The sequence below is a fragment of the Canis lupus genome, chromosome 4 (genome assembly GCF_048164855.1).
Source record: "Canis lupus baileyi chromosome 4, mCanLup2.hap1, whole genome shotgun sequence".
In the NCBI taxonomy this organism is placed as follows: Eukaryota; Metazoa; Chordata; class Mammalia; order Carnivora; family Canidae; genus Canis; species Canis lupus.
The window spans coordinates 2,232,067-2,296,460 of record NC_132841.1 but is presented as its reverse complement, the minus strand read 5'-3'; the positions used below and the strand labels follow the sequence as shown (position 1 = coordinate 2,296,460).

Sequence of the window (64,394 nt, the reverse complement as noted above, 5' to 3'; positions counted from 1 at the left end):
CCAGTTACTGTCTTTGTTAATTCCTGGGAATCTGTATAATATTGATCTTATGTGTGAGTGCACAAACATTAACATATTTTCTACAGCTTTCTGCTGCCTGCTCTCAGCTAATCCTGCCACTTATCTACCTCTTGAATTGGACATGGAGAAGAGAAGAGGGGAAAAAAAAGAAAAACCCAAAGCCTCTCAACTATATTTTCACAAAACAAGTGTCAAAGGAAGGCAAAGCACATTTTGTTCGGTCTCTGCCTGCTGGGAAGCATGGCCCTTCTTCACACATCATTATGAAAGGCCATCAGGCTGGGATTAACATCTGAGTGACCCAGGAAGGCCAGGGAAGCATGACTCAGAAGGTTTTTCAAGGAAGTTAAGTTATCCTTAAGTAGCTCTATTAACAGGGGAAAGTCAACTGCTCTTTTCTTATTCCTAAAATACCCTTGCTTTTATCTTAAAATGCATAGAAACATTTTCACGCTGTAAGTATGGAAGCACCTGCATAATATACCTTTGTGCATTTGGCTAGATATCCTTATTTTATTATTTGGTTTCCCCAAGAGCATCTGATTTCTTGGTTTCTTTTCTTATCTTATGTATATCCTTAAAAGCATACTTTCCTTACACTATATTTTATGCAATACCCCATGGATGTGTTTTGGAAAAAAATATGATGCACCGCAGTATCTATTAAGTAGTTTAAAGCATGATTGGTTTGGAGAATTAAGACCAAGAGAGAAACTCTGAACCAAACCTCAGCCAGAGCTTTATGCAGAATAATTGCTTTACAAATGTTAACTCAGTTTGCAATGAGAATTTAACCAAAATGATGACACTGCACACACAACACTAATACCTTTCTTCAGATTATCCATGTTGCACTTTCTATAGAATTCACAACTATTTGGAAGCCAAAGTTTTCATGCATGTTAAATAAACTGAATGACTGGTTATCGATTTATTTTTATTTAATTTTAATGATTTTATTTTCTTAATTTCTACACCCAACATGGGGCTTGAACTCACAAGCTCGAGATCAAGAATCAAACACTCTATGACTAAGCCAGCCAGAGGCTTCTGATTATGAGCAAATTAAAATTTTGGAAGTACTTCTACACTATGACAAATCTAATTTTGTACTTAAAAGTGATGATAAAAACAAGATCCACAATGAATTTTATACCAGTAAGAACTTAAGGAAATAATATTTTTTATAATAAATTTATTTTTTATTGGTATTCAATTTACTAACATACAGAATAACACCCAGTGCTCACCCCGTCAAGTGCCCCCCTCAGTGCCCGTCGCCCAGTCACACCCACCCCCCGCCCACCTCCCCTTCCACCACCCTTTGTTCGTTTCCCAGAGTTAGGAGTCTCTCATATTCTGTCTCCCTCCCTGATATTTCCCACTCATTTTTTCTCCTTTCCCCTTTATTCCCTTTCACTATTTTTTATATTCCCCAAATGAATGAGAACATATAATGTTTGTCCTTCTCCGACTGACTTACTTCACTCAGCATAATACCCTCCAGTTCCATCCACGTTGAAGCAAATGGTGGGTATTTGTCGTTTCTAAAGGCTGAGGAATATTCCATTGTATACATAAACCACATCTTCTTTATCCATTCATCTTTCGATGGACACCGAGGCTCCTTCCACAGTTTGGCTATTGTGGACATTGCTGCTATAAACATTGGGGTGCAGGTGTCCGGCGTTTCACTGCATCTGTATCTTTGGGGTAAATCCCCAGTAGTGCAGTTGCTGGGTCGTAGGGCAGGTCTATTTTTAACTCTTTGAGGAACCTCCACACAGTTTTCCAGAGTGGCTGCACCAGTTCACATTCCCACCAACAGTGCAAGAGGGTTCCCTTTTCTCCACATCCTCTCCAACATTTGTGGTTTCCTGCCTTGTTAATTTTCCCCATTCTCACTGGTGTGAGGTGGGATCTCATTGTGGTTTGGATTTGTATTTCCCTGATGGCCAGTGATGCGGAGCATTTTCTCATGTGCATGTTGGCCATGTCTATGTCTTCCTCTGTGAGATTTCTCTTCATGTCTTTTGCCCATTTCATGATTGGATTGTTTGCTTCTTTGGTGTTGAGTTTAATAAGTAATAATATTTTTTAAATTCCAGTTTCTCCATTTAAATTTCATTATTTACTCAAAGCAGTATTAGATTGTAGTTTGGAATTTACCATGTTCTTTCTTTTTTTTAAATTGTTATTATTTATTTATTCATGAGAGACACAGAGAGAGAGAAAGAGAGAGAGGCAGAGACACAGGCAGAGGAAGAAGCAGGCTCCATGCAGGGAGCCTGACGTGGGACTTGATGCCGGGTCTCCAGGATCAGGCCTTAGGCTGAAGGCAGCACTAAACCGCTGAGCCACCCAGGCTGCCCTACCAAGTTCTTTAAATACAGATTTAAGTTAATCTCTTTATTTATTTGAAACAGTTTTAATGAAATATGATTGATATATAACATTATATTAGTTTCAGGTGTATACTGTAACAATTCAGTATATGTATATGTTGTGAATAATCACCATGGTAACATCCATTCCCACAAAGAGTTGCAAATTTCTTTTTCTTGTGATAAGAACTTTTAAAATCTACTCTCTTAGCAACTGTCAAATATAGAGTTATAATATATAATACAGTTAATTTATATTAACTATATAGTCATGATGCTACACATTACATCCCCATGACTTATTTACTTTATCATTGGAAGTTTGTACCTTTGATGTTTTTCTTACTACTAATTATTAATTATGGTCAATTTTAACATGTATTTTGTTGTCATAAAGAGCTTTCACATTTTCTTTTATTTGCATTTTAGGAAGTCTCTTTAAGGATAGTATCATTATTTTAATAATCCATTTTTATATAGTTTAGTAATTAAGAAACTTGTCCAAGAATCTGGCTAGTAAATATCAAAATCTTCATGCTCTAAAGTCCTTCTGATTGACATTATAGCATGCCTAACACCAGCCTACATAGACACATCTTCACAAGCACCAAAATTGTAATTTCCAAAGAATCTAAATATCATTTCCATATTCAAAAGAAACATATTATCACTGCTATACTTGATTCCCCTTCCTTTAACCCTAAAGCTGTACACAACAAGAAGTTAAGAGCCAAATTATTCAAACTTTGTGAGAGATTTAACCAATCTGACTTGCTAAAGAAAGATCTGTTCAAGGTTATTTAAGCAGGTAAAAAAAAAAAAATGATATTCTGTCTGGTGCCCTAAAATATGTTCTTAGAATATTGTAAAGACACAAATGCTTAGCTATCTTCTGGTGTCAAAATAAATTTGTTCTTGATTTCTAGTGGAAACTTGGAGGGGAAATACAGAATTTTAGAAGACAAGGCCTTGAATCAGTATGTATTCAGATCCATAGTGCACCAGGGAGGGTCTGTCCAGTCACAGACATAGGGCAATGGAAGGTGGAGAATGTTAATAGGACCACGATTTAACAACATGCCATCTATTGAGTTCTTCTTTCTCACCAGGTGAAGTAAAATTTCAATCCAACTTTACACAGGAATGATGCTGTTTAACTACCACCCATATTCCTTTAGAACAGTAAATTCTTATAGAATAAACTGCAGCATGTTAAAAAAGAACTTGTTCCGTTATTTCATTCTAAAAGTTTTCCAAAATAAAATCTTCTTTGTCAAAAACAATAAATATTTTTTAAAAAATTGTTAGCTTTAAAAGCTCTGCCTGCCACCTCTCCACACCTGAAATCGCTGGAACGAGGAATACATGCTTTCCCTCTTCAGAGACCATTCTTAAATCCATGGCCGGAAAATCATTAATTGAACCCAAAACATTAGTTCTTATTTATCAATCTTTACAAAACTATGCACTACCCCTAAGAGGAAAAGGGTGTTTTCATTAAAAGAACTTTGCTTCTATGGTAGGCACTAATGCTAACAATTTTAAAGGTTTCCATGCAAAATCAGAACTGTCAATGAATCACAATTATCATGATATACCTGTGTAAAGTAAAGAACGTTTTGAGCATAACTTTTGAGATTTTTATTGAATTACTCATTATATTTAAAGTTAGATGAAGCACAACATTGCCATGTTGGGTTATAATACAATCGCTTATAGCAAAGCCATGTTCCACCAGAAATAATCAGAAGAGTTGGATAAAATGCATCATTTGCTTGAATACATTGCAGAATTGCTAAAGAAACTAGCATTTGAGAGGCCAAGATCTTGGAGAAAAGGGAACCCGAGAAATGTGAGCTTTTCTGCTCAGGATATTTGCTAATGTGTAGCATAGAGCCAGAAGCTGATAAACCACTCATAGAAATAAAGCAAAGATGCAGCAGAGCAAGGCAAGATTTGACAATCTCCTGGGGGAAGGGAGGCAAAAGTTGGAGTTTGCTGCTGGCCAATCATTCATAAGTCAATGAGCCAAAATCTTGAGAAGGAAGGTGTAAGGAAGTTATGCCAAATGCAGTGCTCTCCCTCCCTGTCCCAATGCATTTTTAGCCAGGAAAGAGCAAGATGCTAAAAAGTAAACATAAAGTCACCAAAAAAGGCAGAGCTGAGTTATCTGTAATCTCAAGCTGATTGAGAGTTGAAAATGAAGTCATACTAAATAGCAAGGTCCTACAAAACAGTCAGTATCCCTAGAAATCTACACCCTACAATATGGGCCAAAGCAGAGGTAGAAAAAGCCATGCTGAAATTGCACTCCAATTTCAAGTTAAATACTTGATTGGATTAAGGGGATCCCAGTGACTTCTACTGTTTTTCCCTATTCAATACTTTTTATATTTTCTCTATTTTTATGTTTCCTATATTCAAAATTTCCTTCTCAACTGGTTCCTTCTCCATCAGCATTTCAACATGCTCAACTATTACCCATCGTGGATGGGCCACACGGAGGTGGGGGTAAGGGGCCTTTTTTTATCTTCCCACTCCTGTCTCCCACTAGAGCATTATCTTCACCCCCTCTCCCATCCTCACATTCCATTTACTCCTGCACCCAAGATAGCCATCCTTCCATGCCTGCCATACCACTAGAATTGCTCTTATCAGACTCCAATAACTTTGTGACATTCCATGTTCCTCTAAAGGAACATTTTCCATCTTTGTCTCAGTAGCTTTCCATATCATTACAATTAAAAGATTTACTATCCCTTTTGTTCTCTTCTTTTTTTTTTTTTTTTTTTTTTTACCTTTTTTGCCTCTTCTTTCTAATCTCCTTTAGGCATTTTTAGGCATTCTTCTTTCTGTTTCTCAAACTACTATTATAATTTTCTTTCCAGTTTCTACATGTTTTTAGCTAACTCTTACAAACTTTCAGATGTCACTTATATATGATGTTGATTCCTAAATGTAAACCTCTAGCCCAAGATATATTCAACATTTCCAATTATACACATCCAATTAGTGTTTTGAATCTCCATGGACAATTTAAAAGCCCTTCCAACTCAATATAATACAAATACCCCCCTGAAGTAAACTGGTAGACCTTCAAATTTTACTATCTCACCCCAGTGCCTGATATGTTGTCCCCAAAATATCTTATAAAACTTATCTGTTTCACCACATCTAGACTGACCTCCTATCATTTTTTCCTTGTTTATGATAGTTCCCTGCTAATAGTCATGCACATCTACTCTTGGGTTGCTCTAGTCCATCTTCCACCCTGAAATCCCAGGGGCATTGCAGATCTAACCATCCTGCTGTGCCTTCATTTAATACTTTAATAAATAACTTCCCTTAGCATTAAGGACCAAATCTGGTCACTGTCAAGCCCTATAGCATCATAGTGTGCAAGTCTTCTTCTCTTCATCCCATTAAATTGTCCAAATTTCAGTTCCTTAAAGGAACCATGCTCCCTTCTTCCCCAGAATTTTTGAAATGCCATTCTTTCCTCCCTGAATGCCTTTGTCTGTAGAGCTGATTAACTTCTACTCATCTTTCCAGTCTTCTTTCAAATGTCATTGCCTTAGGAAAGCTTTTCTAGACATCCTCTGGCTATCTTATGCTTGTCACATACTTTCTGTATGTTTTCCTGAAGGAGAATATATTTTGGTATTTGATTATTTCCTACTGATCACACATCCAGCACCCCAATCCCAATCAGATTGTAATTCCATGAAGAATAGAACCATGTCTGTTTTATTCCCAGTGTACTCCTAGTATCATATTAGCTCCTGGTAAGTTGTAGATACTCAATAAATACGTGTAAAATAAATGAACACAAATGAGTGAATGAATAAATGAATAAGAAGATGCAATATATAAGTTCTTTGAGTATCCCCAGTTAGCTAGCATATCAAGGTATAGTTGTTTGTATTAGGCTTACTTGGATAGGCAACTTTCCTCCTCAAACATTAATTCTTTTCCTTATACCTAGACCTGCCTCACCATGATGGGACAATGGAAATAGATTAAAGCTCAGTTACCATAACTTTATGGATTTAATTAGTAAGTCAGATTTCTCTCTCCCCTTCATATTTCCAATGCACATGCATGTATGCACACACACACACACACACACAGAGTCAACTTCTAGGAAAAATAAAATTTCATTATTGTACTTAGGGTGTAATTTTCCCAGAATGCTGCTCTTTCAAATTAATATAGAACCAACAAATAAGTTAAAATATAGACTATTATTAGAAACTTACATTGATTCATTGAACTCTTAGGTTCTGAAAAGAATGTATCCAAATTATTGTGGGGTTCTTTTTCTTTCACAATTCTTCCTGTTTCTCCTCTCAAAACTAAAATAAGTTTAAAATTAAAATAAAATGTTAGAAAATAATAGGTTTGAAATATAGCACTCTTAAAATTCCCAATTTCTAAGTAGTTCAGTTTCCTGAAGGTTTCCTACGAAAATGCCTGACCGTCACTCAATCTTTAAGTGACATTAAGATTTGAGAGCAACTGGGCAGCCCTGGGGGCACAGCGGTTTAGTGCCGCCTGCAGCCCGGGGTGTGATCCTGGAGACCTGGGATTGAGTCCCACATCGGGTTCCCTGCATGGGGCCTGCTTCTCTCTCTGCCTCTCTCTCTATGTCTCTATGAATAAATAAATAAAATCTTAAAAAAAAAAAGATTCCAGAGCAACTTATTTAATATGCTTATTTTCATATGGAGAAAAATGGATAAGGGAGCAGAGAAAAAAACAGAGAAAGTCATTTTAATATTTTACATTGTACCAAGTACATTTATTACTATCCTAAAATTATTTGGTGCATGTTTATAGCAGCAATGTCCACAATAGCCAAACTGTGGAAGGAGCCTCGGTGTCCATCGAAAGATGAATGGATAAAGAAGATGTGGTCTATGTATACAATGGATTATTCCTCAACCATTAGAAACGACAAATACCCACCATTTGCTTCAACGTGGATGGAACTGGAGGGTATTATGCTGAGTGAAGTAAGTCAATCGGAGAAGGACAAACATTATATGGTCTCATTCATTTGGGGAATATAAAAATTAGTGAAAGGGAATAAAGGGAAAGGAGAGAAAATGAGTGAAAATATCAGTGAGGGTGACAAAACATGAGAGATGCCTAACTCTGGGAAATGAACAAGGGATAGTGGAAGGGGAAGTGGGCAGGGGATTGGGGTGACTGGGTGAGGCACTGAGGGAGGCACTTGGTGGGATGAGCACTGGGTGTTATGCTATATGTTGGCAAATTGAACTCCAATAAAAAAAATTTTTTAATAAAATAAAATTATTTGGTGCAAAATGTTGAATGTGTAAATACTCTTCAAACTTGGCCTGATAAAATCAATATTTCTTTACAAATAATTGGCAACTGATGAGCTTCTTAAAATAATTCATCAAAATATGTTATTGAAAAAGGATATTCAGAAAATATATTAATAAAACTACCAATATCTGTAAGGACACCTATATTTTTATATCATAATTGCTACAAATAGAATATAATTCTGTCTCAGAAAGAAAATCTGAATGCATCATCATTTAAGAGTAAAATATGTTTGCAGAGAAAAATAACTATTTCATTGAAATATTTGCTTAGGGATCCCTGGGTGGCGCAGCGGTTTGGCGCCTGCCTTTGGCCCAGGGCGCGATCCTGGAGACCCGGGATCGAATCCCACGTCGGGCTCCCGGTGCATGGAGCCTGCTTCTCCCTCGGCCTATGTCTCTGCCTCTCTCTCTCTCTCTATGACTATCATAAATAAATAAAAATTGAAAAAAAAATTAAAAAAAAAAGAAATATTTGCTTAGAAAAGGGAAAGGTTTTGATGATGGTGAAAGCTTTTTGGATGCTTTATTCACATATACAGACAATCCTTTGGAGGCAATCTTTAGAAGATTCAGAAAACATGCATATTTGCTTCTTTTGGAGTTAGTTGGCTTTTGTACTCTCTGATATCTTAACAACAGAAGGGTGTTATTCAAATGTATCAGTGGCAGAAGGAGCAGAAGGAGCAGTTATCAGGCTTTTTCTAAAACTCTTCTCTTATTTCCCATAAAAATTAATTTATCCTTTTGTTTTTAAGACCATAAAGCCAATACAGAGTCTTTTTACCCAGAGTAGTTATAGAATTGATGTTATTTGAATGCATATTGAATTCCCTCCAAATCAGTTTATTTTCTCATTATCCACACAATTTTCTTGTGATCATTGCTCACTTGCCTTACAAATAAATTCCAACACTCCTAGTAATATTAGTGCCTTTTTGTATTTGGTTTCTTCTGGTTATTTCATTTACAGTATAATTTTAGGGCTGCTTAATGTATGTGAAGTACATTAAGAATGGCATTTATGTAAATATTTATTAGTATTTCCAAGTGGGTCACCTAACTTAAGAGCTCAGAGTTTAAATAATTGTTCACCAATATAAAAGCTGTTTTCACATCTTTACCTGTGTGATTGCTTACCCAAAGACTATCCCAAGGTAAATGCAAAATCAGAGATATGATATGGTAAATGCAAAATCAGAGATATGTTTCCAGCGCCCCCAGCAACTCCCCTCTTTCTAGGATCCCAGAGTCTGTTATATATTCCAAAATACAATCTTCAAACTCTACTAAAATTTTTATTTATCCTACCAGGTAATTGACTCATAGCTTAAACTGTTTCACTTCTTAGGTCTAATTATGTTTTATTAGTATTAGCAATAATAGCAACTGATTTTTATTCATTGCTTCCTGTATGCTAGGCAATCTAACTACTTTCCAAGTAATAATAGAAATGTGAGGACCTTCCATATTTCCTTTCTTTATTTCCCCAGTATAAGCTTCATGGACTGCAAAACAAGTAAAATATTTTCAGCAATTTAAAGATACACATTATACCACTTCTGAACCCCGGGATTATAGAGCTGGTCAAAAGTATGTTATATTCTCTATGAGACTATGGCTATATAGTTGATGCATAGTTTTAGAAAGCTCCATTTCTATACCAAAGACATAGATTTTATTTTTTCCTAATAAAAAATGCTGAAGAGAACAAAAATGGTTTTATGTTGATACACATAAAAAGAGAAAGAGACAAGAAAACAAAGCAAGAGTGAAGCAAATAAAGAATAAGAAATAGACTAACAAGAAGCCAAATTTATCTTGGAAAATTAACTTGGATGTACCCCCACTCCACCTACTCTCTTGTCAAACCTTACAAAAATATCAGCAGTAATAAGAAAAAAATATCAAAGATATGACATAATCCTAGAGCTAAAATTGTGCTTCAGATATAACCTTATCCAGCCTAAATCACATCCCAAAGCCCACAGAGGATAAATGGCTACAGTCACAGGCTAATTGGCAGAGGAACAGAGAGAAAGCACAGGTATTCTGATGCCAGGCCTGGTTACTTTTTGACACTGTCTTCTTTTTTATTTTTAATCTTTTTTTAAGATTGTATTTATTTATTCATGAGAGACACAGGCAGAGACACAGGCAGAGGGAGAAGCAGACTCCATGCAGGGAACCCAATGTGGGACTTGATCCCAAGACCCTGGGATCATGCCCTGAGCCAAAGGCAGATGCTCAACCACTGAGCCACCCAGGCGTCCCATGGCACTGTCTTCTTTTTAACACTGAGTTCCTTGTAGGCATTTTATAATAGACTAATTATGATTTAGAGTATAATAACGACTTCTGATGGTATTCCACACTAACTATATGACCAAGATAATGGCATTTAAGTTGGGAACCATAAATCTGTTTCTCTATAAACTGTTGTTAAAGATACTAGCTTTAGAAGATTGTCTGTTGATTAAATAAGTCTGCAAGTGACTTTTGTGAAGCTTTGCCACAAAAATAACAGCTGATATTTATTGAGGACTTACTATGTGTTATCCTAGCATCCTAGCATCCATTTGAAGCATATACCTCACACAACTAAGAGGTACTATAGTGCAAATTGATGATGCCAGGTGGTCTGTCCCAAGTCTATGTATACTAACACAATATGCGCTGAAAGTATGGTATATAACAACAGTGTTATAAGGAAGAGTAACCATGTATTCACCTCTGAGCTTAATACAAAGCATATTACCAATAACATTAAAGCCTCCATTGTGCCTTCCCTCATGGTGGACTCCTTCCTTATGTCCAGAGCTGATCACTAACCTGAATTTAGGGTAATCATTCCTTTGCTTTAACTCATGGTTTTCCACAGCTGTGAGAAAAGGAGAACTGAGGGCACATACATTGTCTTTGTTTGTAATTTATCTTTTTCCTTTTTTTTTTAAAGATGATCTTTGATTTTAAAAATCAGAGGGAGAGGGAGAAGCAGACTCCCCGCTGACAAGGGAACCTGACTCAGAGCTTGATCCTAGGACCCAAGGATCATGACCTGAGCTGAAGGCAGACACTTCACCGATGGAGCCACCCAGGTGCCCTGATTTTTAAAATTTTTAATTTTAAGATAAACACATTAACCAAATATTTCCATTATGGTCAATGCCATTTTGGCAACCTATAAATATAAACAAATCTCTCATAGTAACATCATGGCACACTCTTATTATTGGTCTATTCATAACCACTTTAGTTTCTTATCTAATTTTTGAATTTATAATGTATTCTATTAATCGTTAGCTGTGAAGTCATAACCCATAACCAAAACTAGGTCTGGAACCATAGCTTATATCTACTCACCTTGCTCTTATTATATCATCAACTTTAAATTTGATTACATTAAAATAGCAATAATACACATTCTTGTCCACATGTGGACAATCCTCATTATTAAACTGCAAAGTTCCAAAGACTGTATTAAATCAATAATAGCTTTTTCTAATTCTTAGCCTCTGAGTGACAGTTTAACAAGGAGTACTTTAGCGATTCAGTAAGTCAGAACTAAATTCCATTTTAAGTAAACTCCATCCTAACACTTAGAGCGTTCTAGAAAATTTTTCAGAAAACTTCTTGCTTAAATGATTCTATGAGTCCCTACTTATGTAAACACACACACACACATGCTTTACAACTCTCTGCTCTTGGTGTTAAAATATGACACTTTCAGAAACAAGTTTCTTTTCATTTTATTTTTGAGAATGATGCTGCTGTGAAAAAGATGACATTTGAAGAATTTCTGGAAAAGAATGATGCACTTAACCATAAAATTTAAGTCAAGAATTTAAATGACTCTGACATCTCCATTACCTGTGCAGAATATTCCCACTGTACAAGATCCAATGTGCTTTGTTTGCTATGTTCCTTCTAACTGTTTCTTCCCTATTTTTCCAAGTCTTGACAATAGAGCTTTTCAGTCCTTATTACCTGGCTTATAATTTCTGGGACAAAAACTTGGAAAGCAGTAGGAACCCTACTAAATCACTCAATAATTCTCCAATCAGAAGTACTAAAACATAAGGTTATTGGAATCATTTTTAGCTTTTTATTTTGTCTTTTAGAGTGAATACTTAATACATTTCTGTAAGTCAATTCCATGTTTCAGAGGTCTTTGGCTTAAGTGTAAATCATTTTGTTTTGAAAGTGGTATTACCTTAGATAAGAGTAGGAAAACAGATTGAAAACTTTCCAGTGTTTCAGTGAAAAAACAGAAGCCCATGACTCAAGTGTGACTATACATTCTATGTGGCATTCAGTCATCAGTTGTCATGGGAAATACTATACCTTACAAGTGGAATTAATTCATTTAACAGTGGACCTACTCTATTCAGGAAAATGTGTTAGGCACTAAAGTCTGAACTTAATTACTTAGAATAATCTTAAATTCTAAGAATGAAGACTATCTAGAGAGCTCTTTGATATCTACTAAAAGTATTTAGAAACATAAGTTGAGGGCAGCCCCGGTGGCTCAGCAGTTTAGCGCTGCCTTCAGCCCAGGGTGAAGAGATCGAGTCCCATGTCAGGCTCCCTGTGTGGAGCCTGCTTCTCCCTCTGCCTGTGTCTCTGTCTCTGTCTCTCTCTCTATGTCTCTCATGAATCAATAAAATCTTTAAAAAAAAATAAGTTGATCAATATAACATTGTATTGAAATAGAGAAGAGCAACTTGTGATGTCCTGAGACTGCCTGGCATGCAAAGGGAGGCCATGGCATCTATTTTTGAATGTGAACACTCACATGGAACACAACATCAGACAAGGCCACTCTGTGACCATGATGAATTGAGACAAAAAGGATAACCACTCTGTAATTATGAACACTGTCCAAGCTAAGTAATGACTAAATATGCCTCTACTTGGATAATATGAGTGACTACTGCCCCTTTACCAACTACAAGTTAGCCTTGATCTATCCCTCCCATCTTCCGGATGAGATTTATTAAGATACCCAGTCATAAAATTACCCACACTTTCTGACAACATCCAACCCATTGCAAATATCCATGTCTATAGACCCTCCCCCATATGTTAATAAAAACCCAAATCCTAGAAGTCATTTTCAACACTATGTTAGCTCTGCATGCCTTCCCAATTCCTGAAATGTGTAATAAAAGCAATTTATTCAACTACAGGTTTGTTTTTGGTGCCAATTCTCTATTTCTTTGAATATAAGACACTATAAGCTGCAAAAAATATTCTGGTTTTATGGGTATTCGAGTATAAAAATTGTGCATCTTAGAATTGATGGAAAAAATGCATTTGTACTACATTTACTTTTTAGAGGTAAGTATACATTTACCATATACTTTAAACCTAAAGCCTGAGGAAAATCTTTCATTTTTAAGGTAAGGCACTCCCTCACAGAGGTTCCTGATCTATTCTCTAAGGAAAATGAATCTATGCATCAAAGGAGGTAGAAGCTCTGTATTTTTTTTTCAATTTAAGAATACATGAATACATAATGGATTTTTTAAAATATTCTGGATCAGAAATTCATAAATTTTGACCCATTGCCAAATCTGGCCCCCTTTTTATTTTATAAATAAAGTTTTATTGAAATATAGTCAGATCTATTCACTTACATATTTTCATTTTAGCTGTAACAGATCTGGTGGCCAGTTAAGCTTGAAATGTATACCATCTGAATCTTTAGAGAAAAAGTCTGCTGAGCAGCCATCTTCTAGAGTGAAATTTAAGCAATTGCCTAAAATTAGAATTGACTATATTCCAGCTTCATAACACTTATAAAATATGTTACCACTTGCATATAAACCACACTGATAATATAATAAAATACTGTGATCCAATCTCCTCACCTATAAAATCAGTATTATAATCATAGTACCTAATTTACATAGTTATTGTGAGGATTATGTGTGTTTAGAATAGCATATAAGAACTGCCAACATAAGTGTTTTCTATTTTTGTAGTTGCTTACAACCACTAACAAAACCAATAGCAGCCCTTACCTCTAAACATTAAAGTTCATTTCTGGAAAATAAAAAAAAAAAACAAAAAACAATAAAAAACACATTTATGAGCACAAAAATAGCCAAATGAAAGCAAGTTGATCTGTATACTATCGCTGGCCAAAAATCATTGAAAAATGGGGGGAAAAGGAGAGAGAAAGGGAGAAAGAGAAAGAGAGGGAAAAGCATTGCATGAAAAATAATGCAATTATTTTATTGAAAACTAGGAAACAATAAAACTGATTAGAAGCAACAACATATATGATGTCTTTTTCTGGAGTGTTCCACCATTGGATCATAAACATATGTGAAATAATAGAGTTTTGAAACTCCCACATGCTAATTAAATAGGAGAAACCTAAATATCCAGCCACACACCCGTTTCCTGCAGAAATATCAGTGTGGTAATGAGTCTGTCTTCAAACTGGGAGTCAGTTTCCATGTCTTCCATTCTTATTTCACAGTGTTAGTTGGAGGAGAAAACCCACAAGTTGAGGCAAATCAGTTGAGCAAATTAAGGAAAATGCAGGGTAACTTCCTGTGAAATTTTACTATATCTATATAATATATATATATATATATATATATATATATATATATATACACAGACAGATTTTCTTGAAAATTCATGGGACTAAAGAGTCCCACTACAACCAATGAAAATTTGTTTTTAAAGATGACATTTTTATACATTAAAGATTAACTTCAATATTTCTGTTTTCTACTATTGAAGGGTGATTATTGGAAGGTGATATGTGATATTGGGAAGTTAGTAGAATTTAGTAGATTTCCTGTTTCTAATGTCAAATCTAATTTTTTTCAGATTCGGGAAGAAAGTGTTGAGATAAACTTTTAAATGTCATATTTCTGTACTTCATTTAATAGGAATGTCTATGAAACACGTGGCCAAACAAAAGTTTGGAGACTAGAAATCATATGAGCAAAAAAAAATCCAGTGATACAGAAACAGGTTTCTGCATGCAACAAATCAACCAAGCATTCAAAGTGCAATGTTTCCTCTCTCTCCTTATAGTTTCAAACAGCTTTGACTCAAATATTTGACCCACAGAAATTTCTACATGTTCTTTTTATTACTAGGTGACACCAGCTTTGCATTTTAGATTCACAATACCTAATAGTTTGTTAGATTAATACAATTATTACCATTTTTCAAGTTTGACTTCATCATGGCCATATGATTAAGCCCTTAGAAAGCTACAAATTAAGCTGAGAACTCTGCCAATATTTCAATTCTCTCCACTAAGCTTGAATCAAAGTTTGGGAGAAAAGACATGATAAATGACAAGTAAAAAAGGGCTTGTCACTGTTATTACTACATGAATTTTAGTACAGAGAAGACCATAAGAATTTTTGAAAAACAGTTCTGTGGAGTAGAATAAATTCAGCCAAATATGCTCACTTGCATATTACAGGGTTATGAAGCCTACTCATAAGAGATTTCATGCCTTTCATTTTACATTGAGTTTTCCTTTATAAAATAACACCAATTAAGGTTATTACACATAGAAAGACTTATTTGTAAATAAAAAATATTAAGAAACCATTTTAATGGGCAGCCCGGGTGGCTCAGTGGTTTAGCACCACCTTCAGCCCAGGGCATGATTCTGGAAACCTGGGATCAAGTCCCATGTCAGGCTCCCTGCATGGAGCCTGCTCCTCCTTCTGCCTATGCCTCTGCCTCTTTCTCTCTTTCTCTCTGTGTCTCTCTTGATTAAATAAATAAAATATTTAAATTTTTTTAAAAAGAAGCCATTTTAAGATATACATATATCTATATATGCTTATATGAAATGATTGTCAAATTATATATTTGGTGGGAAGAAAATTATGAAAAAAATTTTGGTGGGCAGACTCTAAAATGTCCCCAAAGATTTTTGCCTCCAGTATTGACACCCTTATGTAATCCCTACACTTTGAGTTAGATGAAGCCTGTGACTTGTTTCTAACAAATAGACTATGACAAAGGTGATGGGATATCAAAAATTTATGTTACATGCGATTATAACCTCCATCTTGATAGTAGCTTGTCGCCTGTGCTTACATGCTCTGGTATATCAAGTAGCCATGCTGGAGATATCCCCTGGGAAGGAATTGAGGGCAGCCTTGGGCCAACAGTTAGCTCGGAACTCAATCTAACGGCCCACAAAGAGAGCTTGTATGAGGAGTCTTTCCAAGTGGAGTGTTCAGATGAAACCCCAGGCCTGTAGACACTTTGATTAAAGCCTTTGAAAAGCCTAGAAACAGAGGACCCAGGGAGGCCATGTCTGAGCACTTGACCAAGAGAAACTAAGATACTGAATATGCATTGTTTTAAGCCATTTTTGTGATAATTTGTTACATCGCAATAGATAACCAATACATATTTTGATACCTGGAAGTGGGATACTTCTATAACAAAGCATAGAAATGGCTTTTCAACTGGACTGTAGTTGAAGGCTAAAGGGATCTGAAAAAGCACAATAGAGAAAGCCTAAATTCCCTTGGCCAGGCTATCAGTAGAAATTTGAACATTGAGAACACTGTCAATGAGGACTCAAAAGAAGTGAGAGATGTATTCCTGGAAACTGGAAGAAGGGGCATCCTTATTATGCAGTGGTAGAAAGCTTAGCAAAATTTTTATCTCAGTTATGTGGAAAATAGCATTGACATGAAAAACATTGGTTATCTAGCTAAGGAAATGTCCAAGTGAAGTAGTGAATATGCCAACTGGTTCCTTTATGCTATTTATAGTAAAGTGCCTCAGCCTCTATAGGAGACCAAGGTAGAAGAGGGCTTATCAAGAAGACATTTGGAGTGTGGCCTTTGTCTAATGGAGTGAATCTCAATGAAATTCACCAAAGGCCTACAGAGTTATAAGAAAATCCTGTCACCAAAAACACTGACCATTTTAACTGAAAGAAACAAAGAATAGAAAATGAAATGACACTGTTGGTCTCCTCTAAATTTCTACTGACAGTGAGCACATTGAGAAAACTATTCTGGTGCAAACACATGCTACTTTACATGAAAAAAAAAAAAAAGCAGGGAGACTCAGAGGAGGAAACCAAGAGCGCAGAACACAGAGCCAGGAGTTCTCAAAACTCAGACCAGAACAATGAAACAAACCAAGGAAAAACTTGCTTCCTGCACTTTGGCCACATCTACCCATCTTTGTAAGGGCAATATTATAACTATGTTCCTCAAGTATATACTCAGCTAGTCTAGAATGGATGTAAAAGAATTAAAAAGAATGTGGGTGACCAACTGCAGAGCTTATCTGAGGACTGAATCTTCTACCCCTTGCACACTGGGGAAACGTGAGGTCCTGAGTCAGCACACTGACTCTTGACCATATTCTCCAGATACAGATCCTCTGGTCCCCCCCTTTTTTTTTAATTTTTTTATGATAGTCACAGAGAGAGAGAGAGAGAGAGAGACAGAGAGACAGAGACACAGGCAGAGGGAGAAGCAGGCTCCATGCACCGGGAGCCCGACGTGGGATTCGATCCCGGGTCTCCAGGATCGCGCCCTGGGCCAAAGGCAGGCGCTAAACCGCTGCGCCACCCAGGGATCCCTGGTCCCCCTTCTTGAATAGCTTATTCTCTTACCCTTTGAAGTAAACATGTTTTCTTCTGCTTCCAAAGTTAATCATTCCTATAGCCAATCTGCTAGCTCTCAATAAAGGCTGGAAGAGAGAAAGCCTCAGGGCCCAAGTCCATGCCTGAGTCTGAGTCTCAGGCTCCCTGCCCCCAGGTCAGAATTCAGTGAGACCCCAGTCTTTCTTCATATTGTCACCTCCGACTATCCTGGCTCCATGGCAAAGTAAGGTGGCCTGTGTGTCACTGTCACTTCTCCTACTGCCACAGATAGACATTATGAGAGGTAGAAATGAGGATTTTCACTAGCTTCTTAGCTGTAAAGGTATGTGTTTCATAAGCTGTCTTAACTTTTGGAATACATCCAAAGAGGTGGCAAATTTAATAGCCAGAAAGCCATTCACTACTAGCTGAGGTTTTCTTTCTAAATTTGCTGGCCACGGCCATTGGAACTTTGAAAAGTAATAAATATAGTAAAGCAATTAACACCTTTGAACAACTCCTGGAAAAAAAATTCTAACCTGGATGCATAAACATATACAAAACAACAACAACAAGAAAACTAGTTTGAAAGAGTTGCTCTCAAGCCTTGAACATAATCAATGACCTTCTAACATTTGCCCAGCTGGATTTCAAAATTGTTATGGATTCTTATTTACTTCCCCTTTCCCTTCTTTTGAATAGGAATGTGTGTGGCTGCTGACCTATGCTTCGCTCAAAATTGTATTCTGGGAAGACAGTCAGAAACTTGTCTCTCACATGTCAGATAAAGACAAATTATGTCCCAAGAGTTCTACTTAACAACTCAACAACTTGTCTGAACCTGAATCTGATCCTAGAGATAGATTTTGGACTTGGATTAAATTCTGTGATGGGTTAGTACTTATAAGGACTTTAGAGATGGGGAGGTTAATGTGTTTGGCATGGGAAAGTGATATGAATACTTCAGAGTCAGGGCCCAGACTTTGGTAGGATGCTATGATGGCTGTTCATAGACCTTGGAAACCCCTCCCCTTAAGTAACTTGCTTCTAACCTATAGGGTACCACAGAGTTGAGGGCTTATAACTTTCATGATTAGAATTTTCTAAGACTTTAACTTGTCTTACTCTCAGTCTCTCCCTATTGCCTTCTCCCTATTGCCTTGTCAGAGATGTCAAGAAACTGAAGCTGGCAAGAAACTGAGGCTGGCCTCTGGAATACTACTGGTTAAGGATTGAGACTCTTGGTCCTGTAACCCATAAGAAACTAAATCCTACCAACAGACATGAGGTTAGAAACATCCTTTACTGTTCGAGCCTTCAGATGAGAACCCTGCCTGACCAATACATTGACAGTAGCCTTGTGGGAAATCATATAGCAGCAGGTGCAGCTAAGCTATCTTCAGATTTTTGACACATAGAAACTGAAATAATAAATGTGTGTTGTTTTCAGCTGCCAATTAATTTGTTATATAACAATAACTAATAAAGATAGTATTTATATAAATGCATGCTTTAATGTGTGTAGAACATTTCTGATACAAATGCAGTAAGTGGAAGAGGGTCAGTATCTCTGAAGAGAGAATAAGGCCTTTCTGAGATAAGAAGTCATACTTTTCTTAGTATACCCTAAGTAGATTTTGAATTTTTTTCAAATTTTGTGTTATGAAAAATACTAATTATTTTTAAGAAAATAGATCATTTTATACTTTTCATTTAAAAATTATAATTCATCTTATACAAGGATTACCTTATTTATTCTTTCTATTTTGCCAAAATGAGATGGCTTGAAATCTAAAAGGTGAATCTTAAGTATAAAAAACTTCCAAATCAGAGAGCAATCAAAGTGAGCACATACTCAGTTCAATCACTTGCCAGTAAGTGTTTTGGAGCTAAGAAATCAAATCTGTGATAATTTTTAAATAACCCCTTTATATCAAGAAGAGGCACTGAATGTATCAGGTTCCAGTAAAGAAATAAATGGCAGATTGTACAGCCCTTGTGTTCTTGTTATGGCTTAGTACATACAATTGTGCAAAATCTCATTTACTTTTCACCTCATAAGTTTGTTAATAATTTTTTATATCAGTAGTAAAATTCTTAAATCTGAGATAAGTTGACCTGTATAATATTCTTTTCTTCTTATCACATCAAGAATAATAGTCGAAGGGGGCAAGGGCAAGATGGTGAAGAAGTAGGGTCCCCAAGTCACCTGTCCCCACCAACTTACCTAGATCACTTTCAAATCATCCTGAAAACCTATGAATTCAACCTGAGATATAAAGAAAGAACAGCTGGAAAACTACAGAGAGAAGAGTTTGCGCTTCTAACAAGCCACTCTGTGCTGGGCAAAATGACTAGAAAGAAGAACTCACCACAAAAGAAAGAATCAGAAACCATACTCTCTGCTACAGAATAACAGAATTTGGATTACAAGTAGATGTCAGAAAGCCAATTCAGAAGCACAATTATGAAGCTACTGGTGGCTCTGGAAAAAAGCATAATGGAATCAAGAGTCTTCATGACTGCAGAATTTAGATCTAATCAGGCCAAAATTAAAAATCAATTAAATGAGATGTAATCCAAACTGGAGGTCTAACAACGAGAGTTAATGAGGTAGAAGAAAGAGAGTGAGTGACATAGAAGACAAGTTGATGGCAAGGAAGAAAGGTGAGGAAAAAAAGAAAAACAATGAAAAGATCATGAGGAAAGGTTAAGGGAAATATGACAGCCTCAGAAGGAAAAATCTTTGTTTAATTGGGGTTCCAGAGGGCACAGAAAGGGACAGAGGACCAGAAAGCATATTTGAACAAATCATAGCTGAGAACTTCCCTAATTTGGGGAGGGAAATAGGCATTCAGACCCAGGAGATACAGAGATCCCCCCCAAAAAAATCAATAAAAAATGTTCAAGACCTCGACATTTAATAGTGAAACTTGCAAATTCCAAAGATAAAGAAAAAAATCCTTAAAGCAGCAAGAGACAAGAGATCCCTAACTTATATGGGGAGAAATATTAGATTAATAGCAGACCTCTCCACAGACACCAGGCAGGCCAGAAAGTGCTGGCAGGATATATTCAGGGTCCTAAATGAGAAGAACAAAGTCAAGAATACTATATCCAGCAAGGTTCTCATTCAGAATAGAAGGAGAGATAAAGAGCTTCCAAGATAGGCAGAAAATGAAAGAATATGTGACCACTAAATCAGTTCTGCAGGAAATATTACGGGGGATTCTGTAAAAGAAAGAGGATGCCCAAATAAATAATCCACAAAAGCAGGGACTGAATAGATATTATGATGACACTAAATTCATATCTTTCAATAGTAACTCTGAACATGAATGGGCTAAAGTATCCCATCAAAAGAGGCAGGGTATCTGACTAAATAAAAAAACAAAAGCCATCTATTTGCTGCCTACAAGAGACTCATTTTAGACCTAAGGACACCTATAGCCTGAAAATGAAAGATTGGAGAACCATTTACCATTCAAATGGTCCTCAAAAGAAACCTGGGGTAGCAATTCTCATATCAGATAAATTAAAGGTTATCCCAAGACTATAGTACAAGATGAAGAGGGACAATATCATACTTAAAGGATCTATCCAACAAGAGGATCTAACAATCATGAATATTTATGCCCCGAATGTGGGAGCTGCCAAGTATATCAATCAATCAATAACCAAAGTAAAGACATACTTAGCTAATAATACACTAGTAGTGGGAGACTTCAACATGGCACTTTATGCAAATGACAAATCTTCTAAGCATAACATCTCCAAAGAAACGAGAGCTTTAAATGATACACTGGACCAGATGGATTTCACAGATATCTACAGAACTTTACATCCAAACACAACTGAATACACATTCTCCTCAAGTGCACGTGGAACTTTCTCCAGAATAGACCACATACTGGGTCACAAATAAGGTTTCAACTGACACCAAAAGATTGGGATTGTCCCCTGCATATTTTCAGACCATAATGCCTTGAAAGTTGAACTCAATCACAAGAAGAAATTTGGAAGAAATTCAAACACGTGGAGGTTAAAGACCATCCTGCTAAAAGATGGAAGGGTCAACCAGGAAATTAGAGAAGAATTAAAAAGATTCATGGAAACTAATGAGAATGAAGATACAACAGTTCAAAATCTTTGGGATACAACAAAAGCAGTCCTGAGAGGGAAATATATCACAATACAAGCACCCCTCAAACAATTGGGAAAAACTCAAATACACAAGCTAACTTTGCACCTTAAGGAACTGGAGAAAGAATAGCAAATAAAACCTACACCAAGCAGAAGAAGAGAGTTAAGAAAGATTCAAGCAGAACTCAATGAAATAGAGACCAGAAGAACTGAAGCACAGATTAACAAAACCAGGAGTTGGTTCTTTGAAAGAATTCATAACATAGAGAAACCATTAGCCAGCCTTATTAAAAACAAAAGAGAAAAGACTCAAATTAATAAAATCACAAATGAAAAAGGAGAGATCACAACGAATACCACGGAAATACAAATGATTTTAAAAACATATTATGAGCAGCTATATGCCAATAAATTAGGCAATCTAGAAGAAATGGATGCATTTCTGGAAAGCCACAAACTACCAAAACTAGAACAGGAAGAAATACAAAACCTGAACAGGCCAATAACCAGGGAGGAAATTGAAGCAGTCATCCAAAACCTCCCAAGACACAAGAGTCCAGGGCCAGATGGCTTCCCAGGGGAATTCTATCAAACGTTTAAAGAAGAAACAATACCCATTCTACTAAAGCTGTTCCAAAAGATAGAAAGGGATGAAATACTTCCAAACTCATTCTATGAGGCCAGCATCACCTTAATTCCAAAACCAAAGACCCCATCAAAATGGAGAATTGTAGACCAATATCCCTCATGAACTCAAATACAAAAATTCTCAACAAGATACTAGCCAATAAGATCTAACAGTACATTAAGAAGATTACTCACCATGACCAAGTGGGATTTATCCCCGGGATGCAAGGCTGGTTCAACACTCATAAAGCAATCAACGTGATAGATTATATCAACAAGAGAAAAAACAAGAACCATATGATCCTCTCAAGATAGATGCAGAGAAAGCATTTGACAAAATACAGCATCCATTCCTGATCAAAACTCTTCAGGGTGTCGGGAGAGAGGGAACATTCCTCAGCATCATAAAACCCATCTATGAAAAGCCCACACAAATGTCATTCTCAATGGGGAAACACTGGGAGCCTTTCCCCTAAGATCAGGAACACGACAGGGATGTCCAATCTCACCACTGCTATTCACCATAGTACTAGAAGTCCTAGCCTCAGCAATCAGGCAACCGAAAAGAAATAAAAGGCATTCAAATTAGCAAAGAAGAAGTCAAACTCTCCCTCTTTGCAGATGACATGGTACCGTACATAGAAAATCCAAAAGACTCCATCCCAAGATTGCTAGAACTTATACAGCAATTCAGCAATGTGGCAGGATACAAATTCAATGCCCAGACATCAGTGGCATTTCTATACACTAACAATGAGACTGAAGAAAGAGAAATTAAGGAGTCAATCCCATTAACAATTGCACCCAAAAGCATAAGATACCTGGGAATAAACTTAACCAAAGAGCTAAATAATCTATACCCTAAAACTATAGAACACTTCTGAAAGAAATTGAGGAAGATGGAGAGATTGAAAAATATTCCATGCTCAAGGATTGGAAGAATTAATATTGTGAAAATGTCAATGCTACCCAGGGCAATTGATACAATTAATGCAATTCCTATCAAAATACCAAGGACTTTCTTCAGAGAATTGGAACAAACCATCTTAAGATTTGTGTGGAATCAGAAAAGACCCTGAATAGCCAGGAAAAAGAAAAGAAAAAGAAAACCAGAGCAGGGGGCATCACAATGCCAGATTTCAGGTTGTATTACAAAGCTATGATCATCAAGACAGTATGATACTGGCACAAAAACAGACACATTAATCAATGGAACAGAATAGAGAACCCAGAAATGGGCCCTCAACTCTATGGTCAACTAATATTCGACAAAGCAGGAAAGACTATCCACTGGAAAAAGGACAGTCTCTTCAATAAGTGGTGCTGGGAAAATTGGACATCCACATGCAGAAGAATGAACTAGACCATTCTCTTACACCATACACAAAGATAAACCTCAAATTGGATGAAAGATCTAAATGTGAGACAAGAATCCACCAAAATCCTAGAGACAACACCCTTTTTGAACATGGCCACAGCAACTTCTTGCAAGATATATCTATGAAAGCAAGGGAAAAATGAACTATTGGGACTTAAGATAAAAAGCTTCTGCACAGCAAAAGAAACAGTCAACAAAACTAAAGGACAACCTACAGAATGGGAGAAGATATTTGCAAATGACCTATCAGATAAAGGGCAGGTAGCCAAGATCTATAAAGAACTTCTTAAACTCCACACCCAAGAAACAAACAGTCCAATCATGAAATGGGCAGAAGACAGGAACAGAAATTTCACCAAAGAAGACATACACATGGCCAAGAAGCACATGAGAAAATGCTCTGCATCACTTGCCATCAGGGAAATACAAATCAAAACCACAATGAGATACCACCTCACACCAGTGAGAATGGGGGAAATTAGCAAGACAGGAAACAACAAATGTTGGAGAGGATGTGGAGAAAGGGGAACCCTCTTGCACCGTTGGTGGGAATGTGAACTGGTGCAGCCACTCTGGAAAACTGTGTGGAGGTTCCTCAAAGAGTGAAAAATAGACCTGCCCTACAACCCAGCAATTGCCCTACTGGGGATTTACCCCAAAGATACAGATGCAATGAAATGCCGGGACACCTGCACCCCGATGTTTCTAGCAGCAATATCCACGATAGCCAAACTGTGGAAGGAGCCTCGGTGTCCATCGAAAGATGATGGATAAAGAAGATGTGGTCTATGTATACAGTATTCCTCAGCCATTAGAAATGACAAATACCCACCATTTGCTTCAACGTGGATGGAACTGGAGGGTATTATGCTGAGTGAGGTAAGTCAATTGGAGAAGGACAAACATTATTTGGTCTCGTTCATTTGGGGAATATAAAAATTAGTGAAAGGGAATAAAGGGGAAAGGAGAGAAAATGAGTGGAAAATATCAGAGAAGGATACAGAACATGAGAGACTCCTAACTCTGGGAAAGGAACAAGGGGTAGTGGAAGAGGAAGTGGGTGGGGGTTGGGGTGACTGGGTGATGGGCACTGAGGGGGGCTCTTGATGGGATGAGCACTGGGTGTTATGCTATATATTGGCAAATCGAACTCCAATAAAAAAAATACCAAAAAAAAATAGAATAAAATAGTCTCGGGGACACCTGCCTGGCTCAGCGGTTTAGCTCCTGCCTTCAGCCCAGGATATGATTCTGGAGACCCAGGATCGATTCCCACATCAGGCTTCTTGCATGCAGCCTGCTTCTCCCTCTGCCTGTGTCTCTGCCTCTCTCTCTTTCTGTGTGTCTCTCATGAATAAATAAGTAAGTCTTTTTAAAAAAGAATAAAATAGTCTCTTATAATTTCTTTCCTTATAAAAATATATACATTACCAAGCACCAATGACGAACAAGGAAGTTTCTACTCACAGAAACTTGCATTCTAATAAAAGGAGAGACAAATAAACCTTCAAGAACATGTCAGTGTGTTAAAAATTTAAGTTTTACTTTCATTTGGTTTGGAATTTTATCTTAGCTCTTGTTTGCTGTTTTGCTTTTTTGCCTAATAATACCATTTTATTTTCAACAACACACAAGCTTGTTGATGCAGCTATCAGATCATGCTAGTAGCAAGTCCTGAAAAGATTGGACATCTCTGCTATGTTGGGAGCATAGGTTGGTGATGCTAAGCCATGAAATAAGAGAGAAGCAGTGGTGGAGAATAAAAAAGGACTATGCCAAAGGATCCAAAAGAATGTCAGAGAGTTGGCATGGGAGGACTTGCAGGAGCAGGAGAGGCACAGCAGGAAATGCTCTCACTGGACTAGAGCAGATGGCAATAGAAGAAAAAATTACATACATACACACACACACACACACACACACACACACATTTAAAAGCTGTAGAAAGCAGCCTGAGAAGATTGAGTAGGCTGACAATTACCATATCATATAATCTATTATTTTTAGCTTACAGATTTCTATTTATTTCACTCAGGGAGTGCTCTGCGGTATACCACATATTGTGAATGCAGGATTTTAGGGAAGAGTGGGTGAGTTCAGGAGAGATCAGAGTGACTCAGTGGAAAGTGAGCACAGATGCTATGGCAGACTGCCATCCCATCTTCCTGGGACTGGGCATAGAGTGACTAATGACATTTCCTTGGGGACTTGCGGTTGCTCCAAAGCTCAGCCCCATAGAGCTGAATTAAGGCACAGCAACTATTTCACACACTTCCTCCATGTCTGTGCACAAAAATAAACATGGCTGAAATTTTGACATCTCTGGGCACCCTCACCGGATTCTGGAAGCTTCAGTATGAATGTAATTATGTCATGATTCTTGCTCTCTCAATGGAAAATAAAAGAAAATAAAAGAAAAATTGTTCTTAAACACAAAACTGTACGCCACAAGATAAGAGGCATTTGTTCCCAGATGGAAGTAAAATACTTCACAAATCACTAGTTCAACACCCTCCTGTTAGTCCACCATCTTAGACAATGATCTGTACAGGCTGTTAGGGCAAAAGAGGATACACGCATCTTATTCTACAATAATAACTGCTACTAATAATGGTGATAATTATAACAACATTTACTATCTATCTTGTGGACAATTACAAACACTTCATTCATTATTTATTAATGAATAATCCAATTAAAAATGGGCCGAATGGGATGCCTAAGTGGCTCAGGTGGTTGGGTGTCTACCTTTGCTCAGGTAATGATCTCTAGGTCATGGGATCGAGCCCCATTGATATGGGGGGATCTGAGGGGAGTCTGCTTCTCCCTCTCCCTCTGTCTCTCCCCATGCTTGTGCCCTCTGTGTCTCTTTCCCTCAAATGAATAACTAAAAAAAATATTTTTAAAAATTAAAATTTAAAAAATGAAAAATGGGCAGAAGACCCGAATAGGCATTTTTCCAAAAAAAAAAAAAATACAAATGGCCAATAGACACATGAAAAGATACTCAATATCGCTTATCATTAGAGAAATGCAAATCACGACCACAATGAGATAGCAACTCACCCCTGTCAGAATGGTTAAAGTCAACAATACAAGAAATAGGAGGTGTTGGTGAGGATGTGGAGAAAGGGGAACCCTCTTGCACTGTTGATGGGAATGCAAGCTGGTGCAACTAACATGGAAAATAGTATGGATATTCCTCAAAAAAGTTAAAAATAGAATTACCTTATTATCCAGCAATTGCATTACTAGGTATTTACCCAAAAAATACAAAAATATTAACTCAAAGGGTTAAATGTATCTTTTGCAGCATTACTTAACAATGTTGTGGGGTTTTTTTTATTATTATTAATCATGATAGACAAGAGAGAGAGAGAGGCAGAGACACAGGCAGAGGGAGAAGCAGGCTCCATGCTGGGAGCCTGACGTGGGATTGATCCCGGGACTCCAGGATCACACCTTGGGCCAAAGGCAGGCGCTGAACCACTGAGCCACCCAGGGATCCCCCCATTATTTACAATGTTTATAACAGGATTATCTACAATAGCCAAATTATGGAAACAGCTCAAGTGTCCATCAGACTGATGAATGGATAAAGAAGTGTTTGTGTGTGTGTATATGTACATATTAGAATGTTACTTGGCCAACAAAAAGAATGAAATCTTACCATTTGCAATGACATGGATGGTGATAGAGAGTATTATGCTAAGTAGAGTAAATCAGTCAGGGAAAGACAAATGTCATATGATTTCACTCATATGTGGAATTGAGCAAACAAAACAAACAAACAGAGGGGGGGAAAAAGAGAAAGGGAGCCAAACCAAGAAACAGACTCTTTTTTTTTTTTTTTTTTTTTTTTTATTTATGATAGTCACAGTGAGAGAGAGAGAGATAGATACAGGCAGAGACACAGGCAGAGGGAGAAGCAGGTTCCATGCACCGGGAGCCCGACGTGGGATTCGATCCCGGGTCTCCAGGATCGCGCCCTGGGCCAAAGGCAGGCGCCAAACCGCTGCGCCACCCAGGGATCCCAAGAAACAGACTCTTAAGTACAGTGAACAAACTGATGGTACCAGAGAGGAGGTGGGTGAGGGGCTGGGGGAAATAGATGATGGAGGTGAAAGAGTACACTTGTCATGATGAGCACTGGGAGTTGTATTGTAACATAGAATCACTATATTGTACACTTGTCATTAATATTACACTGTACATTAACTATGGACTTTAGCAAAAACTTTAAAAAAAAACCTTTCAAAAACTCTTTGAGATGTATGCTATTGATATCCTCATATTACAGATATGGAGAAGATAACATGAGATTTGATAACTTCACCACACCTGATGCCTAGTAACTGAAATATTTAAAATTAAAATTCAATTCAAAAGCTATAATTCTCTGGAATTTAATATACACACCAAAATTTTCTGTAAATTTTAAATGATATTTATATGCCTATTAAATATATAAAGTTTCTTCTTCACAACTCAGAATTAAATATGATTCTTATATATACCTATATGTATGATGTGAATATCCATAAATATATGATATGCATATGATGAACCACAATCCTCTTTAGTTACTGAAAATTTATTTATTCTTTTTTCTCCATATTTCAATTTTGTGTTTACATATTTCAAAAAGAATCTAGTAGAAATATTCATTTTGGCTTTGATTACAATAGTACTTAAACAAGATGTACCTTACTTGTAGGTTATTATTGTTACACCTGATCAGGGTGAAGTACAATGGTGCCTGGTACCCTAAACTGAATGGCTACATCATAGATATCCAACATACAATTGGTACCTCAGCAGGGGGGAGCAAGGTTATGATGCCAAGAAAGGAAACCAATAATTTTAGCAGAAAAGAAAAACTAACATCAAATACTGTCACTGAGTAATGATACTCACTGAAATATCCTATCAATAGAACAAGGTTCTGATCAAATGCAACATTTTATTACTAAGAAAAATGAAACTCAACAAAACCAGTGTTGCTTGTTTGTTGTTACTAAAAGTAAGCACCAAAACTATGTTTCAAATACTTGAGAACTGAATGAGTTCAACAATATTGATGTGTGAGAAATTAAGCTGTTACAATTTAACAGATTTCTAATAAAAAGACAAAATCAATTAGAACTCAGTTCTCAAATTTAAAAAAAACACTGATAACGTCTGTGAAGACTCAGACACAACAGAGAATCTGGGTTGTATTTGGGCTGGGGTGCAAATGAAAGACAAGCCATTGTTGAATCAAGAGTAAATGATGTGAGTAGGATCCAGTAGGTTGAGCATCTGACTTGATTTTGGCTCAGGTCATGATCTCAGTGTCGTGGGACTGAGCCCCAGGTCAGGCTCCACACTCAGTGCAGAATCTGCTTCTCACTCTCCTTCTGCTCCTTCCTCCCCATTCTCTCTCTCTCTCTCTCTCTCTCAAATAAATAAATAAAATCTTAAAAAAAGAAGAGTGAGCGACATGAATATTTGGGAAAAAACTTATTAACATGGTAATTTTATTTATTTTGTTTTATTTTTTTAATAAGGCAATTTTAAAAGGCATCTGATAATTCATGCCTAAACTATGAGTAGCTGCACAAGGAGACTAAGTTCAGTCAAGTTCAAAATTATGAAAATGCAGCACCTCTGCACAGATGACGAAGGGAAAGGCTTGTGGGAGACACCCTGGATTATCAGAAGGATTTGACAATCAGAAAAATCTGACACAAGAAGAAAACCAGATAAGAACTGGGGCAGTTCTCTTAGCCACAGCTCCTGGGGATTTTTCTAACCAATTCCTTTAGAATATACATGCAAATCAACATAAGGAAAACATATTATTGCAGGTAATAAAATATCTGCCACATTGTTGTAAGTAATCATGTTATTATGCTATTGGTGATCCATCAAAAATAAAATCTAGGGGGGATCCCTGGGTGGCGCAGCAGTTTAGCGCCTGCCTTTGGCCCAGGGCACGATCCGGGAGACCCAGGATCGAATCCCACGTCGGGCTCCCGGTGCATGGAGCCTGCTTCTCCCTCTGCCTGTGTCTCTGCCTCTCTCTCTCTCTCTCTCTCTGTGACTATCATAAATCAATAAAAAATTTTAAAAAAAGAATAATTGAAAAGATATTTTAGGATTATAGGCACAGAGTATAATGAGGTTATTTTTTTTAATTTTTTTTAAGATTTTATTTATTTATTCATGAGAGACACAGAGAGAGAGGCAGAGACACAGGCAGAGGGAGAAGCAGGCTCCATGAAGGGAGCCTGATGTGGGACTCAATCCCGAATCCCGGGATCATGCCCCGAGCCAAAGGCAGACGCTCAACCACTGAGCCACCCAGGCGTCCCATAAACTATTTCCTGAAGAAAAAAGTTTTATTTAAATGGCCTTCTTTTGTGGCACCTGAGTGACTCAGTTGGTAAAGCATCTGACTCTGATTTCAGCTCAGGTCATGTTCTCAGGGTCCTGGGATTGAGCCCCCAGTCAGGCTCCACACTCAGCAGGGAGTTTGCTTGAGATTCTTTGTCTCTTCCTCTCCTTTTGCTCCTCCCGCTGTTTGTGCTCTCTCTCTCTCTCACTGTCTCTCAAATAAACAAATAAATAAAATATTAAAAAATAGTGTCTTTTATTTAAATGATTATGTATTAATATATTAATTTTAAAATCTAAAAACCAAGAATCATCCTTCTCACATAATCAAAACTAATTTGGTTAGGATAGTATATCATTTAAGGATGGATGGGTCTTCCAATAAACACTCAGTACAAATGTAAATTCATTCAAGTAATGGAACTGCTTACCTAAGATTTGATATGAAAATGAACATTCTGCCAAGACCTCTGGTCAGATCCAAACAATATCTCAGAAATAGAGAAAGTTTATTTTATATTTTATTTTATAGTGTTGCTCTGCATTATGGCAAACAAGACAAAGCACCAACTTCCAGCTCTTCGTCAAGAATCTAGAAGTAATCTTATTTAAAGAGTTATGAATAACTATGTTCTCAAGATATATTTTGAGCCATGTTCAGATTTCATTTTTTTATACTTCCTCAAACAATGTTCAAACATTCCTACTTTCTGAAACAATGAACACCAGAATACTTGTTTTCTTTAGTGTGATCTTTATTACAAACTTGTGCTAGAATATTATTTTATGTCAGTGCTATAATGGCTTTCTAAGTATACCTTTGTACACTATCGGTCTTATAAATTATGAGCCCAGGGATTCTGTCTCTCTCAGGAAAGCAACTTCTCAGAAATATGTTAATAAATAAATTCATATTTGACAGAAAATGTGTTATTTTTATTTATATGGAGCTATACATTCTTTGGGATTCATCTTCCTGAAGTATTTCTCATTAAAAAGAAAGAAATATATTTGGCTTTTAAGAAGAGCAAACCAGAGAGAAGATAATTTTTAGTGTGTGAAAACCTTTCCTTTGAAATAAAATTCTACAAAGGGAAAGGATGTTTTAGAACTATTCTTTTCATATTAATTTTTGAGTATTGGCTGATGTGCCACAATCTAGCAAATAAGAGTCATAAAATTCAATTCCATGTGAACAACTATTTAACCTAAACAGGAAGATACCAAAATTATTAGTGCTTCTTTTAATATTAAACCGTTCTATGCAATTTGAATCTATCTCTGAGAATAATCAATACTATTATGTTGAGAATAGTTTAGAAGATATTTAAAGGTAAAGTCAGAGGATATTTCAGGATAATAATTCATAGGTTCCACACAATTTTGCAATGTTATCTTATTAATTGGCTTCATTTCAGGTACACCTTAGATTGCTGGCATAAGCATAGTACTTGCTCTGTCCTTCAGCTCCACAAGTGATTGTAAAAGTCTGCATTTTTTATTTCTGTCCACTGTGAGGGACTGGAAGTAACAGCACCCCAGTAGCAATGAATACACCTGGCACACAGTAATTTACAAATATCATTCACTTAAAGTAAGCTTGTCTTCATAGAGAAATTATTGCAGCACTGGAGTAGGAAATACCTGATAAACCTGGAAGCAGCTCCTTACTCCAGAAGGTAAAGAGTTGCTCAGAGAATGACAGGAAAGCCTCATTAGTATACAAACATAAGCTTGAAGGAGCTCCCACTGAGTCTGGGATAATTTCAGTGTAACAGTAATGATGTAAATGGATTATATCACATGGAATAAATGAAATAGGAATACATGAGTCTATACTAAAATAAATAAATGAAAAAGAGAGATACACTCTTCCCTCTAATAGAATGCTAACTGATAAGTGCAGTAATAACAATGTGGTCAGAAAATCATTTGACATATCCTAGTAAAAACCGATGATGAATCAGATATCTACCTCTTCTCAAATATGCTCCTAAAATATTAAAGTTAATGACATCAGTAATGGGGTGAACAAATGACAAGGGGTTCTTGATGCATGAGGACACAATCACAATTAAAAATGTATATTTTATTTATTTATTTGACAGAGAGAGAGAACAGAAGCAGCGGGTAGGGGTAGAGGGAGAGAGAAGTGGACTCCTCACTGAGCAGGGAACATGATGTGGGGCTTAATCCCATGACCCTGGGATCATGACCTGAGCCAAAATCAGAGGCTTCACCGACGGAGCCACCCAGGTGCCCCAAGGACACAATCACTGCTGTGGTATGCCTTCAAAAATGTGAAACCTCTATCAAATCCTGTGTAAACCTCAGGCAAACTCCAAATCAAGAACATTCTAAAAAAAATAACTAACCAGTGGTCTTCACAAATCTCAAGGTCAAGCAATAAATACAAGCTGAGACCAAGAAACTCTTCCAAATTGAAGCAGAAAGACATGACTCCTAATGAGTACCAAAATAATCAAAACCATTTCTCCTCTCTGATCTTGGATTGCCATTACAATTTGTTTTCATGCAAACCTCAAAAATGTATCCCTATAGTAGAATAATAATGGGCATAATATGTTCTGATTTGTTAGGTAAGAAGGTAAATATTTTAATTTTATTTATCACTTATTTGGTTTTCTAATAAAATTACCATTTCACACACTTACCATATAGGCTATGTCCTTTGTCAACTTTCACATAAAGCATTTGGCTCATTTTTTCCACTTATTTCTCTTTTCTTGGAATACAATAGTATCACATAGAGTTTTAAAAAAGCAAAAAAAATATGAAAGCCACATGAACTAGATTATACACAGACACTATTAACATTTAATGTCCATGCTTCTAAGATGTTTTGCTATATGCAAATGTCACCAACTTATATATAGGAAGCACTTAAAATTTTAGTTCAAAGAATATATAAGTAAACCGTTTGATGACACCACAAGAAATATGAAGGTCAGCAAAAGGAAATTTAGTAAAGGAGGTAAGGTAGGACCCATGGTTCTATAAGCCTTGTACCTGGGACACAAGGATCCTGGGAATCCTGGGAACTGCAGCTTGCCCAGCAAGGTGACATTGAGATAACTAGGTATCAGCCTACCTGAAAGCTTGTAGAGAGCAGGAATGTTGGATCAGAGGCTAAATCTCAACTGCAGTAATGGAACCAGTATAACCAATCCAACTAGCCAAAGAGATTGCTCCTCCACGTTCAAAAGATCAAGTGGTAGATCAATCTAGCTCCACAGTAGTCCCAGGAAGATCCAGTGAACACTACAGGAATCTTTAGGATCTGGTCTTTTCTCACCTGCCATGAGATCACATAAGCTAGATCATTTCCTAATACATACCAATACTCTAATAAAGAAGAAATGGAGGGGGAAGAGGTCTGGAACACTAACCCTCTAACGTAGGCAAACCAGTTACGTACAGTTTCTTTAAGTTCAGGAGTCAAAGTCAAATGGTAAAATTAGGCTACTTTTAATTTTGTGACTTTTTCTTATATTTGAATGTACTGATCATATATAAACAGAAAAGTTTAAAATTAATGTGATTTTGTAATAAATAATTACATGAATTATCTGTACTATATTGTCTTTAATATGCATAACTAGATGATCCATGTTAGTACATCATCAAAATCATACCACATTCTTCAGAACTTTCCTAAAAATGTGATAGTACATGTGGTATTTCTTCTATATCATATATTGGCTAATTGACCCTATAACATGAATGACCACTTCATATAAATTAAAATCTTTAAAAAGAGTCTATTTAAGAACCTCTGTTCATCTCAGTATGGAATCAATTCAAAAGCTCTCGAGTTACAATTATAGGCCCTCGGAAAAATGAATCTTATTTGGAACTAAAGCTCTATTCTACAGACATCTGGGTCTTCTCTTTGAGGGGGAGCATTAAGCCCACTTATTATTTATATGAAAGATCTATTCCCAGAAGGAGAAAAGGCACTTCTCCAAACTTTAAAGCAAGTTCTTGAGTTTTAACAACCATAAGCAGTTTAATAAATTCAAGTGTTTAACCAATAAAGTTCAGTTTTACATTTCTCGTAAAGTACCATTTTGTTATAATTCAGAATTTTTAATATCTTATGTTATAAATAATATTTATCAAGCTCTTGCCTGTCCTTGCTTCCGCTGATGGAAGATAGTTCAATTTGGGGAAGTAATGTTCTGTGCAACAAGAGCCAGGTCAGGAATGCACCTGAGATCTACAATATATATGACTCCACACCCATTTATTTAACATAATGCTAATTCTACAGTAGAGTCTAGAGATATATATTTTTTTTTTTTTTTTTTTTTTAGAGATATATTTTTAAAAAGAACAGGAACACAATTCTGAACCTCATGAAGATGATGTCCTAGATAGACATATATGATTTTGAAAATATCTATTTACTTACTTACTTACTTACTTACTTACTTACTTACTTATTTATACAGCTTGTGAGCAAGGAGGGGCAGAATGAGAAGGAGAGAGAACTCAAGCTGGCTCCATGCTCAGTGCAGAGCCCAACATGGGGCTTGAAGTCATGACCCTGAGATCATGACCTGAGCCAAAATCAAGAGTTGAACACTTACCCGACTGAGCCAGACAGGTGCCCCCAGATATATAAATGTTTTTAAGTATAGAGTATTCTGCCTACACTGATGGCATATTATGTAATGTGTACCAACCTTTTCACTAAGAATGATGAGAAATACTGGAAAATGTGTTTTTAAAATGTCTTCAAAGACATAGAAATGATGCAGCATGATAAGAACATAAAGAATGAAGTAAGAGAAGAAAACACAAGTAGTTGAGCTTAGCATTGGGACATCTTTTCTCCAAGGACATCTGCCATTTCCTGAATAGAGGAGAAGATGAGATACCAAGCAGTGATGGTAGCAGGCTCCAGGACCTAGCGGGTACAGATGGAAACCAAAGAAGTAAATCCTTTGTGTAGACCATAAAGCATTGTATCCTAAAACAGAGGTAAGCAAGTATTTTCTGTAAAGAGCTAGCCATACAGATAATATGGCTTTGTGGGTGGTACAATCTGTAGCAACTATTTAGTCCTACTTTTGTAGCAGAAATGCAATCACTGACAATATAAATAGATGGATATCAATGTATTTCATAAAACCTTATTTATAAAATGCACCAGGTCATATTTGACCCCATAGTCTGTAATTAGCCAACCCCTGCCCTAAAGAAAGCATGAGCCAGGAATATACTAGACTTAAAAGGAAATGAAGCTTAACCTCAAATCATATTATTCCTTATTACGTTAAGGTATAAGAATGCATTTCTAGCATCCATGGCTACCTTTTAAAGTCAGATGTAAGTCATGTCAAATGGGAAGATAGTAAGACCCTAAAAATTGTTACTTTCTGCAAATTATCTCTAAAGCTTTTTCATACATCTCACAATCAATTAAAACAAAGTCCCACAAGAAAATAAGATAAATAATAAACAAATAAATGCATTACACAAAAATCTGTTTTTTTCTTTTTTTTTTTTTAGAACTTGATGAACTCAACCTACAATTTATGTGAAAATCTAAAAAAACAAAAAAGAGAAATGCTCCTGAAGAAGAAGTCTAAGGTATACCAGATTCTCTACTAAATATCCTTTTGAAAATACAGTATTTAAGTAAGTGTCCTAGGGACACCTGGGTGACTCAGTGGTTGAGCATCTGCCTTCAGCTCAGGGTGTGATCCTGGAGTTCCAGGAGCAAGTTCCTCATTAGGCTCCCTGCAGGGAGCCTGCTTCTCCCTCTGCCTTGTCTCTTCCTCTCTCTCTCTGTGTCTCTCATGAATAAATAAATAAAATCTTTTTTATAAAGGGTACCCTATTGAAGCAATGTTAGATAAATTGGCCAACCAGAAAGAATAAAAAGCCCAGAAACAGATCCATATGTATGGAAACATGACTTATGACTGGACTGACACTGGAGTGTATATGAAGATATCAAAATTGAATATTAGATGAATTATAGTACTAAATGTAAATGCAAAGAAGGAACCCCCTCAAACATCATGTGTGAGAATATCATGATGTGGAGGAGGGAAATATTTTTTTTAAAGACATAACTGTAGTTAATAATGCTGTGTCGTGCATTTGAAAGTTGATAAGAGAGTAGAGCTCATCACAAGAAAAAATTGTAATTATTTGTTATGACGGACGTTAACTTATTGTAGTGATAATTTGCAATATATACAAATACCAAATCATTATGCTATATACCTAACCAATATAATGTTTTATTTTTTATATTTCATCAAATTTCCTAAAAAATAGAAAATTAGATAAGTGTTTTTACATCAGTGAGGAAGGGCTACTTACAAAACTGATAAATTATGCAAAAATAACATTAAGTGCAAAAATAAACACAAAATAAAATAAACTATAGGAACATCCAGATGGCTCAGTGGTTGAGCACCTGCCTTTGGCCCAGGGAATGATCCTGAAGTCCTGGGATCTAGTTCCACATTGGGCTCCCTGCATGGAGCCTGCTTCTCCCTCTGCCTGTGTCTCTGCCTCTCTATGTGTCTCTCATTAATAAATAAATAAATAAAATCTTTTTACAAATAAAGTAAAATAAACTGTAAACAGAAAAGTTCAAAACAATCATATCTACACTATGGTATAAAAAGATGATAAGTGGGTAACTGAAGCCACAGGGGTGGGGGTGGGGGGGGCGCAGCAGGGGGCACTTAACAATTAAGGTCAACACGTTGGGTGGACCCTCCTCCACGTCCTTTGATGTTCTCTTTTTTGAGGCAGGTAATTGCAGGAGTCTCTCCTTTTTGATAATCTTCTTTTTTTTTTCTTTTTGACTAAGCTCCACACCTAGTGTGGAGCCCAAAGTGGGGCTCAAACTTATGACTATGAGATCAAGACCTGACCTGAGATCAAGAGTCCCACCCTTAGCCTACTGAGCCATGCAGGCAACTCCCCTTTTTGATAATCTCTTTAACTGTACATTACATTTTATTTCTTTTTGTTATGTGTGTGACAATGCAATAAAAGTTTAAATTTAATTATATGCATCATCCAATGATTCAGCAAGTACAGTGATAAATCTATGTAGGTGACAAAGATGGTGCCAAAACACTTGACTCTAAAGAGACATTTACCTAATCCAAAGGGCAGAGAAGGCTGAATCCCTAAAGATTAACAAGATTAGAAGTTGAGTAGAATGAGAGGGCAAGGGAATAATATGGAGACATGGTAATAAGAAGGCTAACAAGTTGAGGCATAATAAGGAACAGAGAGGCTTCTACCAAGTGCTTGGGAAAGTCAGGGGCCAGATCATGCACAGTATTGCAGACAGTGGTCAAAATATTTTAGAAATCATATTCTAAGTTGAAAATCAGTGAAAGTTTTTACACAGGAAAACAGGATCAGATTTGCATATTAAAAGACGACCAGCTGCTGTGTGTGGCACATTACAGTAAGGTAAGAAGGTGAGTGAAAGATCTACAGAGGTTATCCTGTCCATCCATGATAGTGACAATCACTTTTGCTACTGTGATGGCTGTGAATTTGGCAAGTATTAAGATCTCTGAAATTAAGATATATTTTAAAATTTAACACGTGCTGTAGTTTAGTTAGCAGGGTTCTTTCTTTTTAATTTTAATCTCTCATGATGGTGCATATGATACTTGTGCTTCTTCTACATGAGGACATCTTAGATTTAATGAAAATAACATTCCAGAGATCATCGACCATAACTTCAGATTAGATTGGATAGGAAGGATGATGGCCAGCCAGTTATCACAGACTCACCGGAGCCACGGATAATTGTGCCAATGGGGTGGCATTTTTGAGGTGGGAAAATTGAGGACAAAGATAAAATTGAAAGTCAATTGGGGATCACAAGTTCAATTTTGGTTGTGCTAAGTTTGGGATGCCAGTGCTTCACAAGAGGATGATACAACAGAATCCACTGAAACCCAGTAGAATTCAAGAGAATAATCCAGTTTGTTATCTAAAAAAATTTAACTCTCCAGGCAACAAAGAAGGTCTATCTGAGGTAATGATCTAGTTACACATTTGATATTTTGTTGAGGAATTTTATCAACCTGAAAGCTGAAACATGGGTTTATAAATCAATATTTCAATATACACTAATACATTTCATGGCATGGTATGCAATCATTCTGTGTGCTCAAAAGCTCCATTTTGACATTTACTGATTGAATCCATATTAGTATGGTGGTTATCCTATAATAGTTTTTTATTATTTATAGATTTCTAAATTATATTAATTCTAATTGTATACTCAATCCTCTTTCGGACTTTCTTTTCTGTCCAATGATATTGTTTCCTGTCAATAACAAAAATGTTGATGTTTTGGAGTTTTTTAATTTTTTTTAATTTATTTTTAATTTATTTTTTTATGATAGTCACACAGAGAGAGAGAGAGAGGCAGAGACATAGGCAGAGGGAGAAGCAGGCTCCATGCACCCGGAGCCCGACATGGGATTCAATCCCGGGTCTCCAGGATCATGCCCTGGGCCAAAGGCAGGCACTAAACCGCTGCGCCACCCAGGGATCCCTATTTTGGAGTTGTTTTTTTTTTTTTTTTTTTTTTTTGGAGTTTTTAAAGTACTTTCTTGCACTTCTTTTTTTAAAGATTTTATTTTTATGTAAGCTCTACATTCAACATGGGGCTTGAACTCATAACCCTGAGACCCAGAGTTGCATAATTTACCAACTGAGCCAGGTAGCCCCTTTCTTACACTTTTATACTGGCTAATATTGTTATAATTTTCTTATAATTATAATTGTTATGATTTTCTTCCCATGTCTAATTTTTTTTTTTTTTTTAGATTTTATTTATCTATTAGAGAGAGAGAGCACAATCAGGAGGAGCTGCAGAGTGTGAAGGAAAAGCAGACTCCTCACTGAGCAGGGAGCCCCCTCAGGGCTTGATCCCAGGACCCCAGGATTATGACCTGAGCTGAAGGCAGATGCTTAACTGACTGAGCCACCCAGGCGCCCTTCCCATGTCTACTTAAAAAAAAAAATTTGTTTTATTTAAAAAATTTTTCCAGATTTATTGAGATATGATGGAAAATTAAAAATTATATATATATAATGTGATTTTTAAAAAGATGTGCAATGTAATGGTCTAGCATACATATACATCATAAATTAGAAGATCCATCACCTCACACACATACCATTTCTTTGTATGTGGTGAAACTACTTAAGATTGACTCAGCAAATTTCAAGTATGTGATATAGTATTATTAACTATAATCACCATTTTGTATATTAGCCCCCCAGAACCTATTCATCTTAATGAATGAAAGTCTATACTCTGACCATGGTCTTCCCATTTCCCCCCCCACCCCCACCTCAGCCCCTGGCAACTACCACTACTTTGAAAAGTCTTAATTGTATTAATCTTTTTATCATTCGGCATAAATATATGCTTTCTTCATAGAGTCTTACACGTTTCTTGTTGATTATTTTCTAGAAAATTTGAAATCGTTCTTGCTATCAAGATCAGACATTTTTATTTTTGTCTTTTAAATGTATTTCTATAGGAATGTAGCTATTTATCAAATATGAATTAAAGAGGAAATTACTGAAATTTGATAAGATTTTAATAACTGTATAGAACAAATCTAAAAGGGCCTGTATGATTTTCTTTGTTTATAAAATCATTTATAAAAACCTGTTTCTGTTCTTAAAATTGTGATGAATTTACCTGTAATGTTTCTGGCTTGAATTCTGGAACTACTTATTAGAGGTTATTCCTCGAAAACTTCTCGAATTTGTGTCAGATTCTGAAATTTGATTCTTCTGAAATTCTTGAATAAGTTTTAATTATAACATCTTTCTCTAAAGTAGTGAAGCCTGGGATGCCTGTGTGACTCAGAGGTTGAGCATCTGCCTTTGGCTCAGGGTGTGATCTCAGATTCCCAGGATCGAGTCCCACATCGGGCTCCTTGCATGGAGCCTGCTTCTCTTCCCTCTGCCTGTGTGTCTCTGCCTCTCTTTCTGTGTCTCTTATGAATAAATAAATAAATAATCTTAAAAAATAAAAAATAAAGCGGTGAAGCCCATACTTTGTTCTGTAGTCAGCTAGAGAGGTGGATGCAAAATCATCACCTGAAAAACTCATAAAAAGTGCAGATTATCTGGGGCTCCTGGGTGACTCAGTCAGGGTTAAGCACCAGATTCTTGATTTCAGTTCAGATCATGATCTCAAGGTCGTGAGATACTTTGAGGGGCTCCAGGAAGATAAGCCAGGGAGCATGTTGTAAAGGGTAACTATAACTCACCCACCTATAGTCACTGCAGAAGAGTACCATAATGGGAAATAATCTCTACTCTTTGGAAATATTTGGGAAAGCTTCTTAGATATCTTAACATATCTTAACACTATATACACACATACATATATACAATATAACACAGAGACATATAAACATTAAATACATACCTATGCTCATGTAGATACACTTGGATCATAAAGTCATCTGGTCCAACAGACAGTTTTCTCTTTTCCACCATGAACCTAGCAACTTTTTATTTAGAACCTGATTTTAACTGGAAAAAAATTATTTTTATTCAGGAAATCAACAAGAAAATTCTAGAATAGTAAGCATTAGAAAGCCAACAACTTCAGGAAAACAAATCCAAACCGCCTGGTATGTGTAATTTTGCCTTAGAATTCTAATTTCCAAAAATAAAAAATAAATAAATAAATAAATAAATAAATAAATAAACAAAACAAAACAAAAGAATCCTAATTTCCTCAGGCTTTTTTAAGAAATTGCATTATCTCCTTTAATCAATGGTTTTAACTTAGGAAAATCAATACTAATTTAACCAATTAAAGTCAAATTAGTTTACCTCAGTAGCTGGTATACATTAGTGGTTTATGTTTGGGTGACCAAGTTTTCCATAGGTCATTTAAATACTCTACTTTAGAAGACTAAAATATTTAAAAAGCATTTTGAGAAACAAAATGTAAAACATTATATATATAACTTGTGTTTAATTTTCCTTAAAGAGTAAAGTATAATTTGGTTTTAGAGCTTAGAAAAATACTCCCAAGACGTTTCCAGGTTTCTGGTTTGTTTTTTACTGTGTCTCCCTGTCAGTTTTAATATAATCATTTTTAGCTGTCTTCGCCCTGTTGGATTTTCTTCCCATGTCAGCTGACCCTAGCTTGAGTCTTTTAAGAACAAAAGCCTCAGAGAGTTCTGTGAATTGCATTTAGGTCAGAAATTAGGATTTCACTGTGGAAAGTATTTACATTTTTGTTTGAGCTAGACCTTATGGGAAACTTTTAGTCAAGAAGTTAGCAGGGTAGCAACTCAAATTTGAGCTGTGTAAACTCAATGTTTTAGTTCTGACAGTAGCCAACTTTTGTCCACAAGGATTTACATTTTAAAGTAAGGAATTCTAAATGACACAGAACAAAAAATGATATAAAGATAAATTCAATTTTTAAATTTCACTAGCATAACTGTTCTATTCTCCACTTTTTTGCTGGGTCAAAACACCAAGATACTACTGGCTGTTATTTATCAATTAGTTACAGCTTGGGACTGAGGAAGCCAAGGTTAAAGTTTTTTTGGGGATCCAGTTATTTTTCTACTTTACTATAGTTTCCAATCCCAGCTCCCCACAGAGAAAATAGAATATTTAGTCATAAGGGACAGAGTGTTGGTGAATTTTCTCAAATATATTCTCTCTCCATCTATAAAAAAAAATGTAATCTTTCATGACTTAAAAGCTGGGAGTATCATTTTTATTGAGAAGCACCACACTACAATGGAAGGGATCATTATTTCAGAGTCTAAAAACATTTGTTTGAGTGCTAATGCCAACCTTAAACTAGCTGAGTTCCCTAAGATATATGCAATTTGAGCCTATCTTTAATCATGTGAAAAAAAATGAGTGTTAGTCATGGTTCTTCAGAGAAATAGAAATAGAAATATGTATTTATAAATAGAAAAATATAGATATATAGACATAGCCATAGATATACAAAGAGATTTATTGTAAGTAATTACTTCATGTGATTAGGGAGACTAAAAAGTCCTGTGATCTACCACCTGCTAGCTGGAGACCCAGGAAAACTGGTAGTGTATTTCTAGTTCAAGTCTGAAGACCTGAGAATTAGAAGCACCTCTGTTGTAAGTAGCTGTCCATGGGTACAACAATACCAGTGTTCCAGCTCAGGCACTAAGCAGAAAGACAGATTTCTACTCTCTTCGATCTATTTTTTTCTATTCAGGCCCTCAGCGGACTGCAGGACGTCCACCCAGTCTGCTTTACTATGCCTACAGATTCAAATGCTAATCTTTCCAGAAACACACTCACAGAAACGCACAGAAATAATACCTAACCATATATCTGGGCAACCTATGGCTAAGTGAAGTTCACCTATAAAATTAACCATCATAAACAGGCTTAATAAAAATTGTAAGAAAGGCCATTTTGGGTTCTTCAGGAGCAAGTGAAATGAGATAACTATGTAATTTTATTTCTGTATGTTAAATTTTATAAAAAGATTACTTACTTTTACTAAATAAAGTATGTAAGTACTCTATAAAATTGTTTCTTTACGGCAGACTGTAAGCCTAAGGCATGATGTCAATGGAACCACCCAGGAAATGTGATGATTTCTGCTATTCTGGTAAAATGTTCTATGTAGGTGAATGAATTATGCTAGATTTAATTATAACAACTCATTATTTTCTGTGAACTAAATATAGATTCTGAAGTTTAATTGACATTTTGATAGACTTGTGGGAGAAAATGGTGATATGTTTAAGAAGCTTTGATTCGTTTATATCTCTATTTAACTGAGTGCTATTGCATTAACAGTACACATTATAATGAAAGATCATCATCTTCCATTCTTCTACAGTATATTGTTGATTTTACTTTATGATTGTAGCACATGTATTTATCTGGGTAATTTTTCCCCTGAAGAACTGAGAAAGTATTTACAAAAATATTTAAAGTATAGTTACAAGGGGAAAAACAAAACAATATTTTCTTTGATAAGTGAAAAAAATTGTGTGGAGGTGGTCTGAATCCTATTATGTAATGTTTTAAAATGGAAGATAATGAAATATGAGATGATTTTAAAAATATAAAAAATGTAAAGGCAGAAAATGATAGATAAGAAGTAAAGAATATAATCAATAGTGCCAAAATTTGGATCAATGATGAGGAGAATAGCTTTGAGAAAATCTCATAGAGAGAGGAAAGAAAGATATGGGAGCCATTACGGAGAAGACATTAATGAAGGATTATAGGCAATGAGAAGCTAACTTATAGATACAAGTTTTCTTAAAGAATAATGAAGATCAAATTCACAATATAAAGAGCAATACTGGAAATATAATCTTCCTGAACTATAAGGTCTAAGGAGTTCATTGTATAAAATAAATCATCAGCAGGAAGGAACTAAATTATAACTTAATAATTAATAAAGTATTTGGTGTCAAGAAATAATAGAACCATTGAACTATAGAGATAATCTATTAAATGCAGAGGTTAAAAATAATAAAAGCATTTTCAGATTTCTTTACAAGAGTAGATGCTAGTAGACCTATTTTAAATTAAATAGATATGACCAGGGTGAATGTAAAAATGTCTCTCAGTAGAAAGTGGGGTGTTTCTCAGAAAGATGGAAGTACTGAAGATAGGGACTCAATCATCTCCAAAATAAATCTAAAAGTTTAAGATAATTCCAGTTATAATATCAATCTAATTTTGATGGATCTTAAAAATATAGATTAAATTTATGGAAAAGAATAAACCTTTAAAAAAGTCAGGAAGCTTCTGAAATTTTAGCTTAAATAATAAGGGATAAGGTCTATCACTTATTTAAAGTAAAAAAACTAATTAAAAGAGTATGTTCTTGGCTCATATTAGGAAAATAGATCAATAAATAAATTCAAGAAGCAGATTCAAGAATATATCGATTTTAGTCTACAATAAGTCATCATTTTAGATTAAAAGGAATCGATAACCTTGTCAATATATTTAATTTATACTGTTTAGTTTTGCTATTTTAGAAAATATATCTCCAAAACCAAAACAAGATCCATATAGACTGAATATTTATATGTAAAATATGAAGACATAAAGATAGAAGTAAATATTCGAGCTCCGTGCACGGAGCCTGCTTCTCCCTCTGCCTGTGTCTCTGCCTCTCTCTCTGTGTGTCTCTCATGAATAAATAAATAAATAAAATAAATAAATAAAAGTAGAAGTAAATATATGTAGATTTTTAAATGTTATGATAAAAAAGTCTTCTTAAGCATGATTGAAAGCTAGAAATGAATAAATAAGATAATGAAATAATGAAATTTATTCAGTGTAAAGCCCCATAAATAAAACTGAAAGATAAATAAGTTCCTGGCAAAAAGCATCTGTTACATATGTCATAGATAAAAGCTAATAACCCCAATAAATCAAGAGATCATACAAATTTGTAAGGAAAGAAAAAGTACCCAGTAGAAAAATAAGCAATTGGATAGATCTATCACAGAAGAAGAAATACAAGTGCTTAATAAATATAAAAAGGTATTCCCATAAACATACATAGCAATGAATATAAAGATTGAGGTCATATTTTCATCTTTCATGTTAGTAATAACATAATAAACATAATATTAATGCATAAAGCTGGAACAGGCATACATATATGAGCAAGTATAATTTATTAATAAAGTTATCTAGGGGGCTGACATTTCATGTTGTTTCTTTTTCCTTTTGACTTACTTTGTTATCTCCTTGTTCCTCAGGTTTGGGTCCATTTAATAAAAATTAAAGGCCTTACTTCAAGTTTTCTGTGTAATGGGAATTATAAAATATTGCATATTAACCAGCAAGCTTTCCAAGAAGACTCAAAAGAATATTTGACATTTGTGATCTGGTATTTCCTGTCCTATCCTACTGTTAACTGAGAGTACTTGCTTATACACTTTATAGCTTTTAATGACAATTTGTTTTATCTAATTTTAGTTTGGCCCCTCTTAACCAAGAAATTGTTACATTTGTACTTAGCAATAATCTGCAAGCTTTGGAAATAACCTAAGGACCATAGATATCATCCCCTTCATCATAGGTCTGTGGTAGAACAGTGTGAAACATCTAATACATTTCAAATAAAAATTTCAAATTCAAGTTTAAATTTAATAACCCACATCATTCCCAACAAGCTGTTTTCAGTGATTTATAGCCTGGATGAATTTGAAAGGCTCCCAATGATGTGCTATGTGACAGAGTTGCCTTCCAAGGTTAAAATATGCAAGTGGTAAACCATATGCAGCACATCAGAGGCATGTTTACTCTACCTGCTACATCGTGGCCAAGTTTTATTTAGAAGGATGGACAAATGGTAAGAAAAGGAAATCAGCAGTTACTGCTAGATTCTTTTCACATAAACGATTTCACATAAACGTTTCACATAAACGATTCCCACCAAATTACAACATAAATTTATCATATATCTTTGATTCCCTTAAGACTGAACATTGTAGGGGGTGCCTGGGTGGTGCCTGGGTGCTCAGTCAGTTAAGCATCTGCATTCAGCTCAGGTCATCATCCCAGGGTCCTGGGACTGAGCCCTGCATTGAGCTTCTTGCTCAGCGGGGAACCTACTTTTTCCTCTGCCTTTCCCCTGCTTGTGTTCTCTCACTCCCTCTCACTCTCTGGGTCAAATGAATAAATAAAACGTTTTTTAAAAACTGAACACTGTAAAAATTGGGAGATTGTATATCATTTTTATATTCAAATATTGCTAAGTACTTGAAGTTATGACTTATGAAAAACATATATCAAGAAAAATGTGGATTAACTGATCCCTTCAGAAATCTTCTTTGAACTTTTGTTTCTTTAGCAAAATTTATCACAAAAAGAGATTTGCCCTACAATCCTATCTCTTCTCTGGAAATCCACAAGTTTCTCAGAACTCGAACAAGCTCTCAATGATTTGGATACCATCTATTGAGTCATAGGATGTTCAGATCCCTATCTCTCCACATGTTTTGGTGCTGGCACTTTTTTTGGCCATTTCAGTATTACCTTGCATTTCTCAAAAGTGAAGCCAGTCAATACAAAGTGAGTCTCAGTGTGTTGTGACCAAGATTGTGAATCTGAGAAACCATCAAGGAGCTGACACTGATGCAAGCACACGAGGGTTTATTAGCAAGCTCAAGCTTGGGTCCAAGTATATCCGTCACAGCGAGGCAGGGACTTGGCCCCCGAGGTGGGTTACAGCTGGATTTTTATGGACTGGTCTAGGGGATTTCCAGTAAGGGTGGTGGAGTTTCTCAAACTCTTAGCTCCTCATTCCAATATGGGGCGTGCTCTGCGGTTTTTCTTGGAACTGAATTGGGCTACAGGCCGCAGGGCGTGCTTATCTAGGGGCCATGGATGGGGGACATTTTCTGAATTTCTTCAGAAAAATTTCAGAAAAAATTCAGAAATTCAGAAAAAAGAATATATATATATATATATATATATATATAAAGATTTTATTAATTTATTTGAGAAAGAGAGCAAGCATAAGCAGGGTGAGCGAAAGAGGAAGAAGCAGGACCCCCCACCAAGCAGGGAACCTGATGTGGGACTCGATCCCAGGACCCCAGGATCATGACCTGAGCTGAAGGCAGATGCTCAACCACTGAGCTACTCAGATGCACCACAGTGAACTATATTTTAGAATGATTCAATTCATCCTGTTAAACTTACTAAAATTTAAATATTTTATTGAAAGTAATTAAATAAGGATATAACTTACTGAAATTCTTGGTATCAGCACTAAAAATGTATAAATCTAGGGGTGCCTGGGTGCCCCACATCAGGGAGGGAGGCTACTTCTGTCCCTCCCACTCCCATTCATACTCACATTCTCTCTCTCTCAAATAAATAAATAAAATAAAATCTTTAAGAAACACTACAAACCTAAGTATGTAAGTGCAGATAATAAAAATGATGGATTAAAGTTAAATATATATCTCTCCCAAGCCCTAAGAGAGTTCCAGTTGAGGTAAAGCTTTGTACTCCCATTCCAAAAGATTATTTGGTTAAAAAAAAAAAAAAAATCTGACTACCCAAAGATGTCCACACCTTACTAAGGAGAATCTGTAAATTGCTTCATTACAGTGAAAGAGGGGATTTGTAAATGTAATTAAGTATATAAATCTTAAAAGATCCTCCTGGATTATCCAGGTGAGCCAAATCTAATCACATGACCTCTTCATATTACCTCTGAAAGAAGGGAAGTCAGAGAATTTCAAAATGTGAGAGGAGCATGATCCACCATTGTAGGAGATATGGAAAGCTTAGGAAGGAATATTGGCATCCACCATAAGCAAAGCCGGCTGACTGCCAAGTAAACAAAGGGACCTTTGTCTTACAACTGCCAACACCTGAAATCAGCAAACATCCAGAATGAGCTTGTAAATGAATTCTTCCCCAGAGCCTTCAGGAAGGAATGCCTGACAGCACCTTGATTTCAGCCTTCAGAGACCCTAAGCAGAGGACACTAAGACTCTGGACTTTTATATAAACAGTGAGGTAATAAATTTGTTGTCTTAAGCCACTAAATATGTGATAATATGGCACTAACTGAAAAAAAAAAAATGCATACTATCAATGGGCATTCCATCCTGGAAATCAGGTTTTTGTGTATTTGATCTAAAGTCACTTGTTTGTCCTATTTTATTTTTACTGTAAAATCAGAAACTATTTACAATTTCGTCTTGCTTTCTAAGAGTTTCATTTTTAAGGAAGTCTATTTGAATTCACTGATAAAGTGTGTCTGAATTTCACAAGCATGCTCTCATTCCACAGTTTCCATCTCAAACAAGTATCTCATCTCTTACCTTTCATCAAAATATAAAGCTTGACTTAAAGTAATATCTTAAGGGATTTTACTACCAATAAAAATCATTTATGAATTTGGTAATTGTTCTTCCCTATTGAACAAAAAATAACTATGTATGCAAAGGTATGACTTCAATGGTTGTAGAACACTTGATGCTGTTCAGAGGCCTCTATGATGAAAAATAGCTACTACTTAATTAGGAACATTCTGCGGCACCTGGGTAGTTCAGTTAGTTAAGCATCTGACTCTTGATTTTGGCTCAAGTCATGATCTCAGAGTCTTGAGATTCAGCCCTACAGGTGGCTCAGTGCTCAGCGTGGAGTCTGCTTGGGATTCTCCCTTCTTCTGCTCCTCCCCAACTTGTGATAGATAATAAATAAATAAATAAATAAATAAATAAATAAATAAATAAATAAAATCTTTAAAAATAAACATTCTTTCAGGCTTGAATTCATTTTGGATATGCTTATATTTTTATTCCTAGTCTTAGAAACATAGTATAAATTAAATATATATACACAACTACAAAAATAATGTTAAGTAAACTATACAATGTGACATAATAATGTATCCACCGGAAATGATTTATTGAGCATTTACTACATGGTCAACACTATGTTAGGCACTGAAAAATATATAAAAGAGATATAAGACATTATTACTAGAACAGAATCATAGTCAGGGAAAACAAATTCCTGCTTAGAACAGAGATATGAGTGATTAACTTTATGTATTGAATGATTAACCAGATACTTAATCATTTATTCAGCAAACATTTGTCAACTGCTTACTGTAAGTTAGGCATTGTATAAATAGTAGAGTGACCACAAGTCTGAAGACCAAGTCTGTGCTTTCAAAAATCTATCCAGGGAATCAGATATTAATGAAAGAACTGCATGAAAGAGAAATAAGTCAACAGGCTCATACACAGCATCACATAGGAGGTCTAGGGGGTACCAGGGTATCACAGGTCAGGAAGAGTTTTCAACAAAAGAAACCTCTGGAATAAGTCCTGAAAGATGAGCTGAACTATCTCTCTTAAGAAAGCAGGGTATTCAAACTAAAAAGTTATTGCATTGATGAAACGCCGGGACACCTGCACCCCGATGTTTCTAGCAGCAATGGCCACGATAGCCAAACTGTGGAAGGAGCCTCGGTGTCCAACGAAAGATGAATGGATAAAGAAGATGTGGTTTATGTATACAATGGAATATTACTCAGCTATTAGAAATGACAAATACCCACCATTTGCTTCAACGTGGATGGAACTGGAGGGTATTATGCTGAGTGAAGTAAGTCAGTCGGAGAAGGACAAACATTATATGTTCTCATTCATTTGGGGAATATAAATAATAGTGAAAGGGAATATAAGGGAAGGGAGAAGAAATGTGTGGGAAATATCCGAAAGGGAGACAGAACGTAAAGACTGCTAACTCTGGGAAACGAACTAGGGGTGGTAGAAGGGGAGGAGGGCGGGGGGTGGGAGTGAATGGGTGACGGCACTGGGGGTTATTCTGTATGTTAGTAAATTGAACACCAATAAAAAATAAATTTAAAAAAAATAAAAATTAAAAAAAATTAAAAGTTATTGCATTGAAAGGACCAGAGGCAAAGAGAAAATGAAACATTTGTGGCAGCCTGTACACATTTTGTGAGAAAAAACACACATCTGAGTGTGTGGAAGGGAGAGATGACAAAGGGCTGATCCCAAAGGGCCCCTGTGGAAATCTAAGCAGGAAGCAATTAAAGAGGTTGCAGTAAGACATCACATGGACAGATTTACATTTTAGAAAGTTAACCCTGGTGGCAGAGGAAAAAAAATAGTCCGGGAATGGCAAGACTTTTCATAGAGAGCTCTGATTGACGTTGTATAGAAATCAGATAGCACCAGTGTTATAAAATTATTGTGAAATGTAAGTACATGGCATGTTGTCTGAATCCTATTAAATGAGAAAAATAGATTGCTCTTTGAGATTTAAATCATGGAAGTAACACACAGTGGAAGAATTTGGTCAGTTCAAAACCCATTGGCTTAAATAATAACTTGAGTATGACAAAATAATCACTCCTGAGTCGGCCAGTAGGATGTAGCATTGAGTAGCCCACCCCCCCTACTCAGCAGGTTCAGCTTTGTTATAAGTTTATTATTATAAATAATGTCATAATACCTCTAAAGGGAAAAAATAAATAACAAAAGAAGATAGCCAAAGAGCACAAGGGAGGAAAAGGTATAAGTAGTTTCTCATTGTAAATTTATTAATAGTCACTCCACTATTTATTTCCCCTTTCTATCAAGTCAATTTCTCATGGTTTGCTGACTCTGATTACTGATAATATCTCTGAGTCTTCAAAATGGAAAACTAGAGTCTTCAGAGTGGTGAAGAACTTGAGATACCACCAGTAAATCTTTTCCTTCATGCAATTTCACATCCTTCTTCAAATGGCTAAATTCAAGAAATGTTGAGACAGTAGAATCAAAAGGATTTTATATTTAGCTGGAGGGAAATGTGCAGATTGCAAAGACAGGAATAAAAGAGGAGAGTTGTGAATGATTTCCAGCATCCTAGCTTGAGATACTGGTAGGTAATATTGCTATTCAGTAAGATGGAATCGAATCAGGTCTTTTTTTTTTTTTTTTTTTTTTTCGAATCAGGTCTTGACTTGGATACAGAGGAAAAAGAAGATTGTGGAACATAAATTCAAAATATGCACATGTGAGGTACCCCCTCTGTTTTGCAGCTGTAGATTTATCATATGAAGTTAAGTATGAAACTCAAAAACCAAGGACTAAAACATGAGTTTTGGAAAGATCACTGTATTGGATGAAACCAAAAGAATGCATAAAGTCACCCAGCAGAAGCAAAAGTATTGATGTTAAGTGAATTTGAGGGGAGACAAAGAATCAGGAGATATAAGTAGTAATACTGCTGTAAAGAGGAGAATAGAGGGTAAGTGAGTTAGGTGGAAGTGATTAGAATTAACCAAAGAACTAGGTTTGGCTTGAGACACGTATTATTTATAGAGTAGACAGGGTTCAATTCAGGGTACATATTAGAATTTAAACATCATCAATATTTGTACTGGAATAATACTGGGCAGAGGAGTGACATAATTAAAGTGATGTTGCAGATTTGAGAAAAAAAAGGATGTTCTTACTGTAATATGTCAATGGTCATAAGGACTTCGACATAAGTAACAGTGGAAAAATATTTCTAAAGAAAGGAATAGCAAAATTCTTAAACTAATTTCATCTCCTGTTTAATTTCCACTTTCTCATGTTTTGCTTCTTTTGCTTCACTGGGGGAAAGAAGGGAACTAACATGTTTGGGTAGATCTAATTTAAACCATAGCCCAGGAGAATGGCACTGCCGATTTCACAGAACAAAGACTCAGTCTCAGTGAATTTAAATTGCTTGGATCATCAAACCAATTAAGTGACAAAACTTGCACCCAAGCCAAGTGAATCCAATTCCCAAGCCCAAGCTCTTACTTCTACACCTGCTGCCTCTTGCTCAGCTGCTCCATTTCCCACAGAATTTATCTGGAATTGTCATAACCTCTCTCTTCCATCTCTTCCAATCTTTCTACCTTCTTAAAGTTTACCTGAAGTTCTATTTCCTTTGGGAATTTCTACTGATGACTTTATCTCAAAGGTATTTTTCCACTCGCAGAGTTCATAGAGTATTTTTCAAAGTGTTTTCTGAGAACACTGGTTTCCCAAAATTAGGTTCTGTGTAATCAAATACATTAGAAATCTTACAAGTTAAATCTATCTGGGAAGCAATCTAGTATTTTTAATTTTTTTTTAATATGGAGTACTTTCCAGGCACTCCTATGGTTATAGAATACCAAACCAAGTCTACTGTTCATATGTAATTTTATCTTTGTTCAGTATGTCTCATTATGAAATAAATTGTAATCTTAAATGTCATGACCAAGCAGAGGTTACTTTGCACGTTTAATTATTTTAGAAGTAATTAAAATATGTTAATTAATTTATTTATGGAAAGATAAATAAATATAGACTATTCGTTCTGTCTGAAACAGTAAGAAGAAAATTCTGGAGATTTAGAAGTTGGGAGTGGATCTGACAAGAAGGAAATTTCTTTTATGCAAGTTTGCATCCATCTTTTAAAGATCTTGTCACATTAAAACTGAGTAAACAGGTTTTTCTTATGATTCAAAAGAAGGGTACAAAAGACTTTCACTCATATAGTAACACCAAGAAAAATCCAGATAAAATGAAAAAGCATTCTTATGAACAGGACTGTTGAGAGTAGACACACACACAAAACAATCCTTGATAAACTGGTTTCCAGAGAGAATAGACTCAAAAATTATCAGCAAGTTAAGGCAACCTTAGCAGGCAAACATGATGTCAGGTAAAATAGATGCCTTACAAAAGACAAAGAGACAGACGAGCCACTGGCAATGGGAAGAAGAGTCAATAACAGATTAGAGTCTGAAAGACTCTTACATGCAATTTTTTTTTGTACAGCATTACAATTGTTCTCCCCTACAACCATGTCTGAATTTTGCTGAGAAAAAAACCTAGTAACTTGAGATTGTAAAGCAAAATGAACTCACTTAAGACAATGTTTTTAAAGCTGTAGCCAGGTCCCTCAAAAATAAAATTTTGGTAAAAATCTGAAAGATCACCACCTACCTTTACCTTGCACACATAAGAAAAAAATCACATTCTTCGGAAAAAAATAAAAGCAAGGTAGTAGTCTACTTAACCTCCACTATTTTTTATACACAAAGTACTATATAGTATCAAATATGATGAATTATGCAAAGAATAAAAATATACTTAAAAAAGAAATAATGCAGACATAAAAATCACAAAACCAAAGGCCAAATAACCTAGACACAGCAATGTCTTCCATTATCATTTTCCATAACGTGACCTTGACACTCTTCCCATCCAAAGATAGAATCTCTGCCTTTTCCACTTGAATCTTGGCAGGCCAGTGACTCATGCTTAATGGAATGTGACAGCAGTGATGCTGCATGACTTCTAAAGGTGGGACAGAAAAGGCAGGAGCTTCTGCCACGTTGCCTGGACTACTCATCTTTGGAACTCGAAGCCACAAAAGAAACAATCTCACCATCCTGACACTTCGGTAGTGTCAGAAATCTAAGCCTCTTGGAAAAGACACATATTGGCAATTCATCGGCAAACCAGTGTCTGAGTTATCCCAGGTCCAGTGTAGTAAGTGGTTCTTTACTGAATCCAGCCTTCAGCTAACAAGTCACAGCAATATTTAAGTCTTCACAGATGATGAGTCAGTCTCAGGGGAGCAGATACAAGCATTCCTGACTTGATTTCCTCAAATTACTAACACACAGAATCTAATAATAATAATAATAATAATAATAATAATAATAATATAGTTTTAAGCCATTTAAAAATTGAAGATAACTTGTTACACAGCAGTAGCAATAGAAACAACTGCTATACATTGCACAGGACCCAGATTTCACTGCCTCCTAGAACCGAAAACAGTAATTGTTAAATAAGCAAAATAGATTCCAGTGATTTCTGTATCATTTAAAATGTCTGGTTTTTATTCCCAAATCACAAGATATGGAAAAAGGAGGAAAATGTGAATCATATTTAGGTAAGAAAAGAAGTTAATAGAAATAGACATTGAATAGTTTCAGATGATGGATTTAGTTGCCAAAGTCTTCAAAGCGGCCATTATTAGCCTAAATAAATGGAAAATATGTTTGGTATTCAAACACTGCCCCCCTAAAAGGAAAATATTTTTAAAACATCAAAATGGATATTGAAGTACTTCAAAGTATAATATCTGAAATAAGAAATTCACTAGAGAAGCTCAAGACCAGATTTGAGATGGCAGAAAAAAGAATCAATGAACTTGAAGACAGATCAGTAGGAATGATCTAGCTCCTCTCCCTCTACACCACCCCCCCCAACAACAACAACAAAAAAAAACAGACAGGAAAAAAGACTGAATGAAGAGAAATAAAGCCTCAAAGATCTGTAGTACAATATCAAGTGGTCCAATTCTTATATATCACTGGTTAGGGTATATAATACTACTTTGTTTAACCATTTGGAAGTTTATTATAAAGTATACCTACTGATCTACTTGCAAGTCAATGCTTAAGTATTAATCCAAAAGAAATTCAAACATATTCCCACAAAAAGACTTGTACAAGAATGTGCTTTGTAGCTATATTCATAATAAAAAATAATTGAAAAAATACAAATCTCCCTCAGTGGAATTGGCAAATTACACTATATTTATAGTATAAACTACTTAGATGTAAAAGAATGAATTAATGATACAAGCAAATCTCATAATAATTGTTTTAAATAAAAGAACCCCATACAAAATTTAATGTACTATATAATTCCATCTGTGGAGTTCTAGATGGCAGAAGTCTTTATTGGTAAAAATTAGAATAACTGTTGGTTCTCAAGGTGAAGGGGCTTGTTTAGAATGAAGCATGGTCATTTCTGTGGTGACAACAATGTTCTAGATCTCAAAAAGAGTAAGGGCGAAACAAGTGTAATTATTTGCCAAACTCATAAAATTATACACTTATGGTCTTTGCATTTTACTGTATAATTTTGCATGATTTTTTAATTCCAGAAATTAGTGAACATCTGTGCTTATTTCTTTTTGTTAATTTCTTCTCAGGAAAATTAAATTCAATGAACTATTTTTTGGTTGCATAAATTCACTTTCTTTAATTATTAAAACACTGAGATTGGAAACAGTATAGGATATCTAGAGTAGTTTTGAATAATCTCATTATTGGTAAATCATTTTTTGTATTTGGCAAAATCTAAGTTGGAGACATTTTTTGTATTTACATGCTGCACAAATATTCAACTTAAATAAGGAAGTAGAGGATCTCTGCTTGCTAATGCTGTGATAGTCTATTTTAAGCCACTAATGTATTTGAAGTTAATGAAGGTAAATTTTTTAAAATAAAATCTGTATTTCTGTTTTATATTAATTCAGATTATTGCATTAGTTCCATAGTTCAAGTTAGCAAGGTAATGCTTTTTTGATTGATATAACAAAGATTTACTATATTTTAATTGCTACCACGTCTCACAATCTCAAAACTTTTTTAGACATGTTACATAAATCTAAATAAGTAGGCATTGTCCCCAATTCCCAGTCCACATCAAATTTTTTATGGCCCTTGTTTGCGTGGCAGAGCGACTACCAAACTCCAGCTTTGTAAAGATATATTTTAATCAAAAGGATATAGCATGGTCTAATGTTGAAATTTTGAACTAGCTCAAGCTTGTAGCTTACACAGTGGTCAACATGGCTGGTATCATTGTGATTCTTTATAATTTAAAAATATTTCATGGTGCTTTGTGATTTTGCCATGATGCTGCATAGCACTTTGTCACACAGTTTGGGAGAACGTGCATATCAATAAAAATAAAATAATAAAAACTTCTGGTTATAAAGTACAAATTGAAGGAAAATTCTCTGGAATTGGTATGAGAAAATATGAACAAGTATTAGGCTGAGAAATTAGTAATTAATGAGTTAGTAATTGCCCTAAAGGGAGAATGAATAAAATATAGTTTTTTTTTACTTTCATGAGATTTAGAGCAATTAGAAGAACTGCACTCTAGAAACAAGGCTGCCATGCTGAAAAAAGTGTTTTAGAAACACAGAATGTTACTTTTAAGAGTTTGCTACATAAGGCAAGTGTTTGACAAGCAATAATACCGAAAACTCATGACTTACTCTTACATTTTGAAAAGAATTTTTAAAGATTCCCTGAACTACTTTCAGCTCAAGAAATAGATTAATAACCCTTTAAGATATTTCCCTTACAGAAATATACAACAAGATTATAAAATACAATTGGGAGATGACTGGGAAATGTCATCAATTTTTTAATAAATGCTTTAAGGGAAAAAATATATAGTTTATATAAAAATGAATAGGATGTTTTCTTAGACTGGAAATGATAACAAATGTACTTTATGCTGATCCTATGATGTAAAGTTGTGATTATAAGAAATAAATGCATCAGGGCACATGTATTCTTCAGGATGAGATTTGACTGTGTGCCTTAGGAACTTATTGCCTATGCATTAGACCATAAGGGTCCACAATCTTTCAGTGATAATTCAACAGAAAGGCTCTGGGGAAATTTCTTTATAATTTGGTGCTAAAACTTTTTTGGTAAAGAATTTTTGTCTACAGTCAAGATGGAATAACAGAGTCCAATTTACCTGCTTGCTTAAAACAAACCACCAGAAATTATACATGCCAAGAGTTTTCACGACAGAGACCATAAAGCAATGTGGGACAGTGATCCCTGAGAGGGAAGAAACAAACAAGGTGAGCCCTCTGACTGCCCCAGCTTTCTGCCTAGAGAAAGTTTCTTGGCCAAAGCAAAGGAAGGGGGCTGATAGGAAGGATGTGGGACATGCGTGTGGGGAGATCTGGATACTGGCTGATCTTCGCTCAGGTCAGCGGGGCCCAGAGGGGAGCTTTTCTGGATGCTCCCTGATATTCCCTGTGAGTATCTGGTGGAATCACTCTAAGGAAAACATGCAAGAGACTGGGAACTCCTTTATGTCTGAAATCCGAGCAGTTTCACACTCTCATCACACTGAGCCTTTAGCAATTTGTTAAATGGTTCAGATATATCTTTTTAGCAGCTTCAATGGTATTTGAAAATGTCCACTTCAGGTTTACAAATGCTAGGATGCTGTGTCTCCTTAGGCACTTACCTCTCTCCAGACTGCTTGCTCGCTCTGCAATCCCTGTTCTTTGAAGAGTTCAAGAAAAAGCACTAATTTGCAATTTATCCAGCTTTTTTCTTCTTGTGAGAGTGGGAGTATTTCCACTCTTTCCAATGTTTTACATACCTGAGCTTAAACATGAAGCCTATCATGCTTACTAAAACTAAAACCAACAAAGAAACTCATTCTGTCTCCTTCTCTCTCTCTGTATTTATTTTCTAACTTGGGCAAAATTAATCTGACCAGTTTTGCTTTCACTCCATACTTTTCACCCACAGTTCCCCTGGATCATCTCATAGTTTAATGTTATACCCAAAGTTCTAACTAGAGTTGTTGTACCTTTTTTTTTTTGAAGCCTCTTCATCATTATTGGGTTATATATATATTTTGAACATTTCATAGCAACTTGACAACAATCTTTCATTGGTTTGCATACTTACCCATCAAAAATAACAAAAAAAAATCACCATCATTCATCTAAATTTGTTGAAACACCTATGACATTTTTAGAAATACATTCCATCATTCTATATGCCAGTTAATTTTTCTCAGATTTATGTAATAGTCCATTCAGAATCAAGAGATGGTCAACTCTCTCAGGATATCATCCTTACTGGCTTCTGGCTATTGATAATGAAGCATTGTTTTCAATGGTGACATCATGGATTTGAAATTCCAGAATACATCTTCTACCACATGAATTATGGAAGTCAATAAGTGGTTACTTTTTGGCCCACAGATCCATTCTAACAGTAATTTACCATGTACTATGTGCAAGGTACCATCCTAGAGTTGAGGGATAAAGTGGTGAAAAGAACATTAGGGATCTCCTTTTCACAGAACTTATAAACTATCCCAAGGGAAAAAAAATGCAGAAATGCAGTAAATGAGACAGAGAATTGTGGCTCATAATCAGAGCTTATAAAGGTGGAATCTGGGGGTCAGAGAAGGGTCCCCTGAGGAATGATATTCATGTTGAATACAGGAAGATGAGTCATATATAGCTTAACAGGAAAAGGAGAGAAAATGAAAATTAATGGAATCAGGCATGACAAAATTAAATAAAAATTATGAGTGTGTTTTGAGTTTTTAATTAGGTTGAAATATTATTTTTAGCTTTATTTTAATTACTAGATAAGTACTTATACATAGGATTATCAATCCCAGAGTAAAAATGATGAAAAGACATAAAGTTTAACCATCACAAAGACATGTGTAGACACTTGGTCCCAAGAGATCAATGAAAAATATTGCTAAAATTTTAACATTTAGAAAACATTATTTCTTGCCAGTTTAAGCTCCAATTAATAATTCATGGGAGGGAGGTGTACCTGGGTAGATCTTTTAGCTGAGAATCTGGCTTTGGCTCAAGTCATGATCTCAGGTCTGTGGATGAGGCCTCATGTCAGACACCCTGCTCAGCAGAGAATCTACTTCTCCCTCTCCCCACCCAGCTGTCATGCTTGCTCTCTCTCTCTCTCTCTCAAATAAATAAAATCTTTAAAAAAAAAATCATTAGGATAAAAGACTCTTTATGATATCTTTTGAAGAAAGGATAGTAAAAGGACTATATTATTTGCCTATATTATTTTGAATAATATTCAGAAATCAGTTTTCAAGAAGCTCTAAGAAAAACTATAATTAATAAAATGACAACATTTTGAAATCTGGCATAAATATTAGCACAAAATAAATGGCTCTTAAAAATTTTCTTTTCTTAATTCAGAATAATCTGCAATATATCATCAGTATGAATTTAAATTTTGAAGAATGGGCATAATAATTGAAGGAAATTATATTTTCTACTTATTAATAACTCCGATATATGTGTATAAATAGATGTGCATAAAATACAAACATATATGTGTGTATTTGTTATACACATATAGGGCACTTTATGTATTCATATATATGTATATTAACTTTAAGTGTACTTGCTTTCTGTGTACTAACCAGTTAATTTTCCTTTAAACTCTGAGTAAGCCTGCATCAGACCAATAAAAAGAATTCCTTTTTGTTTGCTTCTTGACCACAGCTATGAAACCAGTTTTTAAAGGCAAAAGTACAAAACAAATAAAAATGCATGGCCTTTCACTGAGGAAAAATGAAATACCTCAAACTATGATCAGATTCACGTCCTATCTGAATACTGACAGGTACTGTAAAGATGCACTTGGTCTGGAAGAATTTTCAGTAGTTAACAGCAAATGATTGGAGTATAGAATAGAAAAAAGAGTGATAATAGATACCCAAATACAGTTCCACTCTCTTTTTCAATAAATTTCTCTAAATACTAACATACAAATGAGAAACTACCTTAAGTGCAAAAACATCTAAAAAGCACTTTCTAAAGGTCAATCCATAGTTCAAAATTTTTTTTAAAATGTTTTATTTACTTATTTGAAAGAAAGAATGAGAGAGAGCTAGAGAAAGCCCAAGCGGGGGATGGGGAGAGGGAGAAGTAGGCTCCCCACTGAGCAGGGAGCCCAATGTGGGACTCAATCCCAGGACCCTGAGATCATGACAGGAGGCAGATGCTTGACCAACTGAGACACCCAGGTGCCCAGCTCAAAATTTTCTAAGACCAGTTGATCTCAGTATAAAATTTTCTCTTGGAAGTAAAGACAGCTGCCCACCTGAACAAATTTATTACCACTCAGAATTTTCTGAGAAAGAAATATAGAAGAACAATTCATAGCCCACTTTATGTTTAAAAATGGAATACCATGAGCCACGCTTATTGCTAAACACCCATGAAAATTGAATGGAGCCTGAAGACATACAAATAAGGAGCCTCAGTTACCAAGTATCAGGATTTTTGCAGCACTAAAAACAGCGACAACAGCAACAACAAAACTATGATAGCCAAAACCTTTCTATCAACAAAGAGAAAGCTTATAAGGAAATAGTGATGTACACAAATTACAAATATGTTAACACAGGCTCACATAAGAAATTTTTGAAATATTTGAAACAAGCATTCTTCAACACTGAGTCTAAAAAAAGACTCAGGGGCACCTGGGTGGCTCAGTGGTTGAGTGTCTGCCTTTGGCTCAGGACGTGATCCCAAGGTCCTGGGATCGAGTCCTGCATCAGGCTCCCCAGAGGGAGATTGCTTCTAACCTCTGCCTATGTCTTCGCCTCTCTCTCTGTGTCTCTCATGAATAAATAAAACAATTTAAAAATAATAATAATAAATAAAGATTCAATAAAAGAAAGCATAGATCAGTAATAGATAGTGAAATTATTGAAGTTCAATTCCTGAAAGAGATGAGAAAAGATTCTCGAGCTTTGTAAGGTCAATGTTCATGGGGGAAAAATTCACATACACCTCCACACAAATAGGCTTTTTTTTTGTGAGTAGGAGGATTTAAAAATAATTCCAAGTGTGAGTTATGCCAAAACACTTCATATAATTCCTACAGCATGGGGTTCAAGCCCACTGACAGAATACTGAGTTCATGGTCCCAGCTCCTCACGTCTACATTTCTTCAGTGTTATAAATACTGTTAATCTTGCCATCCCTTTGATAAGGTTTCTCCTATATGACACAACTATTTCTATAAAATGTTAATGTTTTTCTGTTAAAATGAGAAATCATGTTATGGATTAAAGTCCTGTGCACTGAGATTAAATGAGCGAGGATAGGAGTGTTGTCTTTTAATGGATGTCTGTACAAGAATGTACAAGAATGTGAGCCATGCTCCACACTTAAGGGTCATCTACCTGGAGCGATAGAAAAATATATCAGGCCGCCAGTAGGCAAGAGATACTATGCCTTTTCCTCGTGTATGCTTCTAAACTAGGTTACTGAATGCAGCATTAGCAGAAAAAAATAATAATTTGCTGTCAGATTCAGCTAGTGTGATTGTCAAATTCAGACAGGCAGAAGTCAGAGTCAGGGATTCATTAGAGGACTTTTAAGAAAACACATTATCAGAAGATTTTTGTAAAATAAGGAACTATATTTCTAAAATACCATATAAATAGAGTAAAGGTAGTTTTCCTCTTATTGCATGGTTTGTTCAAAGAAAGGAAGTTAATTAGTGCATATTGAACATCTAAGAACCAGGAACTGTCAGGTGCTTCACATATTCTGTCACTTGACTTTTCAAAACAAACCTTATACGTAAATATTATACTCTCTCCAAAGAGATAAGGAAATAGGCATTATTTTCTAGTCATCTCTCCAATTCAAAGATAAGGAAATGGGCATCATTTATTCAATCTCTCGCTAAGTAAGTTACCCAGAAAGTCTTGTGCACTGGTCATGGTGCTCACTCCTAAATGTCCTGTGGGGGGTACATCTGTCAGTGAAGAAATATATTCTTCAAACTGTGTTTGTTTTAAACTTGTTTGTTGTTTTTATAATGGCATTGTATCATACGAATATGTTCATAGAAGACATGAGAAAAGCAGATCTAAAGATGACCTGATCTGATTTAGGGAGTATGAAAAATTCTCCCAGCAGGGGAAAAACCTTACGACTCAAATGGTTAACTTGCCATAAGTTATGTAGCAGTATGTGGAAGAAACACCATATGAATTTGCCAGTCTGATACCACAGTCTTTCTGCTTAATCCATGCATTGTAATATTGAGCTACAAGACAGCCAATTAGCTGGTTACTCAAAAAGGGTTTGTGTGCATTTGCTATACAACTGTATGTACAGAATCCATATCGAGGAGTGTGTCATATTGCCTTAACCACAAAGGAAATAGCATGCACTGAAAGAGCGGTGCTCCATCACCACTGAAGGAGGATCTAGAGAGCATTTCATGAAAAATCTAGGTGAATGGGAATGTGCCAAGAACTATTTTCTCTTTCCAAGTCAGGTCTGTTTGTGCTGATGTTGGGTGATCTTAAGTTACATAGTTCAAAGCACAACTGACAGCTAGACTTCAACTACTTACTTTCTTCCTCTGGGACCAAACAATAGCCTGTCTTCCATTTACTCATGACCTCAGCCAAGTACCCTGATTTGTCAGATTGAAAATAGTGTGATGGCAGGTGTGGCTTGTTCCACTAACACTGTAGAATTCTTTCCTATCTGATGTCTGCAGCCGGCTGCCTCACTGAAACCCTGTAGCTCACATCCTGCTCCTTGCTTATCTGGCCCAGCCCAATCCTCTGAGCGTCCCAGAACAAGCATGGAGATCACAACCCACGTACCATAGTCCTAATATTCAAAGTATATATATCTCAGGCAAATAAACCAAGTTAGTCAAACCCAACTTCAATCTCTAAGACTTCTGTTCAGACCTACTACCTGTTCAGTTCTTTGTCTAAGTTTGAAGACTGTTGTATTTTGCAACCAAATTAGTTCCATTTAATGGAAGTATCATGTGACATTTTAGATGACGTTATTAATTAATATTTTAGAAGACTAGTTTAACGCCACCTCAAAAACAGTAACTGAATTCTATATGATTCCAACAAGGGTAAAACCAAAAGGCTATAGCCAAAATGGCATATGGATGTGCCATAGAGGAGGAGGGGCAAGACCGCGAAAGAGGAGGGTCCCCGAGTCACCTGTCCCCACCAAATTACCGTTCCAATTTTAGTATATGTGCTGCCGAAGTGAGCACCCCACCAAATTACCTAGATAACCTTCAAATCATCCTGAAAATCTACGAATTCGGCCTGAGATTTAAAGAGAGACCAGCTGGAACGCTACAGTGAGAAGAGTTCGCGCTTCTATCCAGGTAGGAAGACGGGGAAAAAGAAATAAAGACACAAAAGGCCTCCAAGGGGGAGGGGCCCCGCGAGGAGCCGGGCTGAGGCCGGGGCGAGTGTCCCCAGGACAGGAGAGCCCCGTCCCGGAGGAGCAGGAGCTGCACCGACCTTCCCGGGGGAAAGGGGCTCGCAGGGAGGTGGAGCAGGACCCAGGAGGCGGGGATGCCCTCGGGCTCCGGGGACAGTAACAGGCACCTGCGCCCCGGGAGAGTGCGCTGAGCTCCCTAAGGGCTGCAGCGCGCACGGGGGACCCGGAGCAGCTCGGGGGGCTCGGGGGCGGCTCCGCGGAGGGGGCTGCGGGGCAGGGGCAGCTCGGGGGGGCTCGGGGGCGGCTCCGCGGAGGGGGCTGAGGGGCGGGAGCGCGAATCCACCAGCGCAGGCCCCGGAGCACAGGGCGCCGGGACACAGCCCAGGATCCGGCCTCCCCCGGGACAGGCAGAGCCGGGAGGGCCCAGGACAGCAGGACGCTCCTGCCCCAGCTGAGCAGATCAGCGGCCCCACCCGGAGCCTCCAGGCCCTGCAGACGGAGAGCTCTGGAGCTACTGCGGGAGCTGACTCCAGGGCTGCAGAGCTGCCCCGCCACTGGGGCTGTTGCTCCTGGGGCCTCACGGGGTAAACAACCCCCACTGAGCCCTGCACCAGGCAGGGGCACAGCAGCTCCCCCAAGTGCTCACACCTGAAAATCAGCAAAACAGGCCCCTCCCCCGGAAGACCAGGTACACGGACAAGTTCCAGGGGAAGTCAAGGGACTTAAAGTACACAGAATCAGAAAATACTCCCCTGTGTTTTTTTTTTTTTCTTTTTGATTTCTGATTGCTTCCCCCACCCTTTTTTTCACCTTTCTTTCTTTTTTTTTTCTCTTTTTATTCTTTTTTCCTTCCTTTTTTTCTTTTTTCTTTTTCTCTTTTCTTTCCTTCTTTCTCTCTCTTTTTCTCCTTTTCCCAATACAACTTGTTTTTGACCACTCTGCACTGAGCAAAATGACTAGAAGGAAAACCTCACCTCAAAAGAAAGAATCAGAAACAGTCCTCTCTCCCACAGAGTTACAAAATCTGGATTACAATTCAATGTCAGAAAGCCAATTCAGAAGCACTATTATACAGCTACTGGTGGCTCTAGAAAAAAGTATAAAGGACTCAAGAGACTTCATGACTGCAGAATTTAGATCCAATCAGGCAGAAATTAAAAATCAATTGAATGAGATGCAATCCAAACTAGAAGTCCTAACGACAAGGTTTAACGAGATAGAAGAACGAGTGAGTGACATAGAAGACAAGTTGATGGCAAAGAGGGAAACTGAGGAAAAAAGAGACAAACAATTAAAAGACCATGAAGATAGATTAAGGGAAATAAACGACAGCCTGAGGAAGAAAAATCTACGTTTAATTGGGGTTCCAGAGGGCGCCGAAAGGGACAGAGGGCCAGAATATGTATTTGAACAAATCATAGCTGAAAACTTTCTTAATCTGGAAAGGGAAACAGGCATTCAGATACAGGAAATAGAGAGACCCCCCCCCAAATCAATAAAAACCGTTCAACACCTCGACATGTAATAGTTAAGCTTGCAAATTCCAAAGATAAAGAGAAGATCCTTAAAGCAGGAAGAGACAAGAAATCCCTGACTTTTATGGGGAGGAGTATTAGGGTAACAGCAGACCTCTCCACAGAGACCTGGCAGGCCAGAAAGGGCTGGCAGGACATATTCAGGGTCCTAATTGAGAAGAACATGCAACCAAGAATACTTTATCCAGCAAGGCTCTCATTCAAAATGGAAGGAGAGATAAAGAGCCTCCAAGACAGGCAGGAACTGAAAGAATATGTGACCTCCAAACCACCTCTGCAAGAAATTTTAAGGGGGACTCTTAAAATTCCCCTTTAAGAAGAAGTTCAGTGGAACAATCCACAAAAACAAGGAGTGAATAGATACCATGGTGACAGTAAAGTCATACCTTTCAATAGTAACTGAACGTGAACGGGCTTAATGACCTCATCAAAAGGCGCAGGGTTTCAGACTGGATAAAAAAACAGGACCCATCTATTTGCTGTCTACAAGAGACTCATTTTAGACAGAAGGACACCAACAGCCTGAAAATAAAAGGTTGGAGAACC

General features: G+C 36.3%; 2 long non-coding RNA genes across 2 annotated transcripts; both read left to right on the top strand.

The window, feature by feature from the left end:
* Positions 1 to 5,205: 5,205 nt before the first annotated feature.
* On the top strand, positions 5,206 to 18,846 carry LOC140631724 (uncharacterized). The gene is made up of 4 exons (XR_012029218.1): positions 5,206 to 7,420; positions 10,716 to 10,857; positions 18,066 to 18,256; positions 18,531 to 18,846. It is a non-coding gene; the product is annotated as an uncharacterized lncRNA (long non-coding RNA).
* A 1,449-nt stretch (positions 18,847 to 20,295) lies between these two features.
* On the top strand, positions 20,296 to 39,918 carry LOC140631452 (uncharacterized). Its single transcript, XR_012029002.1, has 4 exons — positions 20,296 to 24,390; positions 34,754 to 34,896; positions 35,428 to 35,508; positions 39,769 to 39,918. It is a non-coding gene; the product is annotated as an uncharacterized lncRNA (long non-coding RNA).
* The last annotated feature ends 24,476 nt before the right edge of the window (positions 39,919 to 64,394 follow it).